Genomic DNA, 72,089 nt, shown 5'->3' with positions numbered 1-72,089 from the left:
CGAGTCTGAGCTCACTTCCTCTTCCTCCCAGCATTCTGTTCTGTTTACTCTACCCATCTAGGTTTTAACCTATGAGGGCCAAGCAGTTTCTTTATTACTTAACCAATGAAATCAACAGATTGATATATGACACTACCACATCACATATTATATCTGTCTTTCTCAGTCTGGGATGTCTCACTCATGATGATATTTTTCAAGTTCCACCCATTTGTTTGCATGCTTCATAATGTCATATTTTCTAATATGTAATTAGAACTCAATTGTATAAATGTACCACATTTTCTTATTATCTATTCTTCATTATTGTCTTGATACCATATTTCATTATCCATTCTTCAGTTGAGGAACATCTAGGTTGTTTCCAGTTTCTGACTATCATGAATAAAGTTACTATGAAAACAGCTAAACAAGTGTCTTTGTGGTGGGATAAAACTTATTTGAGTGTATGCCTAAGAGTGGAAGAGCTGGGTGTTGAGGTATCTTGATTTCTAATTTTCTGAGGAACTGTCAATTTTCAAGTGGTACATGAGTTTACACTTCCACCAGCAATAGGGGCATCTTTGACAGCATAAACTGTAATTTGTGTTATTGATCTTAGCCATTCTGACAGTTGTAAGATGGAATCTCAAGAGCAGTTTTGATTTGCATTTCCCTGATGGAGTAAGAATGTTGTGCAATTCTATTTGTTTGTTAATTTTTAATTTTTTTAACAATCTTTTCTCATTTTACGTATCAATCCCAGTTTCCACTCCTTCCCTTCCTCACATTCACTCCACCTCCTCCCCACTCCACTCCCTATCTGCTCCTTGGGGAGTCAACAAAGTCTAGCACATTGTTTTGAGGCAGGACCAGGGCTCTACCCACTATGTCTAGGCTAATCAAGGTGTCCCTTCAAAGCAAATAGGCTCCAAAAATCCAATACAATAAATCTTGATCTCACTGCCAGTAGTCAACAGTCTGTCCCAGTCATACAACTCTCACCCATATTCCGAGGGCCTAGTTTGCCAATATTGTGGTTTCTTTCCTGTCAGGTTAGAGTTGATGGGCTCCCATTAACATGGGTAAGGTGCTTAAATGGGTGTCCCCATCACGGTTTGACATCGTTGTTTATATTCTCACTCCTCCCATTCCTCGACTGGACTTTGGGAGCTTAGCTTAGTATTCAGCTATGGATCTCTGCTTCTGCTGTTTCTCAGCTATTTGAGATTTTTTTTTTTTTGTGGAGAATTTTGATGACAATGTTAGTTTATTGATGTTGACTTTCTTGAGTTCTCTATATATTTGGATATTAGCCCCCTATTGGGTGTAGAATGATCAAAATCTTTTCCCATTTTGTAGGCAGCTGTTTTGTCCTATTGATAGTGTCATTTGACTTTCAGAAAAATTTCAGGTTTCCATTTGGTATTCAATATTTTTTGTCTATAGCAGGATTTTCCAAATACTTAGAGAATCATTTAATTTGGATTAGGTACAGACATCATCCTCTGTAAGCAGCTGTGATCATTTGGATAGATATGGCCTGCCTAGATTAATGTGTTTCAATGCATAGCAAATAGGAAGTGTGGCCTTGTCGAAGTAGGTGTGGTATTGTTGGTGGAAGCTGTGAAAATGGAGGTGGACTTACATGTCTCATAAATACTCAATCAGATCTACTGTCACAGTCTTCCTGTGCTCCCTACAGATCCAGTAGAACTCTTAGCTCCTTCTCCAGCACCATGTCTGCTTGCATGCCACCATGTCCTGCCATAATGATAATGGACTAAAACTCGGAAAATGTAAGATAGCATCAACTAAATATTTTCATTTATAAAACTTGCTATGGTCGTGGTGTCTCTTCATAACAATGGAAACCCTAACTAAAACAAAAGTTAGTACCAGAGACTGGGGTATTACTATAATAGGTCTAACTATGCTTATATTTGGAGGAATTTGTGAAACTTTTATTTGGAGGATTTTGTGAAATTGATTTCAGTGAACAGTAGGATGATTTAAGTTAGGTTTAATGGACAATACTATTGGAATCATGGAAGACAGCAGTGGTGTGCATGATTTGAACTGTGGAGGCTGACATGAAGAATTTCACAGTAGAAGAATTTTAGGATGTGGCGTAGAGACTGGAAAGATATTTTGGCAAAGAATTTGGCTATTTTTTGTTCTTAAAAAAATCATCTGAGACTAAAGTAAAGAGTTTTTGGTTAATTCCATTGACAGATGATATATCATAGCAGCCTAATATAGACTCAGTTGTATGAATATTAAGGACTACTTGTATACAGATCTATAGCAAAAAGGAGAAATACTAGAATGTGAAAATACAAAATGTTCAATTTGAGAAGAATATAAGCACTTAAAATTGGAATGGAACTAGGTACTGTGTTAAAGGAGGTAAACAGTTTACGAAATAGAATAAAGGGAATTATAAACTCAGGGCAAGAACCCAACCATCAAATTTTCCAACCTGTGTAAAGAAATGAAAGGAAAATGAAAATAAAGAACACGTTAGGGCCAATTATATTGGTATATGTCTTTATTCCTAGCACTCAGAGGGCAGAGGCTGGAAGATCTCTGTGTTTGGTGCCAGTCTGGACTACATATCAAGTTTCAAAGAATCTGCCTTGTCCTGCCATGAGTGACAAATTTTTGCAGCATAGAAGAGCATTACCACGCAACAATAGTCTATATTCTAATATAGTAAAATAAATGTTTTAGGAAAATAAAGACTTTTCATAAATATAAAGTCTTACTTATTTCACTAGTAGAAAATATATTTATAATATTCGATCAGAGCTTATTAGAGTCTAATGCTTAGACCTTTTCTACAGGACTACAGAACTTACTATATAGAAAGGATAAAAATATATATCTCTATTAACATTGACACAGAATGCAGAGATTACAGCCATGAATTTTGCTACAGGATAGTTTAAAATGCCAAGGCAGCTAGAATCTGAGATACAGTGTAAAATGTACAAAAATTCCAAGAAAATAAAGAAAATGTAATATTCTTTAGGATAGTAGTTCTTTTATAGACTAGGTATTTTGTTAAAAGCAGAAGGAAGCCATATATAATTATTTTATTAACAGTTGTCAGCTATGTAAATTTAATTGGTTAGCTTTCAGAGAGATTCTAATAAGACATAAAATATGACTTTAAATTTGATTATTTTAGATTAATAAGATTGCTGTATCATATATTGTTTCTTGTATATGATGTGTAGATATTAAATAAACTAGTGATAATAAAAATATTACATTTACTTTAATCTATAAATATGCATTCTTATGAACCACATTTTGGTGGTAAAGAGAGAGCCTCTAAAAATTTGAGACAAGTGTGGATTCATATGGACAATTGCAAATATTTCAAATCAAAATTACTGCAAAGTGTAAATTCAGTCGCTCTATACTCATGCCTATAGTTTGCTTTCTATTCACATTATATAAACTTTTGTCTGTGATACCCCTAGTCCTGAGGCGACATTGCTATTGTAGCTATGTATACACCAGTAGCATATCCTGTCATTACCAAATGCCTGAGCTATTTTACACGATACCTTTAATTCTGTAGCGCCCATACTACCTCAAGCAGTAACAGTAGGAGAGTACCGCAAATATTCAGCTTAGTCTGCCAGCTTGAGACAGAGCCTTGGTTCTTCCTAGGTAACAGCTTCTATGAGGTGAGTCTGAGGAATCATGCCCAGAAAACCCCATGATGCTGTCCTCTTCTCAATTACCACTGATTTTTCACTCCCAGATTACAAGCATTGTCAGTCCCAGTACAAGAAAATTTTTGCTACAGTGGTGCTTGTCTTCTGTTAGAGTTGCTCACTGCTTTGCTTTTCATAGCCTACTCAGCGTCTTTTTCTATGGGATTCAGGGCCACCTATCTAAGTATTCCCTCAGTGGGCTGGGTCCCTCCACATCAATCACTAATTAAGAAAATGCTTCACAGACTTTTCTACTGGTTGCCTGTTGAAGTAATTTTCTCATTTTAGGTTCTCTTTTTCTACATGACTAATGATTGTATAAAGATGATGAAAACCTAGCCATTCTCTATTGTACTAGAGAACCCTGACTGATCGATGACTTTGGATAGTGTCATGCATGCAATGTAAAAAAACATTTTAAAATTATGAAAACAAAAAAGTCTTTAAAAAAACATTTTATTTCAAAATTATCATTAATGTTTTTCATTTGAAATACAAAAAACAAAAAAGACAGGGTATAATCTCCACAGTAAGTGAAATCTTCCACTCTAGAAAAATGATACCTCCTTAGATATAGAATACTGCAACACAAACTATCAAATGTTTTCAAAATTATTCCATATACATATATCAAAATATTTAATACTCTTAGTTAAACTTAAGAAGCCCATTTCCTTAAATAAAGTAAATCAATAGTGGTTAATTTTTAAATTATATTTTAATTATAATATTCTCCCATTGTATTTCCTCCCTATGAACCCTACTGTATAACCTTCCATTCTTTCCTGCCAATTCATGACCCTTTTTTTGTTATTTTGTCTGTGTGTCTGTGCATGATTGCAAGTGCATGTGATCCCAAATATAACATGTTGAGTCCTTTTTGTTACTTATATGTATCTATGTATATATGTTTTCAGGGATTATAATTTGACACTCAAGACAACCAATTGTTAGGCTTATACAAGTAATCACTTCTGTGACTTCCTAGGTACATACAGAACATGCCACATACAGAAGACATCCATGCATCCATACCTCATCTTCTGATGTGGGATAACCCTCTGCATGCTGTGAATACTATTGGTAAACAAAGAAACTGCTTTAGGCCTATTGCAGCACAGAATAGGGCAAGGCAGGAATTCCAAACAGATAGAGAAGGAGAGAGTTGGCAGAGTAAAAGAAGTTTCATGTAGCTGCCAGCCAGTACCTTCCCAGTAGGCAACAGCCTCATGGTGATGCACAGATAAATAGAGATGGATTAATTTAAAATATAAGAACTAGCTAGCAATATGCCTAAGTTATTGGCCAATCAGTGTTTTAATTAATATAGTTTCTGTGTGATTATTTTGTGTCTTGGTGTCCAGGAAATAAACAAGCAGCCTCTGCCTACAATCCTCTAGAAATGTCTTTATTCTCTTGGCTATATAGTGGTGTTCATTGAGTCTTGAGGGAAAGATAAATGTATCCTATAAATATTACAATAAAATTATATCTTATTTGGCCACATTTTATAATGTCTATTATCCTAATTTCATACATAGCAAAGTTAACAAGTTTGCTTTTGTTTCTTCATATATGCATTAGTGTTTCTTGTTTTGTTTTTGTTTCTGTGTTGGAGATTAAATAACAGATTTTGGACATATTAAACAAGGAAACTAATATTTAACAATATCCCTAGCTCAACTGTGATTTTGTTTCTATGATGCTTTTTTAATCAATAAAATAGTAAATTTTCTAGAATTTCTTTTTAGTCTAGTAATAAATAGAAAATAAATTATTACATAATAGAAAAGAACCACTACTATAATCTGGAGAATTTAATACTGAGTTTGTGTATTTTATTTCTTTTCTACTCGTAGGTATGTATATTCAATTTTTATGAAATTAAATAATAAAAACAGTTACATTGAAAGATTTGAAATGTAGCAGAGCAAAATTTCAAAAAAAAATAAAAAGCAATAAGAAAATTCCATCTTTTTAAGCAAAGGATAAAACAAAACCAGATAAATTGTCCTCTGAAAATTTAGGATCCTAAACGACCAAACAACTTTAGCAAACAAGAGTAGGGATATGAACAGACATATTTCCAATCTAGTTATTATCTGTCTCAATGAAGTAGCAAGAAGAGGCCAGCCAAATTCTATTCATTTTCACTAATTTCCTCTAAAGTCCAGACAATGTCCATCTTGTTTTTTTCACAGAAACAAAATAAAATACATTTTGAAATAAAGAAATAAATTAAGAAAATAAATACATCAAAAGAAAAGTTTACATTGCAAAAAAAAAAACCACTTATATCTCAAATATCAGCAAGAAAAGGAAATAAACTCAACTCAAATGTTATTATGTTAATATATATTAAACATTAATACTAACAAAATACAAAGATTTTTCACATATACACAAAATGAAACTTCAAAGAGAGAAAGGTAATTTTTAGATATAAATAAAATAAAAAAATCAATTCCAGGATAAAAAATATCACAAGAATAACATGGATATTGTCATATTTTTTTAATTGTGAAAACTATCAAACATTGAATGAAATTAAAGCAAGACTAAAAGTTATAAATATTAAATGAAAATAGTAATCATAGGCAACATTAATAAAAATAATAATTGTGCCAGCAGAAAGCAAACATTCAATATTGACATTATCGAGCATGTAAGCTCATGAGAAATCACCCACCTTAAATTGTTATGTTCCCCAATATTAGATATCCTCATACAAGACACGAAACCTCATAAAACTGCTCAATGAACCAGGTTAAATTACACAAAGTGATGAAGCAAAACAAGGTAAAGCAAAATCCACCTCTACTATTACTTATTGGTCCATACACTTCCTAAAACTAGGCAATATCATTTATGATACTGCTTGTCTTATAATTTAAACATGATTCAAGTCATTCGAAATATAGTCTCTGTCAACAGGGCATTAAATTAGAAATCAATACAAGAAATACGCATACTAAAGAAATCAATGAAAAGTAAAATAAAAGTAAATTGTAGTGAATAAATATCTAACTATAGTGTATTGGAATTTGTGGGATGCCACTAAGAAAATAATTATGGGTTAGAAGTGTGAAATACTGCATACTCTATCCATATTTGAAATAAGAAAACATGTCTTATTCTAAAAATGGATTACAAAATAGAAAGGAGTAAAAAAAGCAAATGAAAATAAGACAACTGTTTTTTCTTTCCTGATGGGTCATGAAGGTAACAAGTGAAAAATCTTCCACCTGAGTTCTTTTATGGCCAGGATCTTTTAGCCTCAGAAGTTAACAAGACTCATAGTCGAGTCAGAAATACATCACTGACCTATATACAATCACTTGCAAGCCTCTTTATATAGAACCTCATGTAGAGGCTATTTTCAGGAGATTCATTTAAGGGGATGAGAGAGGGAAAACAGAAACATGCTTCTTCACTGAAACATACCCACTGCTAAGGCCTGTCTTCTACTCCATCCATATCCATAAAAGAACATGGCTTTTTAAAAATTGGGGTTGTTTCAGTAACAATGTGACTTCATTTTTATGTTTTTGTACTTTCTCAACCTATTTCTATTTCTCATTTGAAGAACATGCAAATTAACAAGCTTACCTTTCTCAGGCTTATACTACTTTTTCATAATTATTCATTTGAGTCCTTAATAACCACATATATTATTACTGACCACCCACCATTCTTAATATTTTAGTATTTCTGACAAGTATGAGAATGAACAAACAAATGTTTCATTAATACTTCTATTCTATTTTGGATTTCTTTGTCTTCTATGACAGTTTGTGCCAAGGTCCTTCAAGGTATATGGAATTTTGGGGGAAAAATGAATGCATTAAAAACAAAGCAAAATTTAAAAAATGGGAATGGAAAAGAATCAATAAGGAGTAGTGATATGGAAAGCAGACATTTAACAAAGCACATGAATAAAATCAATTATTAATTTATGGTAAGGTCCCCAATAACAATAAACAACACACATAATAGGAGAGGGGAGATCAGAGAGAAGAGACAGCTATGAAATCCATATCAGAAATGAAACAAGTTATTTCATTACAGATTTATTATACAACAATCAAAAGAAACACTGGTATATCTCTTATTGGGTAATTGTCCTTACTGCAAAATATGGGAACTATGTTTCATCTCTTGGACCCAATTTTTTTTGATAAAAAAAGAATAAATTCTAGTAAGTTGTCCTCTTATTTCAGACACAATAACAAGACACACACAGAGAACACACACAAACATATTTGAACTACAGTATTTCAGTTCATTGAAGAAATATACCTTGGTTCTATAGACTTTTAGACTTCCTGTCCTGAGGACACACAGTAATTGTTACCAAAAGAGATGTTTATTGGTCATGTACCATTCTTTAACTGACTCTCCAAAGCAATGAACATTTACAGGCCAAACATAAGAAAAAAAAATCCAGCCCCCACCTCTTCTCCCTGCCCCCCACACTGCCTGCTCTGTGACTACCCAGCTTCTTGGGAAATGACTGTTTCTGAGTCTCTTTTTTAAAGGTTTATTTTGTTTATGTTAAATATGTATGAGTGTTTGCCTACATGAACATAGTTGAACTACATTCATGACTCATGCCCACAGAAGCCAGAAGAGGCCATTAAATTGCTTGGACCTGAAGTAACAGTCGTAAATACCAGACTGTAGAAATCTGGATACTGAACCTGTGTTCTCTTCTAGATCAGCTAGTGTTCTTAGCCTCATATCACTCTAACCTCCAATGTTAAAATCCTACACTTATACCCACACCTTTGCAGTGATTTCCAACAAATAAAAGCTTGCACCATCTCAAGTCTCTAGGTGGTAGTTTTATATTCTTTTTCCTGAGTTTCAAGACATATTTTAAGTGTATCTTAAAGATTATTCTACAAGGGAACCTTTACTGCTTCCATGTCATAACAGTGTAGTGATGTGTGTTAAGAAGCAACAAGAGAAATTAAGAGAAGTTTGAAAAAAACCTTAATGTTTACAAATTCAGGAAAAAGGTAAAATGATCTTTGAATCAACCAAGCATTATCGTGACACCTTAACTAGATAAAAATAGCAACAACAAGCAAAGCTAGTTATGATTCCTTATAAACATAAACAGAAAGTTAAAAAAATGAAATATTGAATATGTTAGTGTAAAAGTAATATTACCTTGTTGATACAAATTTTGCTTAAAGAATGCAAGACCTACTAAAAAACATACTCATGTTGCTCACAAAATTAGAAAAAGTAGAGAGACAACTGGTCAACCATAGAAATCTAGGTAAAATTCCAACACAAAATTTTCATTAAAAGTTTTAGCAGTAGTATAGAAAGAGAAATCTCATTAGCCTAGCATAGTGTGTCAATGTTAGACAGCTACCTAAATAATAGCTAGAGATGGCAGATTTAACAGCTAGATAAATGTTCAGCCAAACATTTTGCTAAGTATTTACTCAAGCCATCAATGTAACATAATTTCTAAAGAGGCAAATGATAAGAAAGTAACAAATTTGAAATCAATGAGTACTGCTTTTTCATAAAATTTTTGTGTCTTATACATGTTAGGCCAATTAAATGACTTTGAATTTTTAAAAATATGTATTGATTTATTAGTTGACATTGCTTAAAAGACAAGTGTTTATTGTGAAATGAGATGTTATATGCAAGATCTAAAATTATTTTGCAGGAAAAGTACTATAAAAATTACTCTCTACTCATTCTGAAGTTAAGAACAATAACTATTTATGAGATAACTATAAAGTAATTAGGATTTTTAATTATCTAAATAATAAATTCATCATTAAATAAATCAAAATTATGTTCCAGATTATTGTATGTTTAAATATTTATTCTTCTAAAGGTAATCTTAAAATTTTAAATGTATATCACCCTTAAGAAAAAATTTGAAAGCTTTAATGAGATATGAAATTATGATTTTGTATAAAAATTATTTTTCTTCATTTTAATAGTAAAATAGTAAACTCATTTATACTCTGAACTTTTAGTACAACATTGTATGATAATATTCATTCTCCACTATATCCCACCAGAAACCTCTATGATGCACAACTTATATCCTTTTCAATGTTACATCTTCCATCTTATTGTTATTAAAAAATTCTGATTAACATAATTACATATCATAGGAATTGATACTTCCAGTAGGGGAGAAATCAACAACCTATAGGTGGCCACATCCTTGAAGGGAATTGACAATCTTCACATTTGTAATCTATTGCCAATCACTCCACCTATAGGCATAGCATTCTTTATACTATAGATTTTTTTTTATTAAAAAGTCACTTTGGAATCACACCAAAGAATTATCTCTATGACATGAAAATAATATAATTTATATATATATATATATATATATATATATATATATATATATATATACACACAAGTTTTCACCAGGTTAGTTCTTTTTGTTTTCTTTCACAAGAAAAAGAAAATGTTGACCTAGTGTTAACACATTTGTCAATAAATCATTGCTTTAATATGACTGAAGATAGCAAACTAGTTATTTATAGTACTGAATTATGCATGCAGTTAAATAATTCCATAAAATAAACCTGTAAATATATTAACTTTGTATGAATATCTGTTTATAAAACAGATTTTTATTTCAGAAATTGACTTACTGTAAAAATATCAATTTTCTCTACACACAGCCATACTAAAGAAGTATTTAGAATATTTTTGAGATATTCATGTAAAAATTCAATGAAATATAAATGGGAAAAATCACCAATGGTATTATGGCACCAGTAAATATCTTAAAAACCTTTTTCTTTATGTTTGTTCTTATTTTAACTAATTGGGAGATAATTCTTCTCTTTAAGCAGCTTCTGAAAGTGAATGTTTCTTTTTTCTACAGGCATTATTCATCCCTTGTTGCCTGGTAACACTCAATCTTAGCAACTCTAACCTTTTATTTAACTAATCATCATCTAATTGCATTTGCAAATTTAAGTATTCATCCTGTTTTTCAAAACAATTTTATCTCTAAGCAACTAAAATTATTGTTTAAAGAGAATATACTGAAATGTTACCACCTATGCTATTTTACTTTAAAAGATTAATTACCATGTATTTTTATATTACTTTTTAGAGAACACCAAAAATAAAAAGAATATTATTGACTCTTCTATTTTAATAATCTACAATAAAACTATGCCATAACTGATGTTTTCAGCAAACTTACTTCTTTTTCCTTAGCATGGAGAAAATATTGCTTCAGAGTAGAATGAATGAATTATGAATCCTTAAAATAGTTCTCATATTTCCAGAGAAAGCACTGCCCATTTATAGTTCATACACTCATTCCTATTTTGGAAATTTGCAATTTTGGATGAACACATGGATATATCTCATTCTATGGAATTATTTTGTACAAGAGAATCATTTGTTTCTATGAAAGCAAAAACAAAAGATCAGCATGTGCATGATGCTGGAGTTGCTTGGACAATTAATTAACAAAAAAGATTTTATAAGTAAATACTTCCAATCCTCAACCAATGGTCAAATGATTTGGTATTATGAATAAAATGGTTTTTGTGTGCTCAGGCTCTTCTCTGCCCAGTGAGGTGTTGAGTTGTACTTGGTTTTGGTATCCTTCATGCTTCTCTATATTTCTCTTATTCTATTTTATTCACATGCAAAAGCATTACTTTTGCCATATTCCACTTTGGGTGAAACTAAACTAAGATTGTACTATGTAAACAATGTTCTAAAATTTATTATTATAAATTCTGACATAGTGCTATTTAAATATGACAGAATTTTTGAAATGTCAGACAATTTTAATGATATCTGACTACATAACTGTTAAAATTCGCTGTTAGATATATCTATGAGCATAGAGAAACATTAGATAACACTTTTACAAGACCATACTAAAAATCACGATAAGAGATAATAAAAAAATAAAAAATGCCTCAGATACCTATTATGTTTCACTAATACAAATGAAAATATGTACTATTCCTATGTTTTGTCTTACATGTTATTTAGGGTTAAAAACTAAGAATTAGTGAAATGCCATTTGTGGATATGATCACAGCAAATCAGGTGTAAATGGCAACTCAATGAGACTTTCTCTAATCAAACTCAAGGTTCCTCCAGCCTTTAATGATGCCATTTGTGGAATAGTTTTTTTTTTTTCTTTTTCTTTTTTTTATTGTTGTTCTTATTTTTGGTAAAACTACAAACCTTTAATATCCCACCCAACAAATACTATTTTTTGAGTACAAGAAACACAAAATACAAATTCTAACTTATTTTTTTTGAGATCATGGTCGTAAGACAACATATAGAACTATCTATTTTTTTCCGATAAAACTCAAGGTTAGCAAAAAATTTACTCTTTGTTTAAGTCAGCACTAAAAAGTAAAACCTGTCCTTAGTCCATTGAAGAGTAACAAACTAATATTAACAACTTCAGTTTATTAAACTATATGATTTTTCTAACTGGGGTTATTCTGGTTGTGATGAAATGCCTGCCCAAAACAACAGGGAATGAAAGAATTCATTTGGTTTAGCTCTCAAAAATCACTGTTCCTCATTGAAATAAATCAGGACAGGAATTCAGGCAGTGTAGGAACTTCTGGAGGCATCACCATCCGTGACATCAATCTCTATTATATTGCTACAGTAATGAAAACAGCTTGGTACGAGCATTAAAACAGAGAAGTTGACCAATGGAATAAAATCAAAGACCCATATATTAATCAATACACCTGTGAACACCTGCTTTTTGTCAAAGAAGCTAAAATTATGCAATGAAAAAACAAAGCATCTTTTTTATTTTATTTTTTTATTTTTTTATTCTTTTTTAATTAAAATTTCCCACTGTCCCCGTTTCCTATTTCCCTACCCCTCCCCCCACTCCACTTTCCCTATCCCCACTCCTCTTCTCCTCCCCCCACTCCATTCCCCCTCCCTCTCGATACCGAAGAGCAGTACAAATTCCCTGCCCTGCGGGAAGACCAAGGTCCTCCCACTTCTATCTAGGTGAGCGTCCAAACAGGCTAAGCTCCCACAAAGCCAGTTCATGTATTAGGATCGAAACCTAGTGCCATTGTCCTTGGCTTCTCATCAGCCTTCATTGTCCGCCATGTTCAGAGAGTCCAGTTTCAACCCATGCTTATTCAGTCCCAGTCCAGCTGGCCTTGGTGGGCTCCCAATAAATCAGTTCCAATGTCACAGTGGGTGGGTGCACCCCTCGTGGTCCTGACTTCCTTGCTCATGTTCTCCCTCCTTCTGCTCCTCATTTGGACCTTAAGAGCTCAGACCGTTGCTCCAAATTGAGTCTCTGTCTCTATCTCGATCCATCGCCAGATGAAGGTTCTAAGGTGATATGTAAGATATTCATCAGTATAGGATAGGATCATTTCAGGACCTTGGAAAACAAAGCATCTTTAACAAATGGTGCTGGCATAAATGTATGTCAATGTGTAGAAGAATGCAAAATGATCCATGTCGTCCCAATGCACAAAACTTAAGTCCAAATGGATTGAAGACCTCAATATAAATCTGACCACACTGAACCTGATAGATAAGAAAGTTGGTAGTAGTCTTCAATGCCTGGGCACAGAAGACCACTTCCAAAATATGGCCCCAGTAACCCAGACACTGAGAGCCAGAATAAATAAATGGGACCTCCTGACACCGAGAAGCTTCTGTAAAGCAAAGGATACAGTCAATAAGACAAAAAAGCAGCCTACTGAATGGGAAAAAAACCTTCACCAACCCCACATCAGACAAAGAAATAATCTCCAAAATATATAAAGAACTCAATAAATTAGACATCAAAATTCTAACTAACCTAACTAAAAATGTGATAGAGATCAAAACAGAAAACTCTCAACAGAAGTATTTTTAATGGCCAAAAAATCCTTAAGGAAATGTTAAACATCCTTAACCATCAGGAAAATGCAAATCAAAACAACTCTGGGATACCATCTTACACCTGTCAGAATGGCTAAGATCAAAAATGCCAATTATAGCTTATGCTGGAGAGGGTGTGGAGTAAGGGGAACTCTCATCCATTGTTGTTGGTATTAAAAACTTGGACAACCACTTTGGAAATCAGTATGGGGTTTCTCAGAAAATTGGGAGTTAACTTGCCTCAGAATCCAGCAATACTACTCTTGGGTATATACCTAAAAAATTCTCAATCATACCACAAAAGATTTGTTCAGCTATGTTCATAGCACCATTATTTGTAATAGCCAGAACCTGGAAATAACCTAGATGCCCCTCAACCAAAGAATGGATAAAGAAAATGTGGCACATTTATAGATTAAAATACTGCTCAGTGGTAAATAACAGTGGCATCTTGAATTTTGCATGCAAATGGATGGAATTAGAAAATACTATCCTAGGTTGCTTCCAGGTTCTGGCTATTACAAATAATGCTGCTATGAACATAGTTGAACAAATGCTTTTATCAATATGATAGGTATATTCCCAAGAGTGGTATTGCTGGGTCCAGGGGTAGGTTGATCCCAATTTTTCTGAGAAACCGCCACACTGATTTCCAAAGTGGTTGCACAAGTTTGCAGTCCCACCAGCAATGGATGAGGGTACCCCTTTGTCCACAACCTCTCCAGCAAAGGCTATCCTTGGTGTTTTTGATTTTAGCCATTCTGACAGGTGTAAGATGATATCTCAAAGTTGTTTTGATTTGCATTTCTCTGATCGCTAAGGAGGTTGAGCATGACCTTAAGTATCTTTTGGCCATTTTAACTTCTTCTGTTGAGAATTCTCTGTTCAGTTCAGTGCCCCATTTGGAATATATACACATTAGAGTACTACTCTGTGGTAAAAAACAATGACTTCTCGAATTTTTCATGTAAATGGATGGAAATAGAAAATACTATCCTGAGTGAGGTAACCCAGACCCAAAAGGAAGGTCATGGGATGTACTCACTCATAATTGGTTTCTAGCCATGGATAGGGGCCACTGAGTCTATAATTTGTGATCCTAAAGAAGCTAAAGAAGAGGGTAAACCCAAGGAAAAACATATAGTTATCCTCCCGGCTATGGGATATAGACAAGATTGCCGGGCAAAAAAATTGGAATCTTGGGGGTGGTGTGCGATGTGGGTGAGGGGAGATGGGGAGAGAAAAGTGTGAAGGAGAGGATGAGGGGAACTGGGGGAATCGGGGTGATTGGGGATAAAGGAAGGTTGGATAGGGGAGCAGGGAAACTCATATCTTAGTTAAGGGAACCACCTAAGGGTTGGCAAGAGACTTGAACTTGGGGTGGCTACCAGATGCCCAGGGCAATGTCCCCAGTTAGTTCCTTGGGCACCTGAGTATAGGGAACCTGAAATGAACCTATCCTATAACCATACTGATGAATATCTTGCATCTCACCATAGAACCTTATCTAGCGCTGGATGGAAATAGAGACAGAGACCCACACTGGAGCACCGGACTGAGCTCCCAAGGTCCTAATGAGGAACAGAAGGAGGGAGAACATGAACAAGGAAGTCAGGACCATGAGGGGTGCACCCACCCACTGAGACAGTGGGGCCGATCTATTGGGAGCTCACCAAGGCCAGCTGAACTGTCACTGAAAAAGCATGGGATAAAACCGGACTCTCTGAACATGGCGGACAATGAGAGCTGACGAGAGGCCAAGGACAATGGCACGGGGTTTTGATTCTACTTCAGGTTCTGGCTTTGTGGGCGCCTAGACAGTTTGGATGTTCACCTTCCTAGACCTGGATGGAGGGAGGAGGACCTTGGACTTTCCACAGGGCAGGGAACCCTGACTGCTCTTGGGACTGGAGAGGGAGGAGAAGAGGAGTGGGGGGAGGGGGAGAGGGGCGGGAGGAGGGGGAGGGAAATGGGAGGAGGGGAGGAAGCGGGAAAATTTTTTTTTCAAAAAAAAAAATAATAAATAACATTTAGTCTAAAAAAAAAAAGGAACCATATGGAGAAGAAGTCAGAGGTAATGAAAATATTCCAGACCTCCTGTAGTTAATTGTGATAGCACCAGCACATCTTTGAATTCTGCCATTGTATGCATGTATTTCTTTCTTTTTTCATATTAAACAGTTCTATTTTCCAAAAAAAAAAAAATACTATCCTGAGTAAGGTAACCTGTAGGGATTGCCCAGCCCATTTGGGGGCCTGTTTGCCGTGGGCTAATGTTTATGTATAAATCTGGCCAGCATGAGCCCCACTGGTCTCTTTTTGTATTTTCTGCTCATCGCTGGATCCCTGGTGTTGTAAGCTATCCCTTCATTAAAATTTGCTGTTTCATATTAAGCTAGTCTGGTTATTACGTCGTTACAGTAACTCAGACCCAAAAAGATGAATATGGTATATACTCACTCATAAGTGGATACTAGTTATAAACAAGGGATATTGAGGCTATAGTTAATGATCCTAGAGAAGCTATGTAATAAGGTGAACCCAAAGAAAAACATGTATAGATCCACCTGAAAATTGGAAACAGACAAGGTCTCCTGACAAAATTGGGAGAATGGGTGTGGGGGAAAGGGAGGATGGAAGGAGAAGAAAATGGGAGAAGGGGAAGGGTGTGGAGAACTTGAGATAATGGGATAGTCAAGATGGAGAAAGGACAAAGATGAGAGAAGAAAAGAGATATCTTGATTGAGGAAGCCATTAAGTTAGCAGAAACCTGGCTCTAGAGACGTTCCCAGGAATTCACAAGGATGACGCCAGCTAGGACCCAAAGCAATAAATGAGAGGGGGTCCAATCTTAACTTTCCCTGTAGTCAGACTGATGCATATGTTAAATATCACCATAGAACCTTCATCAAGGAACTGATTGAAACAGAGGCAGAGACCCGCCTTGGAGCACTTTATTGAGCCCCCGAGGTCAAGTTGAAGAGTGGAAGGAATGTGAATGTGAACAAAGAGGTCAAGACCATGATGGGTTCACCCACTGAAACAGTCTACCTGAGCTAGTGGGAGCTCACCAACACCTGTCGCACTGGGAAAGACCAGCCATAGGACTAAACTGGTTCCTCTGATTGTGGTTCACAGTTGCATGACTGGGGAAGAATAAGGAAGAAGAAGAAAAGTCACTGTCAGTGGCACCAGGATTTATCCCTACTGCATGTACTGGCTTTAAGGGAACGTGTTCTCTGGATGGATGGCTTGTTCTGCATGGATATAGTGCTGAGCTGGGGGCCTTGAACATTCTACAGGGCAGTGTGCCTTGCCATCTCTAAGAATTAAATGGAAGTGGGATGAAAAAATATGTGGAGGGAGTGGGGGGAGGGGAGAGAGTAGGACTTTAGATTGGTATGTGTAGTGTAAAAGGATAGTTTGTTTTCTTTTTTAAAAAATATAGATATTTTAAATTTTTTTAAAATGTCATTTTTTTACCTCTGTCCCATTCAAGGCCCTCAAAAATGTGTCTAAACACTACTAGACTCTTGTTCAATAGTTTGAAACATATTCTGCAAATTTTCTTCAATTTCATTATGTTTTGTCTTTGTTCTTTAACTGTTAGCTCTCAAAATAAAATTGGGTGTTATAGAGTTATAATCGGCATTATAGTTGGGATGCACTATAGTTTGCTTTTGTCCTTTGGAAGTTTTCATAGTATCTTCTTGTACAATAAAGCTGGTCCTCAGGAGAAAGATTTTTAGAAAATGATGACATTACATTATAATCTCAACATTTAAATAAATAATAAAAATTATCATTATAAAATATTCATTAAAAATGTCAACTTTTTGAGAATTAATATAACATCAACTGTTAACTCTAAGATACACAGCTATATAATAGTATTAGTGAGCCTTTCACTATCACACTTCTGGACCAGTTTTCCTGTGAGCAAGTCTTCAGTGTGTTTGGCAGACAGTCTTCACATCACAGCATTGCTCGAAAAGGGACAAAACCTGATACTGCTATTGGTACCAGGTAAAATAAAATCAGTTGTAGGAATTTGAAACACTTCAGTCCAGTTTATAAATAAATGTTTCTCTAATCTTCATTGAAATCCCCTGATGACCCAAACCTCTCTCCCACATCCTCACAACTTTAAAATACTAAAGGATTTGAAATCCTTGCATAATTGAGTTCAAGAGGCTGCTTTATCTCTCCACGTGAAGCTCTGCATTGCCTCAGATTTAGATGACTATGCTATAATTAATGTTAAATAGATTTTTATGGCCTAGGATGGTGCCTTCCATGTAATTTTATTCCTTATTTCCTGGGGTGACTGTGTTCTGAATTCTCTTTTTGTACAGGAAATCAAGCTTTCCTAACACGTTATTCTATTAAACATATTGTTCGGGTTAGTTTGACAATGTTTACCTGTTTCTTGAAGCTTATGTTGGGATGGCATAGTGAGTTGTTAATGGAATCCAACCTGACATGGAAAATCAAGATATTATGAAATCTTTTCTCGGTTGGACAACTTTAAATACAGACGAAACTAGACTAAAACTCTGGGGATGAATTCTAACATAAAGAGTGAAGTTATAAATAATAAAGCAGTTCAGGTTCATTTTAGGTATCTTGTTTTTCTAAAACTCTTTCTGAATGTCACTCTTTTCTTTTTAAATATTTTTCCTTTGAAAAGTCATTCATTACAAATAATTTCCTTTTCACTAAGCATCACAAGTCCTCTTGCTGACACTGTGCGTATTGAACTATTTCTGTGGATTTATGGAAAGAGTTTCTACACCACAACTAAAGAAGGGAAATGCCAGGGAACTTTGGAACTAAGGGGCATAGTTGAGAGCTGTGGCCCTGAAGTTCACAGTAGTCCAGGGAGCTGCCAATTTCTTCCACCTATCTGTACCTCCATATACTACTTGAGTTATTAATAGGTTTTAGAAATTAGAACTTCTTGAAACCTAAGATATTATATACTGCAGATTATAAAAAATAAGAAATAAAGAAAATGGTTCTTAAAATATATGTCATACATAAATTTGAAGCCATTAATATTTGAACTGTTGTACTTACTTTTAATGAAACCTGATATAAAATTTGTGATATTATTGTTTTAGAATGTATCACTGAAATATTTATGTTGTGATTATTTCCTAAATTAAATAGTGTGCTATTACTTTTATTATTTCCCATACTTGACAAGTGAAGAAACAATCACACAAACACATATTAATACATTGCCATCAAATCCTTCAACCATGTAGAGGTTTTATAAGAAGTTAAATTTTATCCTCAAATTGTAAAGAAAATTCCTCTGAACTTTTTAAAATTTGAAATTAAGGCACTACAATTCAGAATACTTACCCTTGGTTGGATCCTTAAAACTAAGTGTCCTTTGGAACTGAAAAGTCAGCAATGTGTTTGAAGTTTCAGACATTTTTGTCACCATTTCAAACATATTGTCGACCATATAAAAGGTTATGCTTTGCCCTGAGTCCATGCATATAGAATTCTGATTGATGTCAATGGGAGCCATGTGCAAAGTTTGCAGGCACTGTAGTTTGAAGCTTTATGGTGTTTTCAGAATATCTTTGAAGTCAAGTTTCTGTGGAAAAATACAAAGTTTAGAAAGTAGTTCTGCAGGGCTTATTCTTATCCACTGTGAACATGTTTAGATTGCCTATTTAAAATGCAGAGCTAAGCTGCAATTCCATAAATGGAGCATGCATATGGAGTGAATGATTGCAAAGGGATTATTCCCATTGAGTTTAGTTGCTAGACTTGGGGACTATATTGTTAAGGTCTGTTGATCCTGGAAGCATGTTTTGTTTTTATACACCAGAGTTTCTGCTCTATATTGAAAAGTATATATTGCTATTTACTTTATTGCCAAAATATAATTGATTGCTGTCACAGATATTTTCTAAATTATCTGAACCAAAGAAGTGTTGAAGCACCTTTGACTTAACAAATCCAAAACAAACTATGATTTTATGTTATGACTTTGGAATATATAAATTTGAAAGAACATTTATTAATTAAGATTTATTTGTATGGTGAAAACCATATCATTTAGGGGTGAGTTAAAGGAAGATGATGGAAACAATTTAGCTGAAATTAAAAACACCGTACTAAGTCTTTGAGTCACTGTTGAATCTGAAATATTATTTGTGCTTAACTCTTTTGCATCTTATCTCCCATTTCAAGATACAACTATCATTTGTCAGATCTAAAATCTGAAACTCCACATTCTGGAGAACCACAGAATACATTTTGCAGTATAATTAATTTGTGTTTAGATTTTCTGACTTTTTTTGTGGAGAGTCTCTGTCACTTTGACACCTAGAGTAATTTGCACAATACAAGCTCAATACTCTTGACAGCACATCTAGCAATCACTGCTTGATCTATCTGCCTGAAACAGAGGAAAGTGCTGACACAGTACCAAAGAACTGTGCTTCCTTTTGATGATGAAAAAGGCAGAGGTGATTCTTCAGCCAGGAAACAAACTTTCACTGTGCTTGCTTCTGGCTTACTGGGATGCACTATTAAAATATCCAAAGAATAAAAAATATAAAGAATATTAAAATGGAGATATGAAGGGAATATTTTATTACCTTTCATACTGACAATAGAAAGTCATGTTTTCTCTCTTAATTTTTCTCAAAGTAGGTTATTCATATTTAGGTACATAACTTTAATCAGTGAGGTTGTGCCTTATCTAAAGCTACATGATCCACATTAATTTTCAGATTCCTCCAGTCTTACTTTTTCCAAATCTCCAACAAAAACCCAAAGAAACACATTTGGAGAGGGCACTCCCTTACATTTATAAATTTATAAATACATATATATATGTATATATATATATATGTGTGTGTACATATACTGAATATGTGCATATATATGATATACAAACTTACAGATATATTTAATCATACTTTCTCCTATCTATCTCTCTATCTCTCTATCTCTCTATCTATCTATCTATCTATCTATCTATCTATCTATCTATCTATCTACCTATCTATCTATCTTCTATCAATCTACCTACCTGTTGTCCATCTATTTATCTCTTTACAAATACCTATAAAATATATGTATATATGGATATATCAATACCTATAGATATCTATATGAAAGTGTGAATCTCTTAGAGCTTGGATATGAATTATTCTAGGCACAGGAGAACAGGTCTTAGACACATTTACAAGTGATGAACTGGGTTGTGTCATTTGTTTTCACTTTTCCTAGCAACCATGACTCAGACAGACCAACTGTTCTTTACTCTGTCAGAGAAGCTGAACTCAAAAATACATTTGGCAGCTGAAATTTCCTCTCAGGTTTGTAGCTCTTGGCTTTAGATATTTGTCAGAACAGCCATGAGCCAAAAAAGGGAGAAAAAGAGACAGCTAACTTGAGAAACCCACTAACAAATGGGGCAATGACTGAGCACGAGGAGTTACCAAAAAATTTCAAGTTTAACATATAGACATTAGAAATTTCTGTACTGGAAAAAGAAAAGTATTAGTATAATCACAACTACTATATCTTCACATCATAGAAACCATTGCTTCTCAACAAGATGACTTCAAAGAAATAAGCAAAATAGATCAAATCATCCTGGTACCTGCCTTGAACAAACATGACTGGATAGCGAAGTTAGAGCAAAGGCATCTGGGCTTCTATATGAATGTAGAAGAATCTTTATTCTTTAACATATGCTTTCACTGACACAATTTCTTGTCTATAATAATGAAGATCATAAAGATGATTATATACATGTGTACCAAGTTTTTTTTCAAACTTAAACACTTCCTATTCTTAATCTCTTCATATTTCCTGCTAATACCCATCCGTTCATTTATTTACTTGTTCCCTCAAGTGATTACACACACATACATGCATATACACACACACACACACACACACACACAAAATATATGTCTGAATAAAACTTAGATTTAACAACTTGAAACAAGAAACTTAGTTTAATTTCTAAAGAATAATATCTACGAATTTTCAGCTCTTTGTGTGACACAAATAATTAAATACTGTATTGAAAACTGCAAAAGTGTATGTAACCAGAGACTGCTCATTTGTTTCCTGGCCACCCAGATCCAAATAATTATACAAAAATTATACTAATTACAATACTGCTTGGCCTATGTCTTAGGTGTATTTCTAGCTTGCTCATACATCTTAAATTCAGCGATTTTTATTAATCTACGTATTGCCATGAGGCTGTGGCCTACTGGTATATTTCCATCCAGCATCTGTCTCCTTTGGCAGCCACATGGATTCTCTCTGATTCCACCTAATCCCTGTCTGTGTTCTGATTTCCCACCTGGCTTTACTTTTCTAAGTCATTGGGCCAAACAAGTTTTTTCTCTAAACCAATAAAAGCAACACATATACAGAAGGACATCCTACATCGGTGTTTACCAAATAATGTAATTATTTTTTTTCTGCTTTTGCCCATTTCTTCATTAGGAAATAATAGATTTTAACCATTCTTCCTCATCGAATATGTTATCTGGACATTTTCAGAAAGACGTAGAGGTAGTTTAAATGGGTTTTAGCAAGAAGGATATAGAAGGAAATCTTGCCTAGTACTACAATCCTATCCAATTACACTGAGCTGATAAAATAATAGATCTCACTGGATAACCTACACCTACCCTTTACTAGCCAGTATAGTGTCTAATTATGTTGTAAATATTTAGGGTAAAATCACAGAGAAGTACATTTCTCATCACTCATAAAAAAAAATTTCCTCACGTTAGTTTTTTTTCTTGGGCTATCTTGCTTTCTTTCTTAAACAACTGAAAATCAAGGGGTGGGTATTCAGCTTAGCTGTGAATCATTTGCTTACAATGTATACAAAGCCTTAACTCAGCTCACAGCTCATCAAGGATACAGAGAGTAGAGGGTGCAGGTGCTCAGTGTCTCAAGGGGAGGATTAGTATTCTCAGCTCTATATGCACAAATGTATAGAAATGTAGATGCTTTTCATTAAACTATGCATTCATTATGTAAAATTTGCTTTATTTAAATCCTACCAAGCCGTTTGGGGTTCTTCCGATTTTGGAGACAATTCCTGTGCTTTTAGCTTCTGTTCTCATTTAATATCTCATGGAATAGAGAGAATGTGTCTTCTTTCCATCTGTGTTGACAAATACTAACTCAGTCGATATATTTTAAATTTTTTTATAAAGCATTGTAATGTAAATTAAAAATAAACATTTGTCCATATTTACTTTTATATCATTAATAGTACCAATTTAAACAAATTAACTTAACAGGGTACTAACATTTGAAAATATCATGCATAATAAAGATTATTTGTATTAGATTTCTTTTCTGATGATATCTGAACTCACATTTTAATTTTTTGGCACATTGATGAATCTAATAACCTTTTAATGCCTTAGAGATCATCTAAATAATAGTTACTTCAAGTAAAGTTCACCTGTATTTCTTCCCAGCACAATGTGGTAGTTTAAAAAATTACACCCTTGCTAAATCATTTAGAAATTTCTCTTTTATACTCAATTATGAATTTAATTTAAGATAACATTTTTAAATGCAGTGAACTACGTCGGAGGTCATGAGAGTTAGAGCAGGTGACAACTAGTGGTCTGATGTCAAAGCATCAGAGACGTGTTTCTCTGATGCACGTTAATCCTGTCCAGGCAATTCTTCGGGACCATCTACTCTGGAAACTTGCTCACATTTCTCAGGCAGTTTGGTGTCTCCCAAATGCCTGCACTGCAGTGTGTAAAATCATGTGATATGTGTATGTTACCTCATGCTTGTATCTCAATCTTTTCAGACACATACATCTGTGTGTGGGCACAAAGATGACTTTTCATTCATCTGTGTAATTTTGATATATAGAAAATATACTAGAATATACTTTATAACTATATCTATTGTCCCATAAGGACTGTAGACCTTTAAAAGCCTGTTTTGTTCCTTTTGCTCAGAATAATTGCACATAATCAGCTTACTTTCACCTCAGAGCAAGTTCAAACTATACTAAACACTTTTTGAAAATTGGCCATAGTTTTAAAACTTTACAGCTATGTACAAGGTCAAAGTTTCAGATGTCTAATCAAGGTTGCTACACAAAGTACGCTGAGAATAGTATGTCAATTCTTTACTTGCCAAGTTTGCTGACAAAAGACCTATATCTCAAAATTTGTCACTGGGCACTGTCTCCTCCCTCTCCCCTGCCTTGGGTCTGGACAATCTTACTCCTGTTACCTTGGAACCTCGTGGTGCCTTGGTAAATGGTTTGCCTCCTATTGTCTACCCTAGGAATGTACTTTTGACCACTAGGCAGTAACTTTTGGGAGTCTTTCATTATTTCAGGCCTCCTGAAAAAAGAGAGTTGTTAGACTAGAGGAGAAGAAGCTAGAAGGAATTAAAATTATGACAGAAGAATTAGAATAGATGAAAACAATAAATAGATATGTTTGGAACAGCACTCAGATGAGAGTGTCCACTCATCCTCAAATACTCTGAGTTTCTTTCACTTGCTATAGCATCTTATTTGAACCCTGGAAAGGATGTTGGGGCTGGACTCCAGCGACCCTCATTAGAATTAGATGAATAGAAAAAGAGTAATTTCACTTCCTTAAAAACATATCTTGCAGGGCTGGAGAGATGGCTCAGAGTACTGACTGCTCTTCCAAGAGGTCCTGAGTTCAATTCCCAGCTACCACATGATGGCTCACAAGCATCTGTAATGAGATCTGGCACCCTCTTCTGGTGTGTGGGCATACACGGAAGCATAATGTTGTACACATAATAAATAAATAATTAAAACCAAACATATCTTGCTAATTTCTTTGCAAATTCTTTTGGATATAAGAATAATTTTAACTTTGTATCATAAATTGTAAAAATAAACAAGCACACACCCACACAAATGAAATAAATAATAGAATTTTTTTAGATTTTTTACTAATTCCACGTATACTCACAAGAATTTTTTTTTAGATTAGTGATTTATTTTATTAATTTAGAATTAACTTTTGAATTTCAAATTTCTTTGTAGTACTAGATAAGCAAAAACATTACACACCTCCATTATTTTATGTAGTATACTAGATGAAGGGCTCCAGGAGGACCCTGCATGATAAAGATGCAGGTAGCACAGCCTGGTCTCCACACTTCCATTTACTTTGCAAACCATAGCTCTCATCACTAAAGCTGGCCAGCAAGTTCTCGCCCCTTTGTTAAGCCAGACTCACTGCTAAGACTGATCAACAAGATCCAGCTATAATAGCTTATAATATAATAGCTTTCGGGCTTTTTTTTTTTTATTTTTGCTCATCACAAACAGAAGGATTTCTCCCTTATTATTTTCCCCAGAGAAAGGATTACATTTATCACCATGCCTTGTTTTCCACATAGTTTTAATTGCTTTAGAGTAATTTTAGTGAAGCAAAAGAAAAGAAATTTCTGTATGCATGTATCATTATAACCATGGTGCAAAGTTATTTCTATAATAATGGAATTAATTTTCTGCATTTATCTTAAACTGCTCCTTGCAATTATTTATGAAAAATTAAATCTGCCTGTTGTTCAAAAGATATTAAAACAAATAATTTACTTTGTAGATCACACTTGCATATCTAAATGTTTTGCTCATTTATTTTAAAATTATTTTATATAAAAATACAAGAAGATACACATAAATAAAAATTAAAATTTCATGTTAATTTTTGTCCTACTCCTCCTAATAATTGTCTCTGACTAGCACTCCAAGTAAAAGAAATGCTTAATGGAAAAACTGCACAGAAGGTTTAATAATTGCCTAACTTGTGTGGAAGCAATATACTATAACGTTCAAGTTGCAGTCATGTTTTTATCATTCATATGACTGGATCCGTGAACTAATAACTGTTTGTAGCTCCTTTTCTACATTCCAGAAAACATATTTTGTCATTTTCCTCAGTCCACAAAAGCAGAGATAGACCGTAAGGCAGTCAGCTCACCAAATTCTAGATTGCCTGATAAGTTATTAAAGCTACTGTGTGTGAAAAACATTATACAGGCAGATCTTATAAATATTTTCACTTTTCAATTTAATGTCCATGAAGTTTAAAGTTACAGAAATGAACTTTCAATATAAAGGCGCCTACAACGTCAGGGGAAGATTAAAAAAAAAAAAAAAAAAAAAAAAAAAAAACGTGTAGTCAGTTTCAAAGGAAAGCAGGGACAGAAGGACATAGAACCATCTCACTGAACAGTGCAGTCTTGTTTGTAGTCTCTACAGGAAATTCCCCATGAAAAAAGGGAGAAAAGTGTTTATAGGCTTCATTGCAATGGCTAAATCTAATATATGTTGTTTGTTAGGTAAAAAGACTATTCAATATCATCCACCAACTTATGGATTGTAATTGGAGAAAGTTTATGACCTCAAATATGATGTTCTGTCAGACTGAAAGACTGAAATCCCAGAGGCACTTCCAAAAGGCAAGATAAAGAAGATATGCTACCCTTCAGATTTTACTGTTCGAAGCGTTGCTTGGTAGCACTGATAGTTTCAAGCTCTCCCACTTTACTATTTTGCTTGAAATATTTGAAAATGATACAGAAACACCTTTCCTGTATCACAGTCTCTGTATATTGCTTTTTTTGTTTTTCTAACACATAAAAAATAAAAATCATTTTGCTTTAATAATTATACATTTTTCATAATCATATTATTCTTTTTGTTCATTGGTTTGTTTGTTTTTAAAACAGGGTTTCTATAACTTTGGAGCATTTCCTGGAAGTCCCTTAGTAGACTAGGCTTGCCTTGATCTCAGAGAGATCGACCTGTCTCTGCCTCCCAAGTGCTGGGATTAGTGGCATGCACCAACACTGCTTCCCGGCATCATATTATTCTTGTCATGTTTAGAATAATTCAAAAGTGACAAAATATTGTCTATAGATTCTCCTAGCAACTATGTTTATTTTTGCCAGGCAGTGGTGGCCTTTAATCCCAGCACTCGGGAGGTAGAGGCAGGCAGATCTCTGGGAGTTCGAGGCCAGCCTGGTCTACAAGAGCTAGTTCTGGGACAGGCACCAAAGCTACAGAGAAAACCTGTCTCGAAAAACCAAAAAAAAAAAACTAAAAAACTATGTTTATTTTTATGCATATGAATATTTATGCATAAATTAATACATATATGACATATATTTAGGTACATTTTCCTTACTGTCTTTCAAATATCTGACTTTTTTTATAACAAAGAAGACAATGACTGAAATATATTAAAGCAAGCACATGGAGTTAGCTGTATTCCTTTCTCTATTTCCACAAAAATTCTTCAAGACCAAAGAGTTCATGGTCTTATCCAGTTCTGAACCTTGTATCTCAGTTGACTTACTGGTCGGATGTCACCATGGGTAGAACAGTGACTTGACAATTAACCAATAACTTTTTGGTTAAGAAACTTGATTTACAGAATAATTTCGTATCTAGTCCTCCCTTTATAAGGGAATTAAAGGTATTGGCAGTGATCTACTGCTGTTGTTGTTTAATTTTATTTTCTTATAAAAAGCAAACTATATTTTTTCATTTTACATACCAATCCCAGTTTCTACTCTCCCCCCTCTTCCCTTTCCCTTCATCTACCTCCCCTCTTCACTCTCCATTCACTCCTCAGAGAGGGGAAGTCACATTTCTTTGGGGAAGTCCAAGGCCCTCCCTCACAAATCTAGGATGAGCAACGCATTCATACAAAGAGAACAGGTCCCAAAAATGCCCATTTTCTCTAGTCAGACTGATGAATATCATAAATATCACCATAGAAACTTCATCCAGCAAGTAATGGAAACAGAGGCAGAGACCCATGTAAGAGCAATGGACTGAGTTTCCAAAGTCCAGTTGAAGAGTGGAGGAGTGAGAATATGAGCAAAGAGGTCAAGACCATAATGGGTAGACCCACTGGAACAGTTTACCTGAGTGAACAGAAGCTCACCAACTCCAGCCAGAAGGGGAAGTAAACAGCATAGATTCAAACAATTCCCTTTAAATGTGGTTAACAGTTGCATGGCTGGGAAAAACTTAGGGGCCACTGTCAGTGGCACCAGAATTTATCCCTGCTGTTTCTTTTGTTTTGTTTTGTTTGTTTGTTTGGTTGGTTGGTTGGTTTTGGTTTCTCTTCTAAATCATCCAAACCTCTTTATAAATATTTATGTTGAACCTATATATTTGTATTGTTTTCATCTTGTGTCAGAGAATCTTCTTTTGGCAATGGACAGTGGTTAAGCCAGGGTCATATAACTGGTAAAAATGTTGAGTGTAAATAATTATGAATGTTCATATATTCATGGCTCATTTACTTCAAACTTCCACTATGAAAACCTGAAAGTTCATTTTAGGATGAGGAGAGAGGAAGAATAAAAGAATCAACTGTTTGTGTGTGAAAACAAGAAATATGCAGTTCTGGCCATGATATGGCTGTTAGATGCAACAATTTCTACTAACTGTATTTAATCAACAAATGATGTTCACAGGAACAAGACACCCTAAATTCTAGTATGGACTGGGGTCAAATACCTCTGAGATGCCATTCCTATCAGAGGAGCTGTAGGCAATTGAAGGCAACTGAGAAAGAGAGGCTCATTTTTCCTTTGGTTGACAATAAGGTTACTCAGACCCAGGTGGATAGCCAAATGCCCGTGTGCATATAGTCAAATTACATTTACAATAATTTGACTCAAGGGGTTATTAATGAAAAAACCAAAACCAAAATAAAAACTTGGTGTTGGGAAAGTGATGGGGTATAGGGTAATAGGAAAAGTCATTTGGTGGCAGAAATGGAAAATATATACTTAATATTGATTATTTAACATATTAAGAGTGAAATAAATCTACTAAAAGACTTAAGAAACTAGTTCTCTAAAAGTGCAATGTTCCAAAAGTTAATTTGGTAAAATAGTAACAAATGTTAAGTGAAATTTAAAAGATAGTAAAAATAATACTTCTTTTTTGCTTGTTTTTAAGATATAGTAATATAATTGTTGCATGTGATACACAGACACACACACACACACATAATGGGATTACTGGAGGAAGAAGACCTTTCGAGGTCCTGGTGACTTGTGACTTAAATTATATAATTCTACCTGACTCTGTTACGGTGGTGCCCCCTAAATGCTCTCTTTATTCATTAGTTTATTTATTTATTTATTTATTTATTTATTTATTATTTTTTGAAAATAAAACAAACTATAATTTTTCATTTTACATGCCAATCCCTGTTTCTGTTCCCTTCCCTCCTCCCATTCCCTCCAACCATCTCCCCAGCCCATGCCCCATCTACTCTTCAGAGAGGGTAATACACATTGTTTTGGGGAAGGCCCAAGGCCCTCCCTACTATATCTAGGCTGAGTAAGGTATCCATCCAAAGAGAATGGGTTCCAAAAAAAGCCAGTACAAGCAGTATGGATAAATCCCGTTGCCACTCCTAGCAGCCCCACAGTGTGCCCCAGCCATACAACTCTCATCCACATTCAGAGGGACTAGTTGGTCCTATGCTTGTTCCTTCCCAGTCTGGCAGGTGTTGCTGAGTTCCCATTAGCTCAGGTAAACTGTTTCATTTGGTGTACCCATCATGGGCTTGACCTCCTTGTTAAATGTTAAAAGATAGCTATAACTAAGAAATAAAGGAAACTCTAACACTTGGGTCAGTACATGTATATTTGCTGTTATAATTAAAACCTTTTAATTTAGACAGAAAAGTGCAGTTGATGTGGGATTCCCCTCTGTACTCTGTGATTACCATTGACTAATAAAGAAACTGCTTTGAGCCTATAGCAAGGCAGAATAGAGGTAGGTGGGGAAAACATAACTGAGTGCTGGGAGAAAGGAGACAGAGACAGGAGAAGCCATGGAGCCACCAGAGGAGAAAGAAGCAAGCTGCAGCCAGAACCTTGGTTGTAGGCTATGAGCCTCTTGGTAAAATATAAATTAATGGAAATGGATTAATTCTAGATGTAAGAGCTAGTTAGCAATATGTTTAGGCTGTTGGCCGAACAGTACTGTAAATAATATTGTTTCTTTGTGATTATTTCACTTCTGAGCAGCTTTGAACAAACAAGAGGCCTCTTACAACAAAGTGGTTGTGGGAACTAGTGACTGGGATCCAGTGGGTGGAGAGACACTGTACCAGGGGGACCAGGGGGACCAGGGAGATGGAGAATAATTCCAGCTATAACTCAGTAGTCCAAACTGGCAACTTTTGGAATAAAATGGTTCTTAAAAAGTGGTATCTCCCTTTCTTTTTTGTGAGACAGTGTTTTTCTGTGTATCCCTGACTGTCCTGGAACTCTCTTTGTAGACCAGGCTGTCCTGCATACTCAAATATATGCTCTCCTCCTCCTCCTGATTGCTGGGATCAAAAAAGTGCTTCACCACTGCCCCGCAATTTGTACTCTATTTTTTGATAACTGTGTATCTCTAAGAGATTATGAAATCTGCCATGGAATGAAGCTGGGTATTTATTACCAATAATGGAAAATTCTGTGCTTTTATTGCTCCCTGCCTTTCTCTCCTACCCTCATTTGACAATGGTATATGTGCCAACTTTAACGATTCCTCTGAATAGAAACTTTGATGCCACATTAACAAAAAGAAAGAAAAAAATCTCTAAATTAGTGAAACTCAAGCCCATTAGTATGAACATAATAATTTCTAAATATCTTTGTCCTTCCAAAACCTGCCTCTCTTACCAGTTTTTCTTTTTCTTTCTTTCTTTCTTTCTTTCTTTCTTTCTTTCTTTCTTTCTTTCTTTCTTCTTTCTCTTTTTTTTCTTTTCTTTTTTTTTTTTGGACAGGGTTTTTCTGTAGCTTTAGAGTCTGTCCTGGAACTAGCTTTTGTAGACCAGGCTGGCCTTGAACTCACAAAGATCCACCTGCTTCTGCCTCCCAAGTGCTGGGATTGAAGGTGTGCACCACCACAGCCTGGCTTCTCTTATCAATTTTTATGGCATGACATGTTCTGTTCAACTCAGTGGTTAGAAAATAAAGTTGTCTTTCTTGTGAATTAGCTGATGTTAGAACACATTTTCAGGGGAAATCATTTGATTGAGAAAGGAAATTATAAGTGTACTCATAATTTTAACAATTAAAAAGCTATGATTTATTATCAGAGGAGGAAGAAATATTGACTAAAGATATTTCTAAAATAATTATGTCATTCTATGTATTTTCATAGCTTTTATAATTCTTATTACAGTGACAATAAATGTTATGAAAACAATAGTTGTGAAAAGCATAAATTATAAAAGAAAAACAATGCCAAGATTGGATTAGTACTATGTTATGAGGACTATCTATAAACAGATAAATAGATAGCAAAAAAACAAATGAACAAGTGTCAGGGCCCACAGTTTTGAATCCATTCCATCTTGACTAAAGGTCAGAGAGTTCAGATCTATTCTTGCTTCCCATGGACAAACAACATGTTTGACCAATTGTGTGTCTACTGGATGCCTTACTCTTCAAAGGTCAGACAACAGGATGTTGTGACTCAGGGCATGGCTACCAGCTTTTTTGAGATGTAAGAAGAGTAAGAAACTTGAGGCTTTTTTGCATTTTGCTACAGTAGTCATTGGAAGCTCTCCCAAATCCAATATATCTTCTGTTCCTTGTCTATTTCTTTCCTCAAGCCACACTCCTCTTTTATGAACTGACAGACAACTCAGACAGACTGGACAAACAGGCAGACAAGCCAGACTTATGCATGAAATCTTTTGGCTCAATTTGAAATAAGAGCCTGTAAAAGGCACTTTGCAAAACATTTAACTGAGAGAAAAAGTTACATAATGTACATCCACAGCCTGAAAACTTGCTGTGAAATGTAACACATTTTTAAAACATAAGATAATTATCAAAAGGGTTTTGCTTTAGTTACTTAACATTTGCACTCATGTTTAAATACTACTGTCTATGGTTGTCTTGACAAAATGTACAATTTTATTTTTTTCTGAACTGGATTAAGACAATAAGCACACATATATCATAATAATACTGATGATGTTAATGCAGTGTACAGACTAATTCCATCCTAGAGTGTTAGATTTGAGGGAAAGACAGAGGGAATGCACATGGCACACATGGGTTTGTCACATCTCAAAGAAGATATTTCTCATTATTTTAAATCTCTACATTCGGCACAAAGCTATTTCAGTATATCTCCCATAACTTGATCCCAATAATTCTATTAAATCATGTAGAGTAGAATTTCTCATCTTTGAAAGTGTGTTTTAAATATACAAACATAATTTATTAATTGCAGTTGTCAGTGATTTTGTGAATTTCACAAGGCTTTTTGGTGATTTTTTTTCCCTCACTGCTTCTAATACAGATGGATTTAGTTATCTAATCCTCTATGTGTGCTCATTCTGGCAAGATCTCAGCATGCAAATTATCTTCAAAGATGAGCACATTCTCAACATATTATTTTGTAAGCAGAGCTACAACTTAATGATAGACTTCTATCACCCTGCTAGGATATCCTATTGTTTGCCTATTGATAATGGATTGTGGAGAATAAAACCCTTTCCAGTCAATAACACAACAAGTTATAACTAACTTTGAATCACATTTTTATTCTACTTGTTATTATATTTTTCATAAAAATAATTGGAATTATGAATTTAATTTCTATGGCTTGGAGTGTCTCCAGAAGTGCACAGCTGCCAACTCCTAGGTTTACATTCCTATTTTAAAAAATATCACCTGACAGAAAATCCTAAACACTTCATACTCGTAGAACATATCTTTGCAAATAAAAAGTAAACATCAGAAGACATCTTTGTTTTGAAACTTTGTCATTCCACTACCTTTTCCGCAACAAACTTTAAGCAGTCTCCCAGTTAATAAATTGTTCTTTAAACTTACCCTTTACCTCTTAACATTTTCATACGATTGTTTGTCACCTTGACAACTAACTGCATTCACACAATTCTTTAGCATATCAGACATCTTCACTGAAATGTGATCAAACAGTCTATTATAGACTATAGAGTAGAAAGTGAACAATAAATAAAAACTCAGGAATCTACCTTTCTCATATTCTACCTAATTATGTACTTTGAAGCTTTTTCTTTGCTCGATTCTTAAGGTATTTTTTCCTTAGATTCAATAGAGCACAAATAGTAAATGCTTCTTATTGGGAGGGAGGGAGGGAGGGAGGGAGGGAGGGAGGGAGGGAGGGAGGGAGAGAGAGAGAGAGAGAGAGAGAGAGAGAAAGAGAGAGAGAGAACAAACAAACAAGCATACAAACAAACAAAAAGTGGGCCAGCAAAACCCTGTGAGGAATACAAAACTAGAACTGTTCTGAATACACAAGTAATTTTTTAAACTAAGAGAATTCGAGAAATTTTTTCTGGGCAATAGAAGACTAGACGTCCTGCAAATTATAGTTTGAGCACATTCATTAGTGTGTGTTGCAGGGATTCGGCCTTTTAAATATATTTGCTTTATTGTTCCCATTTCCCTCACATCCCCCCATCAATGATTCAGCTACACAGTAAAACAACGTGTATATTATCCTTCAAAGAACAAAAGAGTAGCAGAGATATAGTTGTAATAATTTGTAGAAGTAAAAAAAAATCTTATGAAAACCCATGAACCCATAACAAATTTAAGTGTTGCAAATAATGTTTCGCCAAAATTCCAAATCCTTAACAGATACATTTAACTGAAAGACTTACTGCAATACATATTGATACGTTAATATTCTGTAAATAAATACTTATACCTTTGTTGTATTTCACTTTGTTACGTATATGTATTTTTTTAAATACATATATGATGAATGTGGAGAAAAGGAAAGATGATCAACACAGGTTTAGTGGTTTATACTAATCACGTAATTGAGAATAATAAAAGCCTCTTTTGATAGCTTCATAACAAGCTCAAAAAATAAAAAATATAATGGTATACTGGGAATTTTTCATATGATATGCAAATGAGAGATGTGTCCCTTTTGGGTTCTTGTTGCTCCCTGCTTGAATTTGTTTTTCCGTCTAACTTCATCAAGTTAATGAGACTTGAAGCTTTAGTAGGAATATCTTTTATGGGCGGTTGTTCTTTGGTCTTGATAAAAAAAAAAAAAGGAGTATGTGTTTCATCTACTATCCTTTCTGCTTTCTTTGATTTGCTGTGGAGATGAGTTTTTCTGTAAGTAAGAATTTTCCTATAGATAGCTATTTCTAATGCTCATTAAAAGAACTTTTTTTATGTTTCTGATCACAGGATGTACAATAGAGTTTGTTGTACTTTCCTTGGAATATTAAGTATTTTATCTGTTTCAGTTTCACTGCTTCTCGCTCACTTGGCTTTGAACAACACGTTATTTATTCTTTTCTCAAATTTGCCACTTAATTTTCTTGATTTTTTTTTTTTTTGATTGAACCTGACTGGAGAATCTCTATGTCTTTAGTTTAAATACCACATGAACTTTGATTTTTCAGCAAAATAGACATAATTTGAAGGATAAAGCTGCTTCTTTAAGCTGGACATATGAAAAAGTATTAATTACATGAACTATTTTTGTAGTGATGCTTAAGCATCATTAAAAATTTCATTTTATATCTAAAAAAATATATATGAAATGCACCTGGAAGGGTTCTAGTGTAGTTGACACACTGGAAAATGTGAATTGCCAGGGAAATATTTAATGAAAACTCTTCCTGTGCCCTTGATGTTTATTTATTAAAGGTGCATAAATTAATTATGTGTTTCATTAGGATTTAGGTGTTACTAGCATAATATCAAAGGATATCTTAAAATTAGATTTCAGATGAGGCTAAGGAGAATTAAGACAATAAAACATTAATGATCAAGTAAGAATCAAAATCAGAAAATGCTATTTGTATCAGAAAAAATATAACCCAGAATAGATGTAATCTATTAGAAGACTAATATAAACTATAATGAAGACTGCATTGAGTAAACCTGAAAGTAGCAAGAAAATCAATAGGTAAATAGCAAAATTTGAAAGGGATGATTCATATTCTAATTCTGAGACAATATGCAAATGCATTGAAGTAGTTTTAGAAAAAACTAGCCAAGTTATAAACATGTACATTTTTATATTTAACAATATTGGAACATATATATTTGGATGATAAAAACTCCATTCCTGATGGAGGAGGGTCATCTGTCTATGTGTTACTTTCATTGGTTAATAAAGAAACTGCCTTGGCCCTTTGATAAGATAGAATATTAGGTAGGCAGAGTAAACAGAAGAGAATGCTGGAAGGAAGAAGGCAGTGAAGCAGCCGCAATATAGCTCTCCAAAAAGGACGCAGGTTAAGATCCTTCCTGGAAAGCCATCACCTCGTGGTGCTACACAGATTATTGGAAATGGGTTAATCAAGATGTAAGAATTATCCAGTAAGAGGCTAGAACTAATGGGCCAAACAGTGTTTAAAAGAATACAATTTTTGTGTTGTTATTTCGGGTGTAAAGCTAGCCATGCGGAACCTGGGCGGGAACTCAGCCGCAGCTCTTTCTACACATTCCTACTTTGTGTCTTTCTCTTCTCTTTGTTTGGTTTGCCCTATCAGAGCTTGTCTCATTTCATTTTAGCTTATTCTATTTTATTATTATTCTTCATGTACCTCTTTGTTTTTAAACAGACAAAAAGGTGTGGATTTAGACGGCAGGGAAGGTGAATAGAATCTGGGCAAAGTTGGGGGAAGGGAAACCATAATCAGAACATAATGTATGAAAAAAATCCCTTTTAATAAAAGTAAAATAAAAATATAGCAGGTAATGAAACATATTTGTGCTTGAAAGGTTTGGGAATAAACTATATTCATTTGTTTTATTTTATTTTTATTTAAATTAAATATAATGATTCAAATGAGCTATTGAGGCACACTCTAAGGCTCTATTTTGATGGTGCTCAAAAGGTTCCTACAACGGTCCCAATTCTGGATTTCAACTTGATGTGCTGGCATGCTTCGATGTCATTTCTGAGTCATGCACGTTTAGATGTGAATGCTAAAGCATTGAATCAAAAAAAGAAAAGAAAAGAAAAGAAAAGAAAGTATTTGTACTCAAACTCAAAAACCTGTCATAGGGGGATGATTTACCATGTCAAAAAGCTTACCAGTAAGTGAAATGACTGGAAACTTCATGGTGCAAGGAAGCAAATGACTTCCAAAAGTAGATCTCAGTCGTTCATATGGAAGCTGTGGTACATGAGATACATACAAAAGAGATGTGTTAGTTAGCATTGTTCAAAGACCAATGAAAATTCTGTTACTTTATTGCCTGTGTATGTGTGTGTGCATGTGCACACACATACTCCTGTGATGTGATAAATGAGTTCAAAGAGAGCCTGGACTGTTATGGAGAAATCCTATCTGGAAAAGAAACAAAACAAAGCAAGCAAACAAACAAAACAAAACAAAACAAAAAGCAAGGTCCTTGGGTAGTTTGGAGCGTTTCATTTTCATTCAATGTCAAATTTTATACTCAAGAAGCTGATGATCCAATTATTCACATTTTAATTATTCTATGCTTCCAATTCCTAAGTATTTTGAAGAGAGTTAATTAGAAATATAAATATATTCATAAAATTTATATGAAGAGACAACATGATAATAATAAAACTATCTCAAGAATACATGATATAAGTAAGCAAGACATCTATAAAACTTACTGTGTGTCACTATGTGATGATTACAAGCAAAACCTGGAAATTCACAGTTGTAGACAAATGAAACTATAATAATGATATTTTACAGAGCAAAGCTGTTAGAATAGGAAAAAGTATTAAGAATTGAAAGTCAGATAGTGGTGGTGGCTCACACCTTTAATCCCAGCATTTGCAATGCAGAATCAAGAGGACCTCTATGAATTCAAGACCAGCCTGTTCTACTAAGCAAATTTTAGCAAGTTAAGACAACAAAAAGAAGCCATCTCAGAAAAAAAGGAAAAAATAAATCAAAAATAACCTATTGCCAAATTTGCCTAAGTTCATTTCAAGTATGTCTTTGAGTTACCTTAAATTTATCAAACAAAATAAGGTAAAGAGTGAACTTAAGCTGCAACTAATTTCTTTCTCACAAACATCTTTTTTGAATATTACATTTAAGATACTGAACTTATACACACAAGAAAAGACTATAGATAATAAAATCTCTGTCAGAAATCTCATTGCTAAGTTTTACTCAGGGATGACTTAATCATGAGAATTCAATATACTAATTGCTAAATATCAATAGAGGACTCTCTGGAATATTCATATTTATCAAAAATAAATTTCATTTTTAAGGACAGGTTTACAATTTGTCTGACATAATGTAAAATGGAAATCTAGGAGATCCAACTCAAGCACCAGGTAAAACTTCTCTTTGAGGTACTAATAGCTATCAGTTTTCCTAATACGGCCATTATGCTTTTTTATTGACTACTTAATAATAATCAAATTAAATAAAGTATTATTTACTTTAAGTTTTTTTATTAAATAAATTTTTTTTAATTAATTTTTATGTAAATAAACCTTTAAAATGTTATCATGAGTCACACCATTTATCTTTGCAATAATGTCAGCTTTCCACAACCAGAAGCACAGCTTAACAACAATTTATCAAGGTAGTTCCTTGATGAGGTCTGCCACTTGGCTTTGAGGAAGACTGATATCTTCTTGTATTTTTATAAGCTGGAGAGGAAGATACAAGAGAGGGAAAGGAAAAAATGACAGATATCTTTCCCTCCTCATGGGACTACATAACATCAAAATAAAGATTTTTCCTGAGGACTTTGCTGAACCAAATATACATACAAAAGATCATTTCTCCATTTATAGTAACACGAGAAACTAAAGCTTTTTTTGGCAGGATATCAGTCATTCGTAAGACACTGTAATGTGAGAATATTCAACTGTCAAAAAAAAGCAGCCAAATGACACAATTCAACGCACAGCTACTATATGCATATGTTCTTACTACAACAGTGGAAGGGATGTGTAAACTCATGCAAATGCTTCTGATTTCCATTTTTCATATACACACATTTCACAAACACTATCTGTGACTTAAAAATAATCTAGAACTGAGGAGAAATGGACCTATGGTTTGCTCTGTTCTTCCCCTTGGTTGTGTGTTAGTTAACATTTTCATGTAAAGGACAGGGATGGGGAGGAAGGTGGGAGGGAAAGAGAAAGGGAGGGGGTTGAAAGAAGAGAGAGACAAGAGACAGAGATAAGACAGATAGTGAGTTTAAAACCGGATGTTATATAGGAGGGATAGGAGGAAAGAAAGGAAGCGAGAAATATAATTCAATTATAAGCTCAAAAACAGAAAACTGTCAAATGACTTTTTAATAGAATACATGGAATTGGAATATGTATATCTACATTGTATTAAGACCATTGTAAGAGAATTGCACTGTCTGATTACTATTTTTCTTAGTCCTTTAAAAAATATATATTTACATATAATATATGCATATGAATCTTGATAGAATTTAGGTAGATAAATAGATCAACTATCTATTCCCAGTGATAAAAATCTTCCAAAAAGATTGTTGCATATTTGTTCTTGTATCATCTCACTATTTAAAATTAGTCTACTGAATACAGGGACAAAATAATAAAATTCTATTTGCTGTGCAATAGGTATTTATACATGGAAAAGAATCATTTTACATTGAGGTGTCCTGAAATTTGATATTTTTAGATGACCTTCCTGTCATTCAATAAACAGTGATTGGGAAGTGACAAAACTTATCTCTGCAGCTAATGGTTTTCTGTGTGGAGCAAGAATGACAGTGCTCATAATAAAGCTTGGAGAAGTGTTATATCATTTCAATCACGGGTTCACTGATAGAGTTTAAAAACAAACTGTTATGATTTATGAAGCCTAAATGCCTTAAAATGTATTAAGATTAATAAGTTCTTCTTAATTAAAGGATTTAAATGATGGGGGAGAGTCTTCTGTTTTGTGTTGGTTTCATTGGTTAAATAAAGAAACTACCTTGGCCCTTTAATAGGACAGAAAATTAGGTAGGCGGAGTAGACAGAACAGAATGATGGGAAAAAGAAGCCGAGTCAGTCAGTAGCCATGATTCTCTGACCCCAGACGGATGTAGGCTAGAATCCTTCCTGGTAAGCCACATGGTGCTACACAGATTATTAGAAATGGGTTAATCAAAATGTGAGAATTAGCCAATAAGAGGCTGGAACTAATGAACCAGGCAGTGTTTAAAATAATACAGTTTTCGTGTAGTTATTTTAGGTAAAGCTAGCCGTGCAGGAGCTGGGCAGCGGGAAGCGGCCTGCAGCTCCTCACTACAGAGTGGTGCCCAACAGTGGAGCTAAATCCACTTAAAAACCTGAGAGGGCTTTAAAAAAAAAGGGGGTGGGGGGAGAGAGTTTAACACAGCTTTTGACTGTTTGTGGGTGGCTTGCCACAAAGAAATTTTCCTGATTCAGCAGCAGGAAAAAACTGGCTGTTTTAAAATGCTGGCATTCTGGGATGTGCCGCCATTGCCATCTCTGTTTGGCTCCTGCAGGAGACAGAGCTTTTTTTTTTGTTTTGTTTTTTGTTTTTTTTTTTTATTTTATTTTTTTATTAAATAATTAATTAATTAATTAATTAATTAAAGATTTCTGCCTCTTCCCCGCCACCACCTCCCATTCCCCCCCCCAATCAAGTCTTCCTCCCTCCTCAGCCCAAAGAGCAATCAAGTTTCCCTGCCAATGATAGCCTCTGCTGGAGAGGTTGTGGAGAAAGGGGCACACTCATCCATTGCTAGTGGGAATGCAAACTTGTGCAACCACTTTGGAAAGCAGTGTGGCGGTTTCTCAGGAAAGTCGGGTTCAACCTACCTCTCGACCCAGCAATACCACTATTGAGACAGAGCTTTTGAATGGAGCATTTGGAGTACAGTGCTATGATTTGTTTGATGGCAACTAGACTCACTGTGTGCCTAACGGGGTCATTTTGTGCTGCGGCTCAAAGGCACAAGCAGCTCTGCCATGCTAGTGGTGCAATGTGCAAGGATCAGAGGCACGAGTGGCTCTGCCTGGATGGACTGGGTGGGGCAAGCAGGCAGTACCTGTTTTTGACCTAGGGACATCACAGCTTAGATTCTTAAGTGCTTAGCGATTTAAAAGCGCAAAACAAAGTGCTCCTGGATAGCAAAAAAATTACAGATTCACAATAAAACAGATTCAGACATAACAGACCATTAAATGGATCACAGTGTTGGATGAGTATACGTAGGCTTGAGAGAGAATAAAAAAAATATAGAGAGAATAAAGTTAATGGTTTAAAAGAAAGGGATAAAGTCTTTAAAGATACAGAGTACAGATAGTTATAGATTAAAAGAAATAAAGAAAAATAAGCCACATAAAAATGGAAAATTCACAGAGAGTCTGGATTATGTACATTGTGTTTTCTTTAAAATTTTTGACTGTGAAGGAGCTAAGTACAGAGAGACATTTCATTACATGGGCTGCCAAGGTAAACCAGAATGGATATCATAAGGGTATTATGATTTCAGAATTTGGGTCTAAGGATATGATGCTTTGGAGAGGGTCTTCTTTTGTTTTCACAGAGGACGGGACCCTGTGGATTGCTTCTATCCCAATATGGTATGATAGACCATACCCTCCTGAAAGGTTGCTGTGAACACCTTCAGAAAATTACTTCATTCAACTGCCAACTGAGATGAACCTGGCACACAGGTTATACCATGAAAGAACTAATTAACAATGACCCCATTCAGCAGGAAGCAGTTTAGAGAGAAAAAACTGTGCCCATGTTCCCAAATATTGTTTATAAATGTTCTTTTACATTTAAAGGGGGATATGATATAGATATAATAAATAATTATATATATATATATATATATATATATATAATTGACATTGGTATAAAGTTTGCTTTATTGGTATTAAGTTAAGGTCAATTTTGTTATATATATATGTATTTTTGCTCTTGATTAAGGTATTGTCATTGTGTAGTTCATTTAAAAATGTAATGTATATAGGTTGTTAATGGATAATCATCTATAACAGTCAAATTTGTAGTCATGTTAGATATTCTAGATATATAGAGATATATTTCAGTTAGATAGACATTCTTCATATCTTTCAAAGACTGCAGAATATGGCATTTTAAATGTTTTAATAACTTAGGGCTTTTCATGACAATGAGACATGTCTGCTCCTGGCAGCACCAGCTACTTCGAGAGGAAGATGGGCATAGAAGAGGCTCCTTATGGAGTATGATAGTCATTTGGGCAAGAAACTGCTCTTGCCTGGACTGTTGCATAAACTGGATGCAAAGAACCCACAGAGAGAGAACTGCTGAATTTGCCAAAAGATGAGCTGGTCTTTCGGGGTTCCTGACTCATGAAAGAGTCTGGGAGACATGTTGTAGGACACAGAAAATAGTGACTAAACTGCCTTTGAAATTTCCTGCTTCATGGAAATGTCTGCTGGATACTATGGGCCTTTAGGCCAAAGATGGATGCCCCAACGGTACAGAGGAACTTTGGGTGACTGTCCAGGCAGCGAGTTGTCTCTGTCATTTCTAGAGTTTTGGATTTCTTGTTTGCTTAAGTAATATATCCTTCTGGAGTCTTTGATGGAGTTGAAGAATGGTTAGTTATAGTTATATTTTTCCTTAGTTATGATAAAAGATAAAGTAGATATAAATATTGTAACTGTAATTAATGCTTGGTAACTGTTTTGTTATATGTAATCTTACTATGTTAAAGTGAAAGCCATTCTTTTTTGTTTAAACAGAAAAAGGGGAAATGATGGGGGGGAGTCTTCTGTTTTTTGTTGGTTTCACTGGTTAAATAAGGAAACTACCTTGGCCCTTTAATAGGACAGAAAATTAGGTAGGCGGAGTAGACAGAACAGAATGGTGGGAGAAAGAAGCCGAGTCAGTCAGTAGCCATGATTCTCTGACCCCAGACAGATGTAGGCTAGAATCCTTCCTGGTAAGCCACATGGTGCTACACAGATTATTAGAAATGGGTTAATCAAGATGTGAGAATTAGCCAATAAGAGGCTGGAACTAATGGGCCAGGCAGTGTTTAATAGAATACAATTTCCGTGTAGTTTTTTCGGGTAAAGCTAGCCCTGTGGGAGCTGGGCGTCGGGAAGCGGCCTGCAGCTCCTCACTACATTTAAACAGTGTTTGCTTGTGATTATAACATTTAATTTTTTTTTTTAATTTGGATTTTTCGAGACAGGGTTTTTCCGTAGCTTTTGGTTCCTGTCCTGGAACTAGCTCTTGTAGACCAGGCTGGTCTCAAACTCACAGAGATCCGCCTGTCTCTGCCTCCCGAGTGTTGGAATTAAAGGCGTGCACCACCACCGCCCGGTTTAGCAACATTTTTTCAAGACAATATTCTGACTAATAAACAAATGGAACTATGTGACAGAAGTTTCGGGGTTTCAGTTTGTGGGTAAGAGGTCAAATTCAATAATTAATTAAGAAATGGAAGCTAAAGCACTCAATGATTAATTACTTTTGAGGACTTAAAGCACTCTAAGATAGCGTAATTCATTTTGCCTTAATTAATTTACTGAAAATGAGCATTGTATTCACAAGTAGAGTAAAACAGCAAGAAGAGATGTGAGATTGAAAAACAGTAGTAAAAATGAACAGAGGATGAAAGCATCAAGCACAATGTATATATTTATTTATGTAAAAACTTCTAATATTATGATGAATAAGTGGACAAAAACTTGAGTAGTTTGATTAAAACTGAGTGCCATGCTGCGTTCAGAGTGAGGCTGATATTACAAAGCATATGTGGATTTAAATGACTGAAGGAAAGTTTTGCTGAGGTTTGAGTGGTATCTTGGGCAGTGTAAAATAAGACAAGACTGTGATTAAATAAAACATGTTAATATTTTATGCTTTTTATCAACTTCTGAAAAGAATGAGCATAGAAGGCCAATACAATAATGTCTATGAAAGTAGTCATGTTCCTTTATGATGATATGTAATAATACTTTTTATTTAGTTTAATAAAATTGTACACCTCCCAAAGACAAATATGAGTGCTTATCTAGTGTTCAATTACTGAAAAAAGCAGTGAGAATTTATGAATGCTGTGTTTGTTAAACAGTAAAAATATGTTATAAAAAGACTTTGCATGGACACACATACATATTTAAAGCCGAAATATTTTGGGGAGCCTGCATTTCTTTACTTTTTATTCATTTTATATCCCAACCACAGTTCTCCTTCAGACCCCTCCTTTTGCTCTCCCTGCTCCTTCCCCCAGCTCAGACCCAATCCACTCCTCCCAAAGGGTAAGGTCTCCCATGAGGAGTCAACAACAAAGCCTGGCACATTAAGTTGAGCAGGACCACGTCTTGGTCCCCATGCATCAAAGCTCAGTGAGGCATCCCAATATAGGTATTAGGCTCCAATGGCTAGCTCATGCACTAGCGCTAGAACCTGGTTATGCTGACCAGAGACCTCTCAAACAGTCCAAGCTACACACTGCCACTCACATGCAGAGGTCCTTGTTCTGTCCTGCGCAGGCTCCACAGCTGCCGGCCATGAACTCCCACAAGCTTGGTTCTGCTTTCTTTACAGATTTCCCCATCATGATTTTAAACCCCTTACTCATATAATCCCTTCTCCCTCTCTTCAACTGGATTCCCGCAGCTTGTCTTGTTGATTAATCGTAGATCTCTGTATCTGGTTCCATCAGGATGGGGATTAGAGAGAAGGCTTTGAGTGCCAGCTGCTCTTCAGGTCCTGAATTAAATTCTCAGCAACCACATGGTGGCTCACAACCATCAATGAGGTCTGGTGCCCTCTTCTGCTGTACAGGAGCACATGAAAGTAGAACACTGTACATAATAAATAAATACATCTTTTTATTTTAAAAGGAGACTTTGCACATTTTTTTAAAAAAATGTTTAAATTGTATGGGAGTCTGTATTTCAATCTCTTTTCCTTTCAGATTGCAATATTCCATAACACTTTTTTTATGATTAATAAAAGGGTTATCATAACACTTTTTTAATGTGTGTTTCTTATTTTTCTCTCATTCCTTATGTTCTATTCTTAGTCTCTTTTGTCTAGCTCTTCTTTAATTTCTTCATCTAAAGCCTTCTTCATGTCTTTTTATTTTGATTCATTGTTACTGGCTCACATCAAGCTTAAGACCAATAAATCTTCAAAAGGATAAATTACTTCTTGAAGTATTATTTCATTCATTTTAATGAATTTTGTACAGTTAACTCAGTAAGAAGACAGGATTTATTAAATTATTAGTGTTCACATAGGCATTAAAATTTTGTCAGCATTCTCTTGTATTCTCATAGAAGTAAATTTGTAGAATAATAATGAAAAGAAATGAAACATCAAAATGAGAGTATTATTTTTAAATACTTACAAATTGCAAGACAGTTGATTGACACCAGTTTTATAAAAATGCCACAAAACAGTTCATCAACTTTCATTTCCTTCAGCTATGTAGTATTTATTATGAAGTAACTGCAATGATAATCAGATTCAAATGACCTCTAATGAACGTTTAGTATCTGCTTGTTTATACCCTAGGAGTTTTTAGATCCTTTTACTCAGCTTCTATGATCAGCAGACAAACACCACCATGCTGTAATCAAGTAGCATAAATGAGAATCACGGGAAAGACTCTCATCTTGAAAGAGCCATGGAATAAGAACAGGAGCACACAAGGAAGGGCTGTACTCTTTATCATTTTCACTACAGAGCTGCTCATTATAGTCCTCAATATTTTATTAATTACAACTTATCCTATTATTCTTATCTTCCTTGAAATTAAATCATATAGATTGTACTAAAAATTTCAAACATGCATTGCAATTTATAAGATTATGTCTGTAGTGTCAAAATCATTTCTCATGTAGATCACTCATGCCAAAGAATGAATGTCACTAAATTTCTTCTGACATGCTTTTAATTGTGTAGTAGCTTTTAATCAATCTCTTTTTTACTCATATTTTTTCTACTTTAAAATTCTATTTACTATAAATAATGTGTTGCAGGCCATCAACTTTTATGCTTTTGTTTGTTTAAAAGTTTGAATAAATCTAATTACTGAATGCTTTCCCCAGGATTTGCGGAATTTGTGGATGTTTTCTAATTTTTTTATTATTTTATATATCAAATTGATAGAAACTTTTTCTAGGACATAAGTGATATCTTCGCTTGTCCTTCAATAGAATTTATATGTAACATGCTATTCTCAGAAAGAAAGAATAATAGTATCAGCATTAATTAATGTTAATGTGCACATGTGTTATTACTGTTTGGGGATGAATAAATTGTGAAAATATGCTTCAATTAAAAATGTAAATATCTAAACATATTCAATATTTTACATATAGAAAAATAAAATTAGACAAAAGAAATATGGAAATATTTAGACTAGTACATGTTTCTAATACCCATAACTAGTTCACATTCATTTGTAGAGTATAAAACTTGACAAAGGCCTCTCAGATTAAATAAAACCAATAGCTATGAAATTATCTTTGCTTTGTACAATCTTAAATATATCTGCACATATCAAAACCCATAAGTCTGAAAGGGAAACAAAACAGGAATAAAAGAAAAGCTGCCAGTATTCCAAACACATAGAAACAGATCAACATTTTGACTAATTCAGTCTTTAGAAAATATCAGATATTTTTGTCTCCAAAAATATAATCATATTTCATTTTTATATTTGTATTCCATCACAATTTTATTCTACCAAGATTTCTGATGCTAAATCCATTTTCTTACAGCTTCTTCCATACCATTTTCATTATTTTCTCTGTTCAGCTAAGATTTGCATATATGCTTTCAAGATTCCCATTCTTTGACACAATCTATGCAACATATTTACCTCATTGGCATGTTAAAACATTTACCTGGTATAGTATTATTCTAAAATTCATCTAAAGTAGTTACTAGAGAAAATTTTACACCATGAGGCAAAGGTCACATAACTTCCTAATGTAACATAACTTCACATAACAACTATAATTGTATAAGTATATTTTCTCCAAGTTGATTTAAGTGTGTTCTACACAAAATTGTTTTCCCACGTAAGTTCATTGTCCAAATTTTATTCAACTGAACTTCTATATGCAAAAAGAAAGTACACACTACAGCATCTCAAATATATATCTCCATTAATTTTCATTCATTTTTAACTTCATTTTTCTTTTATTGAGAGTAAATGTTTTTCTCATACAGTACATGCTGGTTTTAAATTCCTCTTCCTCTATCCCTCCTCATTTTTTCACACCTCCCCTCCCCTACAGGTCTATTTCCTTTCTAACTCTCATTAGAAAAGAACAGACTTCTATGAGACAACAATCAAACAAGACAAAATAAGATATAATAAGATTAAACAGAAACTATCAAGTGTCCATTGACTGAAAATTAAGAAAGAAAATAGTTACACATGCTAAATGAACACTGCCACACCCTAAATGAAATCCTACTATTTTCAGCAATGAGATAGAACTGATGATCTTTCTGTAAATTTCAATGAACAAACACAGAAATAGAAGTATTACATGATATTATAGAGGCTAAAACAAACAGAAGATCTTTTGAAAGTTTTAATTACCATAATTTTTAGCAGAACCTGAGAAGATTAGCGATGATTGATATAGTTTTGACTAAAACAACTTTGTTACATAAAAGAAGATCTTTGGATATAGGCTTGCATTGAATACTAGTTTTAAATAACCAATTATTGTACATTTCAAAAAGCTAGAATCAAGTATTTTGAGAGTTGGATCAGGAATGTTTGAGGATACATACATTTAATATTATTTTATGAATAAAAATATATATGAATAATATATTGCATAGCATATCATTAATATAAAATGTTATTTTTTCATATAAGCTGAAAAAATATAGGAGTTTTTATGAGTTAGTTGTGGTGGTATACACCTTTAATCTCAGCACATAGTAGGGGACTTATTATATCATTGATTTCCATCTAGCCAGTGTCCCAGTGTAATAAGCAGACTAAAAACAACAACAAAATAAAAACCAACAAAACTATTATTTTATTCTTTAAAATAATGTTTATCCTATGGTGTGGGAGGTCCTCCTGTCTGTGTTGCTTTTCTTGGTCAATGAATAAAGAAACTGCCTTGGTCTGTTGAAAGGGCAGAACTTAGGTAGGTGGGGAAGATTGAACTTAATAATGGGGAAAAATGGCGGAGTCAGGAGATGCTATGGAGCCAGAGACAGATATGCCAGAAATTTGCTGTTAGACCACAACATCATGGTGATACACAGATTAATAGGAATACATTAAATTAAGATGTAAGAGTTAGCCAAAAAGAAGCTAGAGTTAATGGGCTAAGTGGTGTTTTAACTAATACAGCTTCTGTGTAGTTGTTTTGGTTCTGGGAAGCCAGGACAAATAAGTGGTCTCTACATGCAACAATCCCAGTAAGAATTAACAGGATAAACTTCCTGAAAAAGAATCCAAACTAATGATAATACATCTCTGAAAAGACATAAACAGTTGAATAAAATAAGGAAGAAAAAGTGCAGTATGAAAGAATGCTAAATAAAATATAGAAATATTCTAGAAAATTCAGTTTTCAATGGATTATATTTAAAAAAGTAAGTCAAATAAAATGGGCCATAATAGCACAGACTTTTGATCCTGAAGACAGATAGAGGAACTGGTAAATATGCAACAGTATCAAATGTTAGGTAATAAGAAGGTACCAAGGGGAATTCCAAATATGGATGATTTTCTGAAAGACCTGATTCAAGGATTTAAGAAATATGGGAAGAAAAATATCCTGGTGGCATACAAAATATTTTTTCTCCTTAATTTTTTTTTTCAAGACAGAATTTCTCTGTGTAGCAGTTCAAGCCAAGCACCTGCCTCTGCTTCAAGAGTACTGGGATTAAAGATGTGTGCTAACACCACCCTGAGACATACAAAATATTTTTTAAAAATTCTTATTAGAATTTTTAAACTTAGGGAAAGAAATGCCAACTCAGATACAGGAGAGATTGAGGACATCAAAGTAACACATCCAAAAAAATCTCACTTCATCAAACTATAATTAAAATGCTCAATAAAAAAAGAATCAAAGGAATGTATAAATAAACATCAAGTCACATACTAATTGAGATCCACCCGAATAATATTATAATGCTTAGGTAAAATTAAAATAGCCAGAAAGTTACAATAGTGTCTTTCATGTTTAAAATAAAAATAACTGACAATCCATAACACTATACCCAACAAAGATGTTCGTAATAATTAAAAAAAATAAAAAAATTCCCTTGCTAAATTCAGACTAAAAGTTAAGAACACTGAACTACCAAATCTCTATAGCAATTAATTAAAGAAATTTTACAAATTGAAGAGAAAACTAAATTTACTAATGAGGTAGGTCATAATGTTGATGCTGGTGACAAGCCAGCAACATTTGTGGGATCTCGGCAATGGATTGGATCTATTGAAGTACAGCTGGTAATAAACCAACTGATTGGTGTTTTTTAGTCAGGGATCAGAAATGGTCTCTCAAGGATGAGAACTGGTCAACCATTTACAGAATGTGGGCACTCCAGTAATGATTGGAGGAGGAGTATTGGCTCACACAATACTAGGAGTCGCATGGAATGAAACTACAGGGCAGATAAAGTTTCTGATTCTAGACCCACATTATACAGTTGCTGAAGATCTGCAAGTTATCTTGGAAAAGGGCTGGTGTGGATGGAAGAGCCCAGACTTTTGGAACAAGGATGCATACTATAACTTATGCCTTCCTCAATGACCAAATGCTGTTTGAATGCTATTCAAATTATCTTGGAGTCAAGATTATAGATATGAAAGAGCTGTTCTATGTTAATAAAAGCAAGCATAATTTTAAATTAAAAAAATAAAAAAATAAACAAAAGAAAGCAAATTATTTACTATAGAACCAAAGAACACCAGAGAAAAATCTAAACATGGACATAATTTGTTAATAAAAATTTTAACAAACTAAGAAAGAAATGATAAAGTGTTGGAGAAGGAGGCCACTTGTTTTTTCCCAGCTATCCAGCTAGCTTAGACCTGAAATAATCACACAGAAACTACGTGACAGTGGCTTACCAGTATAAGTTCCCAGTATCTGTCTCCAGTGACTCCATGCCCTTCTTTCTCCCAGCATACAGCCTAGCTTCCCACTCCTTCTTCTGTTCTTATCTGCCATAGGCTCAAAGCATTTTTTCAATTTATTAACAAATAAAAGCAATACATATACAAAAGGACCACCCACATCAGGGAATAAATCAAATAACATATCTGGTTAATGAAAACTTTAACAAACTGGAAAGAAATGATGAAGACATAAAATATGAGATCATGCCACCTCCTGATTTGGAATAATCAATGCAGCAAAATGCATAGCTTGTTGACAGTAATCCACTGATTCATTGAAATTCCAATAAATATTCCAGTGAATGCAGTAGCTAAACATAAGACATAAAACTCTAAAATTTCTGTAGAAAAAGTATGGAGCACAATTCAAGACAGAAAATGTGGAAGAACTGTCTGAATAATTCTTCCATCACTTAAGAAATAATATCAATAATCAATAAAATACAGTCACTGTAATTACAAATATTTTGGGTAGTAAACACCACATTGAAAAGGATAAAACCTTTATCAGCTATAAATCTGTCAGTGGATCACTATTGATAACACACAAAAGATGAAAAAGAATGAACAAAAACAAACATACCCAACTATAAAATAGTTGGTGAACTGGACCTAGAGGTTTCAAAGGAAGAAATACAAATGGCTGAAGAATATTTGAAATAAATGTTCAACATTATTAATCCTTAGAACAAATTACATCATAACTACTTTGAGATTCCATATCAGCCAAGTTAGGAAAACAAAATATAAGAAAATGAGGTTCGGAGATGGTTGCTCATACCTTTAATTTCAGCACTCAGGAATTAGAGGCAGGCAGACAGTTTGAGGCCAGCCTGCGTCTACAAAGTGAGTTCCCAGACAGGCTCCATAAAGAAATCTTATCGTAAAACACACACATTGTGTGTGTGTGTGTGTGTGTGTGTATGTACATAAAGGGGGTGAAGTTATTGGGAAAAATAAATTTTTATTAACTTTTGCTAATGGTATGCCAAACACTATGGAAAATAGTGTGGATATTTTTCAAAGTTAAAAACAGACTACCATAGTGTCCAGTTATGCCTTTTGTAGACATGTATCCAAATGATTCATTTTCTTCTACAGAGATAGTTGACTTCCGTTTTTTCATTGCTGATTGTCCATAAGAACAGGGAAATAGAATCCCTCTGCATGTCCATAAACTGATGAAAAAACAATGGAATTATTACACCAATATAAAACTACATTTAATTCAGCTTTGAGGAAATATTTGATTGCTTTTATTCTTGAATACTCACAAGAACTGAACTCTATTCTTCAACACATGACAAAGTTCATGTGTAGGACAAAGAAATTAAGCTGGAACTGACATAACACAGCCTGCCTCCTTGCTAGCACCACAGTGTTAGAAGGTAATATGCAATTTCAGGGGAAGAAAGGGCCTCAGTACTCTATCTGTGACCAATCCATTATATTATAATAATGACATCCCAGGAAGGATGTGCTCACTGGTGCAATAATGACAAAAAGTTATGGCAGTATCCAACTGCTCCTTGATTAGATTTGAGGATTGCTTTATAGGAAAGAATTCAGTTCTGGCATTGTGAAGCTGTTCAAAAGCCTATCCTTGTAGTAATAGGTTCTCAAAAGGAATGTACTTTTTTGATGCTTTTTAAAAAACAAATCATAAGCTACAAACTATTTTGTAAAATTATGATTTATGTACTAATCTCAATTTCTGGCAGAGAAACCTCTCTGCAATTAATTCATTAACTCAAATCTTATTGGCATGTGGAAAACAAGTCTTTTTTGTCAAAGTGCAGTACTTTATTTTTCCTTCATTTTTTCATAGAATACATTTTGATCATGTTTCTTAATGTTCACCCACTTTTTTTTCAGAACTTTTCACTTCCCATTTGGAAGGCTCAGCTCTCTAGGCCCTTGCCCTTGGAGGAACATCATGTTATCCCATCCCTACCCACCAAGCCACTGAGACGTTGAGCAGCATCCATACACCCACTACCCCCACCACAATTGTGACCACCAGAGCCTTGGCCCAGACTGCCCCTGGAAAGGTAAGCATCTGGTTTTTCATTGGATGGGCTCAGCTTTTTGGGCCCTTACCCAGGGAGTAATATCCCAATCCCTTATCACCACCCACCAATCCTTAGAGACTCCAAGCAGCTTCCACACCAACAAATTTGATAACAAAAATGTTGTGAGGAGCAGCCATTAGGCTGCTTCCTGCCACCTGGCTAGCTTTACCCAAAATAACAACACACAAATTGTATTCTTTTAAATACTGCTTGGCCCATTAGTTTTAACCTTTTATTGGCTAGCTCTTACATACTGACCTAAGCCATTTCTAATATTTTGTGTAGCACCATGATCTGGCTTACCAGGAAAGATCTTAACCTGCATCTGTCTGGAGTGGGAAAATCATGGTGACTGACTGACTCGGCTTCTTTCTCCCAGCATTCTGTCTGTCTACTCCGCCTATCTAATTTTCTGTCCTATCAAAGGCCAACCAGTTTCTTTATTAGTTAACCAATAAAAGATAGATTCAAGACCCACCTCCATCACAAAAAGAAGCAAACTCACCCAGGGGGAGTAGATACCAGGAATTCATCCAATTCAGGGCTGAAATCTATAAAATAAAAACAAACAAAGCACCCTAAAGAATCAATGAGGCAAAGATTAGGTTCTCTGAGAAAATCAACAACGTAGACAAATCCTTATTCAAACTAACCAAAGGTAGAAAGGAAATATGCAAATAAACAAAATCAGAAATGAAATGGGCGACATAACAACAATCATAGAAGAAATCATCAGGTCATATTAAAAAAAAACTGTACTCTGCAAAGTTGGAAAATGTAAAGAAAAAGGATAATTTTCTGGATAGGTACCACTTACAAAAATTAAATCAGGAACAACTGAACAATTTAGAAAGAACCCTAATCCTTAAGGCATAGTGGTAGTCATCAAAATTCCCCACCCCCAATAAAAAGAAACAGGACCTGCCAGTCTTAGTGCAGAGTTTTACTAGAACTTCAAAGAAGACCTAATTCCAATGCTCTTCAAATAATTCCATACAAAAGAAACAGAAGGGACATTGCCCAACTCTTTTTTTTTTTGGATTTTTTTTTTCGAGACAGGGTTTCTCTGTGGTTTTGGAGCCTGTCCTGGAACTAGCTCTTGTAGACCAGGCTGGTCTCAAACTCACAGAGATCCACCTGCCTCTGCCTCCCGAGTGCTGGGATTAAAGGCATGCGCCACCACCGCCCGGCTTGCCCAACTCTTTTTACAAGGTGATATTTACCCTAGTACACAAACAACACAAAGACCTAAGAAAGAGAACTACAGATAAGTTTACCTCATGAACATTGAAGCAAAAGTACTCAATAGAATACTGACAAAGAGAATCCAAGAACACATAAAAACAAATCATCTACCATGATCAAGTAGGCTTCATCTCAGAGATGCAGGCATTGTTAAACATATGAAAAACTGTCAATGTAATACAGCATATAAAGAAGATGAAAAAATAACCTCATAATCATCTCACCAGATGCTTGAAATGCATTCAACAAAAACCATATTCCTTCATTATAAAAAAAAAAAAAAAAAAACTTGGGATATCAGGGATACAAGGAACTTATCTAAACACTAAAAAGCAAAATACAACAAGCCAACAGACAAACCCAAATTAAATTGAGAGGAACTCAAAGTGATTCCACTAAAATCAGGAACAAGAAAAGACTGTACATTCTCTCCATACCTATTAAACATAGTACTTGAATTTCTAGATAGAGCAATAAGAAAACAAAAGTAGACCAAAAGGATACAAATTGGAAAAGAAGAAGTAAAACTTTTACTATTTGTGGATGATCTGATATATATAAGATTGACACCAAAAAATCAATAAGGGAACTCATACAGCTTTAAAACACCTTCAGTAATGTGCCAGATACAAGATCAACTTAAAAACAAATCAGTAGTCCTCATTTATAAAAATTAAAAAAGGGCTGAGAAAGAAATTAGATACTCATCACCACTTCCAATAGCAAGAAATAACATAAAATATCTTGGAGTAACACTAACCAAAGAAGTGATAGACCTGTACAACAAGAACTTTAAGTCTTTAAAGAAAGAAATTGCACAGGATACCAGGAAATGGAAAGATCTCTCCCATTCTCTTGCATATGTAGGATCAACATAGTAAAAATATGATGCAATATTAAAATATCTGAAGAATAAAAAATATAAAGAATACTAAAATGGAGATATGAAGGGAATATTTTATTTAACTTTCATAGTGACAATGGAAAATCATGTTTTCTCTCTTAATTTTTCTCAATGCAGGTTAATCATATTTGGGTACATAACTTATAATTTCACTTAACTCAGTGAGGTTGTGCCTTATCTAATGCTACAGAATCCACATCAGTGTTTACCAAATAATGTAATTATTTTTTTCTTCTTTTGCCCATTTCTTCATTAGGAAATAATAAATTTTAACCATTTTTCCTCATTAAATATGTTATCTGAACATTTTCAGAAAGATGTGTTGGTGGTTTAAATGGGTATTAGCAAGAAGGATATAGAAGGAAATCTTGCCTAGTACTGCAATCCCATCCAATTACACTGAGCTGATAAAATAATAGATCTCACGGGATAACCTACACCTACCCTTTACTAGCCAGTATAGTCTCTAATTATTTTGTAAATATTTAGGCGTAAGATCACAGAGAATTACGCCATATATAAAAGTTAAGCCCAAATGTATTAAAGACCTCAACATAAATCCAGCCACACACAACCTCATTGAAGAGAAAGTGGGAAGTTGCCTTAAACACATCATCAGAGGAGACCACTTCCTAAATATAACACCAGTAGCAAAGACATTGAGAGGAACAATTAATAAATGAGATCCCCTGAAGCTGAGAAGTTTCTTTAAGGCAAAGTGTAGAGTCACTAAATCACTGTTGATAGCTAATGCTGAATGTTGGATAAGCAGAACACTCCTACATTGCTGGTAGGAGTGAAAACTTTTACAGCCACTTTGAAAATCAGGTTGTTGGTTATGTGGGATTCCCCCTGTATGATGTGATTACCATTAATGAATAAAGAAACTGCTTTAGACCTATAGCAGGGCAGAACTTAGCTAGGTGGGGAAAACTAAACTGAATTCTGGGAGAAACAAGGGCAGAGTCAGAGAGAGGCCATATAGCTCTGCCAGAGAAAGACACTGGAACTCTAGCTGGTAAGCCACAGCAACATAACCATACACAAATTAATAGAAATGGGTTATTAATATATAAGAGTTAGTCAATAAGAAGCTAGAGCTAATGGGCCAAGTAATAATTTAATTAATACAGTTTCTGTATGATTATTTCAGGGCTGAGTGGCCAGGAACAAACAAGCAGCTGGGAACCAACCAGTGGCTCGCTCCTTCTACATGGTGATTTCTCAGAAAATTGGAAATCAATCTACCACAGGACCTAGCAATACCACTCTTGGGCATTTGTTCAAAGGATGCATGTTCATAACACAAGAAAATTTGTTCAAATACTGTATTTATAGCAGTAGTATTCATGATAGCCAGAACCTGGAAATAACCTAGATGTTCACTAAGAATGGATAAAGAAACAGTGGTATATTTACAGAATAGAGTACTATTCAGCAGTGAAGAACAATGACATCTTGAGATTTGCATGCAAATGGGTAGAACTAGAAAAAAAAAACAACCTGTGTGAGGTCAGACCCAGATAGACAAGCATAGTATAAACTCATTCATAAGTGGATATTAAATGTAAAGCAGAGGATAACCTGCCTATGGTCCATGATCTTGGAAAAGCTAGATAGCAAGAAGAACCATAAGAGAGATATACATGGATCCTCCTGGGAAGGGGAAAGAGACCAAACCTCCTGAGAAAGTTAGAAGATGGGGGCAGAAGGAAAGGGAGGAAAAGAACCTGAAAGAATGGGATGCTCAAGAAGGGCAAAAGACAGTGGGGAGAGAAAAAAAAAAGAGATATCTTGATAGGGGGAACCAGTAAAGGGCTAATAAGAAAAATGGCACTAGGGAAATTCCCAGGAATCCACAATGATGACCCCAGCTAAAATTCTAAGCAACAGCAGAGAAGATGCCTAAACTGGTCTTCCCCTGTAATCATACTAATGACTACCTTAATTGTCATCATAGAACCTTCAACCAGCAACTGATGGAAGCAGATACAGTGATCTACAGCAAATCACTGGCCCAAACTCCCTGAGATTAGCCCAAGAGAGAAAGGTGTGATAATATGAGCAATGGGGTCAAGACCATGATAGTGATACTCACAGAAACAGCTGATCTGAGCTAGGGAGAGCTCAGTGACTCTAGACTGATAGCGGGGAAACCTTCATAGGACCAAACTATGGCCACTGAATGTGGGGGACATTTGTGAGGCTTGGCCAGTCTGTAGGGCCATCGGCAGTGGAGCCAGGATTTATTACTTTTGCTTGAACTGGCATCTAGGATCACATCTCTTTAGAGGAATGCCTTGCTCAGAATAGTTGTAAAGTGAGGACCTTGGCCTTGCCTCTAAGTGAAGTGTTAGACTTTGTTAAATCTGCATGAAAAGCCTTACCTTTTCTTAAGAGTGTATGGGGTGGGGAGTTGGGGAGGGTAGACTTGGAGGAATTGGGAAGTTGGGGAAGGAGTGGGAACAAGGATAGCTACGTAAAATGAGAACATATTTTATTAAAAATTCTTAATTAAAAAAAGAAAAATGAAAAAAGATTTACTATCATATATTTTATCCAAAGAACCAATAGAGTTTATTCTGAATTGTTTTCTCTTTTTAAATATAAATATTGATTAAGAGAGTGATACAATATTGCTAAGATCATAATAAAGCATTCAAAATGCTTCATCAGCATTTCTGTAAAAAGTTAAGAATTCATTAACGATCACATTAGGGTCTAGTGTTACTTAATGATGAGTCATCCATTTTTCACTTGAAAAAACAGAGGTTAACAAGAAAGAAAAAAATTATTTTAGACACCAAATAAGTACTCCATAAGAATTTTAAGACTTAAAAATAGCTTACTAGATAAAAAAAAAAAAAAACGAGAGAGACAGAAAAGAGGTAAATCATTAACCTCAGCAGATCACTGATTTGTAGAAATGATTCTAATGATTTTTAAGTACTGATTTATATTTATAAAGATTTAATTGGTGTGAGTCAAACTTTACATGGTTTTATTTATTCTCCTTTTCTTTTACTACAATAAAATGGGTAAGGTCTGAATATCACCTTACATTTAATTTAGTATGCATTATCAGTTAACACTATTTTTCCTTCATTTGTAAACTTTATGTGTTACCAGAATGCAAAGCAATCCCCACAGGAAAAAATGAATTGGAGGTATTTTGAATAAATCTAATGTTTATTGTAGTATATCTAGTTCCTTTTGCCCCATGGTCTCCTATTTATTTTGTTTATAAGAAAAACAAATTCACAATCAAGAAAATGTACAAAAAATGTATTTTGTCATACTGAAATAATTTCCAATATAAAAAATTATATAATATAAGCTTCAAATGAAGAATGAGCCTCATAAAGAGACTCAGATGGAGTCTGATTTACTCTGATGAATTTTTAATATCTTGTTATGAGGCTTACAAGGAAGGCAGCAGCTTTCTGCAGACACTGATAAAGCTATAGGACACAAGGTAAATGCCAAGTCCTTTGCCATGAAGGATAATTAGTTTCTGAATCTTCACCTTGCTGTTTTCTGATACTGTATAAGAATCTATGATGGGTGAGGACAGAAATACAGAAGGCAGTAATGAAAAATCATTCTCTGTGTTGGAAAATTTCACTTTCATATTATTGGCTGATTCTGTACTGAACTTCTCATTCACAAACTATATTTAAGAAAAAAAGACTCTTAATAAGTCAGTGGTTGAAATAAGCCAAGAAAAAACTGATGTCCTGAGAGGAAGCAAATTAAAATGTGGACAAAGACAAACGATGCTTTTCTGCTGGAAGAGAAAATACTATGAACATACAGGAGTAAAGTGTCTTCGTGGGATAAAGAGGAGAGAGTAGATGAAGTCAGGTCTAACGGCAAAATGATATTGGTCACTCTCCTGTGTGGGAAATACACAAATGCTATTTGACAAACTACACAGTCTCTGTTATTTTCTTAGGACTTACTTTGCAAGCTGGCTAAGATATTCCTAGATTCCTTAGAGGATTTCATTATTTAGAAATTGTTTTTTTTCTAACTAAAAAGAGGTAAGAAATAAAAGAAGAGCAAAAATATTGATGAAAGAAGCTGGACTCATTATTTTCCTCACTTTAAACATTAATTAATTGATTAATTAATAAGAAACACATGCTTTCCTCCTTTGAACTGTAATATCTTGTTCCTGTAACTATCCTATTTATTAATTTATTAAATTGACTCCCTAATACTGCTTTCTAAATTTTTATTTTACTTGTACATATGTGGATTGTAAAGTGATAAATTCTATCTTTGTGATGTGAGTTCAAGAGTGTGAGAAGTTTATTCATAGCAAAACATATGGTATTGTCTTCATTAATGCTATAATATTACAGTAGTAAATACAGGCTAGAATCAGACCAAGAACCAACCAGGTTATAGAGCAAGTATCTTTTTTTAGCCTCAAGCTTAATGAGATTACATTTCAATATGTAGATTGGACAAAGACTGTGAGCAATCACTACAAAGACCAGAAAGGAATTCTGGAAAGCTTCAAGTTTGCATACCTTCAAATTCACTAATCATGGTGCCGATTGGACAGTATTTTGGTTCATTGAAGGGCAAAGATTCATTGTTTCAAAATCTAAATTTAAAACAACAGATCAATTGAAAATATACAGAATATTTAAAATATGATCTTGAATCTTTATTATTATAAATGCCATATAACCAAGCTCTGAGTTACCTGTAAAGAGCTGAAGATGAATCAAAGGACATCCTTATGCTGAGAGAAAAATGCACTTACTTAAAACTGCATGGAAATTAGAGGAAATTAAAAGGGAGGTAAAATAAGCAATTTTACTTGAATAAAAATTGTTAAAAAAATCGTAATTTTATCTCACTCAAATAAAATTCCAAGGGTGATTTTTTTCTTAAGTTAACTAGTTTAGTTTTAAAAGGAAATTGCCATAATTTGGATACATCTAGTGTCATAGAAGAGGAATAAAATCAAAGTCATTTAATGATAAATAATCATACTATTACTCATTTATGGTAACACTTAACACACATCAGGAAGTAGTGTTAAATACACACAAAATCTATTATTTCTTTATCACACTGTCTTGTTCATTATAGCACCATAAAACTTTCTTAAAGGTTGATATTGTTAACTTTTTTTCTCCTTATCATAACTGTGTTACTGGAGCTTTTAATTTTACATATTAAATTTATAACATGTTAAATTCTAAAATGTTTTTCTGAGTTTCTTTGTAAGTGGAAACTGTCAAATCTCCACAGCCAAGTTGTCCAACTGATAATATGGATGTTTTAAATAATTCTATTCAAGAATATAAATTATACTGAATTAATTCATACAATATAATTTTGTATATTATACTTTCCATATTGTAATTTGAATCTTAATAAATTTTCTTCATTTATAATAATTTCTTCATAGACAGTTGTTTTATATATATATATATATAAAACATAATTCATTCTTCCTTGGTTTGTGAACATTTTAGTGTGTTTTTTTGTGGTCTTCATTAGTCAAGATGTTAGGCTGAATGCTGACATAATGTGATAAAAGTGACATTGTGAATACGTTTTTTAACCAGAGCAGACTCTTGTTTCTAATCACTAACTATGAAATTAATTAAAAGATTGTTGCAGATGTTCTCTGGATTTAACAAGCTTCCCTATGGCAAGTTAAATATCAAAAGATTGACATATTAAAATTCAAGGTATTTATATATCACAAATGAAAATAAACCAGTATAGTATTATGAGTTTTTCTTTTTGTGACTTTTTTGTTTGCTTGTTTTAGCCTTGTTTTTCATAGCCCTGGTTTCTATTCACAGAGAATTTTATACACTAACACAAATTCAAGAAAGAGGCAGACCTCATTGCTACTCAAAACTAATGAAACCACTCAGTTGTCTTCACAAAAGCAAGGTTACATTACTATTAGAGTTATTTTACTTTTCTTCTACTGTTGCTTCATCTTCCAGTTTTGGAGTTGGTAGTCAGCAACCAATAACAGCAATTGTGCAGTCTGGCTCTTGAATTAGTTCTAACTTCATTTCTTTATCTATTTCTCTAAGACTATTTACTTGTTACCCATTAAAGTTTAAAGGTATGTGACTTTTAGGGGGAGGGAAGTGGGGGGAGGGCAATATCTGGGAGGAGGGGAGGGAAATGGGAAATGGGGAGCAGGTGGAAATTTTAATTAAAAAAGAATAAAAAAAAAAAGATATTCCCAAAATTAAAAAAAAAAAAAATTACATTTTATTTGTTACATATACACACACACAAACACACACATATATATGTAAGCATTGATAGTCTCTCTATTTTTAGCTTTGTCAAAGCATTTATTTATTATTTATTTATTTATTTATTTATTTATTTATTTATTTGGTTGCTTAGTTAGTTTTACCTTCCACCCATCCCCCTGCCCTTTCCTCTCCTTCCTTCCCAACTCACCCCTCCCATCCATGTCACACAATGGTTAAGAGCTCCCATGAAGAGTCAAGAAATTCTGGCAGATTAAGTTGGGGCAGGAACAAGCCCACCAACCCCTGCATTAAAGCTAACCACTACATCCCACGGAAGGGAATGTGCTCCAACAAGTTAGATCATGCACCAAGGATAGACCCTGGTACTCCTGTCAGGGTCCGCTCAGTTAGTACAAGCTTCACCACTGTCTCCCACATACGGAGGGCCTAGCAGCTGTTGATCGATAGTTCTGAGTTTCCACGAGCTTGTTTCAGCTGTCTCTGTAGATTTCTCTATCATGATCTTGACCTCCTCCATTGTTGATATATTCTCTGCTCCCTCTTTTCCTTTCAATTCACGGAGCTCAGTCTGTTGCTTGGTTGCAGATTTTTGCATTCGGTTCTCTCAGTTACTGGATGAAGGTTATGTGGCAATAACTGGGATATTCATCAATCTGATTACAGGGTAAAACCAGCTCAGACACCCTCTCCACTGTCGCGTGGAGTATTAACAGGGGTCATCTTTGTGGATTTTTGAAAATTTCCCTAGGGCCAGGTCTTGTGTGCAAGAATCATAATGAACTGTTTGTAATAAATGTGATTAACAGTGTAACATAAAAGAAAATTACATGTGTATTTACTGGGAATCTTGCCTGAAATTTACTAAGAATTATGTGCTAAATGGCTTTATTATGTTGTGGAAATTACAGACTTGATATAGCATAAAGTACAACTACATGTTAGTCCATAAGGACTTCATAGAATATGAGGTCACTTAATAGGTACGATATGCATAAGCAGAGTTTTCTGAGGTCAGTCCTAGTCTTTTATTCATCTTTTATAATAAAAATATGGATTTATGTATCTTATTGATATTTTACAAGTGAAAGAATAGTTGTTATATTGATGAATCCAGCCAATTAAACAATGACAAAATTTCTATTTGTAAACATGACCTTAGGTAGGTATTAAATGCTACCACTAAAAGACAAAGATCTGACTAGAGATTGAAGAAGATTACAGTCAAACACTGTAGTACTAGTGTTTTATTCCCATGATTGAAAATATATATTTATTATGAAAGTAAATTGATGATTTTGCATTATCAACTGTAAGAATATGGTATTGAGTAAATTTCAGTGACTTTGCTACTCATGTTAGATTTTAATTTCCATCTTCACAATATCCAGGAATAAGACCAACAAATTCCTTAAAAATAGCTCAAAATTTAAAATATAAAGTTAGATGAACGGTTCCAATATTGGACATATCAGTAATATTAAATAGTCTTTGATAGTTACTAACAGTTTAGACTAAATCTTGAAATAATTTCCAGTTTTATTTTCTGTTCCTCTTTTAGTATAACAACATACACATATAGTTGTTAGAAAGCATGTTATATTGTACATAAATGCTTCAATAATGCACTTAACTGATCGTGTGTAAATTCACAGAGCTTATTTTTATCACTTTCTTGCACTGGATTCCTTTTCTTCTGATGTTATTAAACTTTTTCTTTTTTCATTTGCCTAAATAGTACTTTATGATTTTTACTATGGGTATTACATCTGCATTTTTATATTTTTTCTGGAGATTTAATATTCAGAATGCAGAAAACATTTTATACTAAGGTTCCCATATGTAGCTTAGCTTAGTATATAACTGACAAAAATGCTAAATATATTCAGTGTCAAATATATTGATTAAAAGTTGAAATAAAGTACACTTAACTATCATTTGGCAAGTACATGATAATATTTTAGATACAGGGAATTGTAATTAAGTACTATGATCAAGACCCAATATATGAAGGGGGTAATGCTTTTCAACTTCTGTCATTGCTTTTAATTTGAAAAAGTTCGATTTGAATTTTTACTGAGCCTGGATTGTTTCTGACATCTTGAAAGCATTACTTGAGTATTTATCTATGCTAATATAACAAGTCAACTAAATTAAGTATAAATGACAGTATTTGGTAGGTTTGAACTGTCATTGTCCTTCTTAAGGAGTAGTAGGTCATTATTGATGTAGTCGAATCATACCATTAGAAAGCAGAAAGCATCTGACACAAATGGTCAACTAATGAAGCAATTATAATTGGTAGCACATATTCAAAACATTTTAAGGGAAATTCTAATATTAAGGCAAGATTTCATAAGAATTAAAAATATTTTTAAGAGATAATATTCCTGTATTGAAGGAAAAATTGAAATAAAAGTGATTGTATCCAGTGAAGGTCTATAATCATAACTTAGTACTTAACAAAAAATATTCTATGTTTGCAATAAAACGTATCATTGATCAGTTATATGGTCTAGTTGGAAATGTTCCCTTGTGAGGAAATGCAGAACTGAACAACATTTCTTCACTATAGAATCATAAATGAGTATTTTAAGATGTATAACTCTTTCAAAGCATCTTTTCGTCGAACTATACCATGACACTGCACCATAAATTTCATTGGTATTTTAATCATCTTAACATGTAGCCTGTACTACTGCAGGGATGCTTTTTCTTTAAAATTATGACAGTGTTATGATATCAACTGAAAATTTAATGTAATGTCTAAATTTCAGGCTTTTCAAGCAACAAACGTTAATATGATTAAAGAATATTTGCTAGCCAGAACAGTATAAATATTTTTGACTCATTTAATACTATTATAACAATAAACATAATGATTTCAGTAACATGAATAATTGTTTACAAAATTGTAGGAGAAGGGTCCATCTGTTTGTCCCAGCACCCAGAACCAAAATAATCACACAGAAACTGTATTAAATTACTGCTTGGCCCCTTACCACTATCTTTATATTGGCTAATTTCTCACATATTAATTTAACCCATTTTTTATTATTCTGTATATCACCATGAGGTCGTGGCCTAACAGCAAAGTTTTACCATGTTTATCTCCGGCTGTGGCTCCATAACATCTCCTGACTCTGCCCTTCTTTCTCCCAGCATTCAGTCCAGTCCTCCCCACCTACCTATGTCCTGCCCTATCAACAGACAAAGGCAGTTTTTTATTCATTCATTAATGGTAATCACAGCACACAGAAAGGACTTCCACATCACAAAATGTTAACTTATTAAAAATAATTTTAAACATGCAAATCTTGCTTTGTTTTCTTACCATTTTTGGTGATGAATCTACAACTTGTAGGTCTAGTTTTCTCATGTTTTCATAATTTTATAGATTTCATAAACAATGGATATGAAAATAGTTTGGGAAGCAGAAAAATTGTGATGAAATCATTAATGTAGTTTCAAACAATAGTTTAATATTTTTAAATCACGGATTCTGTCGCTGTTCACTTATGCCATTTCAGTTGTGAATTGTACAGTCTCGCTTGCAAAGGATGTAAGTGGACAAGTAGAAAGCATCTGATTCTAATGAATAAGATGTAGTATCCTGCATCAGAGTGAGAACACTTAAAAAACAGTTTAAAATCAGAAAAAAAAATATCAGAGATAGTGAGAAGTATGGTGAAGAAGGTGGGGAAGATTGGGTAGGAAAAACACAGAGGGGTCCTGTGAAGGTATTACACTAGCAAATATGTGTCATCACACAGCTATCAAACTCCACAGACTGGATCCTGATAGGAACCAGGGATGTTAGTAAATAACATATATTTATACTGAGTCATTGTGCTTTGAACTTAGCTTATCTCCCCAAACTTATTCATGAGATTGCCACCCAAAACCTCAAGTTGATCATGTCAGGCTATAGAAGTTTATCCAAATATTCAGCTACAATCTTATATATCTCAACATAAAACAACATGAAAAAGGATACCTCAACTAAAGAATTGCTTACACCACACAGACATAGAGAACATTTCTTTGATTGATGGAGGAGAGTCTTTCTCACTGTGTGTTTTGCCACTATATGGCAAGTGAATTCACAAGTTTTCCTATATACCCTGTCTGCAATGTGATGGAGTCAAAAATAGACTAAACATTAGTTTGAGAGTTATTTTTCCTTCTTCATTCCTTGCTCTATATTGAGGTTCCCTAAACCTCGACATATTGTATCCAGTGAAAATATTCTGGGTTGTGAGATTCACATTAGAGTACTCTCTAATGAATCTTTTCTATTATCTTTTGTTGTAGAAACTTAAGTATGAATTATCAGAGAAACTCTGTGTGTTAATATGAAAGAAAAATGAATTTATCAAATTATATAAAATCATTTTACCCAGAATCAAAAATATTTCTAAGCAATATTGGAGATGACATTTGAACTAACTTGCAAGTTTTTCTATTAAAACAAATAAATATAAAGTGAGCAGAGAAAAATAAAATCAAAAAAAGAAAAAACCCACATATATATTTGATATATGTGTGTGTGTGTGTGTGTGTGAATATTAACTCATAGTAATAAGAAGTGACAAACACTTTAACATGACTTAAAAAGCAAGAAGTCAGTGTCCGGTTTAGGGCATCGAGGAATAAAACATAACCCTGCCCAGCACCGTTAATACTGAGACCCATATGCCTGCTGGGATTGACCTAATCTAGATGGCTCAGGGTGGTTGCACACTATTACTGGGAGCAAATTTATGATGGGGTGTGTGTGAGAGAGAGAGAAAGTTGTTCAAGTAAAGGCAGATGTGAAGAGGTGAGGGTGCTGAGGAGCCAGCTGAAGTGCGTGGCCTGCTTGTCATCTGGAGCCATGGTAATATCTGGCTTAAACTGCTTCCATGTCTGGGTCCGTGGCCCTGTTGTAGCCATGGTCTGCGTTGACATCTGTGACTAGTTTTAACATCAAAGACCTAAAGGATAGGGCTGCGCGGAGTTAGCTTTGCCCCTGACTGGCTACATTACTAGGAAGAACTGGCCCTGCACCTAACCAATTGCCAAACTCCAGAAAGTTCTGGTCCCAGACCTCGCTGTGCAGCACAAAAGGGCTGTCCCTTTTTTAGTGGACTTCGGCGAGCTTGAGGGTGTGAGAGCACAAGAGCTGGTCCCATCTCTCTCATCTGCCATGTGATGTCTTGGATATGGGAAAGATCCTTCCTTTCCCCTCTCCACCTTAACACCTTGAGCAAGTGGGAGAGCTGACTCAGCCCCTCCTCACCTGTAGCATTAACGAGAGAAGCACCGTACTTTACATGGGGTGCAGAATAGAAATGACCTTGGGTGAGTGAACTGCCTTTCCAGAACATGAGCTTGGGAGATTTGGTGCCATCCCTCATCTACAGTATGGTGAGGCAGGTAAGGGATAGATGCCTACCCCAAACCTCTCCATCTGTGGCAAATGGGAGAGCTGGAACAGAGGTTGTAAGAGCAGGAGAGCCGTCCCTGCCCCTCACCAGCTGTAGCCTTGAGTGGCCCCTGCACCTTGCTTGGGCAACACAATAAAACTGGCCCTGATGGTGTAGATGTGGGTGATCTGGCTGGCCCTGAGGGATTAAAAACAGGATAACCAGACACACCCCTTGCTCCTTGCTGCATAGGGTCAGGTAGAAGGGGCAATGCTAGAGATAGCTCACCCTGGTGGTAATAAGGCAGAATTGTTGGCAGCCTAACCAACCCTGCAACCACCCAGAAGAACCTTGGTTATGAGTTGGCCGGGCTTGGTATATACCCTGTCTGTTATCTACTGTAACATATGAAGGCGCCAGTTCTGCAGGATCTCCACAACACAGGACAACACAGCATAACAAAGAGGAGTCACAGTAGGATTGAGTATTAATAGTTTGGAGAAATCAGAGGCATTGCACCAGACCAATGACTCTTTATAGCAAACACTTGCAAGTAAAGACAGATATAATGACTAAATGATATATTGACCAACCTTACTGTGTCTCATTACAGCTTTTATGGCCATATCTTTTTTTCTTTCTTCTCAAAGCAAAAAAGATAATATTTATTACTTTATTTTATTTTCTGGAGGAGATGTTGCAAGAGCAGAGGTCAGATAGGAAGGGATGCAGAAATGACTGAAATTGAAATTCATGAAGTAAAAGCTACAAATAATAAAAGGTTTTTTAAAAAGTCGGGAGTCTAATTATTTTTGTTTTCTGTTTTATTGGTCTTTTTTGTTTTGTTTTCCAAACATGGCTCCTTTGTGAAGCTCTTGTTGGCCTGGAATTTATTCTGTACACCAGAGTGGCCTCAAACTCACGAAGATTCTCCTGAGTTTCCTTCCTGAGTCCTGGGATTAAAGGTGTGCACAACTACTCGCTAACTCTACCACTTTTACTACAGGATTTCTCTGTGGCTTTGAGGACTGTCCTGGAAATAGCTCTGTACACCAGGTTGGCCTGAAACTCACAGAGATCCTCCTGCCTCGGCCTCCTAAATGCGGAATGCTGAGATTAAAGGTGTGAACCACCATTACCTGGCTTTCTCATTCTTAATTTTTTTTTTTTTTTTTTGGTTTTTCGAGACAGGGTTTCTCTGTGGCTTTGGAGCCTGTCCTGGAACTAGCTCTGTAGACTAGGCTGGTCTCGAACTCACAGAGATCCGCCTGCCTCTGCCTCCCGAGTGCTGGGATTAAAGGCGTGTGCCACCATCGCCCGGCTCATTCTTAATTTATATTGCTGCCTTGACGTTTAGCTTTGAAAAATAGTACTTTAAATGGGAGCGCATATGTGCAAACAATATACTTGAGTAGTACTAGGTGTTCTATTCTGGGATTAGTAGTTAATATATGTAAAGAACTTCTACAACTTTAAATAGAACAGCAATGGAGCTAGGACAGTGTTCACTGTTCATAACTATTGGGATATATAAACCAAAACGTCAACGAGATATTTAGTATCAATTGCATGACTATTTAAAAATGGGAAAATATTAAACAAAATGTGAAGATAAAGGAAGGCTTGTGCACTGTTGGTAAGAATACAAAATGGCAGAACTGCTGTAAAAATAATAGATAATTCTCAAAAATCTTAAATATAGGATTGCCTTATGAACCAGCGACTCAACTTTATACTTAAAAGAACCAAGAACAGACATTGCAAGAGACATAAATTCACCTCTGTAGGTAAACTCAAGACAGCTAAAGAATGGAAGCAATTACCTTACACAGCATTAGTGGACAACCAGAAACTGTTACATAGAATAAATGGAATGCAATGTCATTAAAAGAGAAGTGACTTCTGACTCATAGAACAAGTGGATATACCAGAGGGCATTATGCTAAGTAATGTAGCCCCAAAGGGAAGATCTTTAATAAGTCTACTTATATGAAATATCCAAAGTAGTTGAACTTAAAGAGATGAATATTAGAATAGTACTTTATAGGCCACAGAGAGAAAGTAATATTATTTAAAGGCTGCAGAGAGTTCTTTGGGAAAGCCGAAGTCTTTCCAGAGATGGTCAGTGGAAGACAGTTATATAAAAAATTGAAATTTATTTAATATGACCTAATTGTACAATTAAAATCATTATAATACATTTTATGCCATGTGTATGTCGCTACCAAAAGAATAGTCAATCACACACTCCTCTATAATAGTTTCCCTGTTGCTGCTCAATAAATACCATTAAATAAATAGTGAATGAATAAAAAGAAATCAATCAATAAAATTATTTTTTAAAAGAAAAAAAAAGAAAAGTAGTACTTTACTATTCAGATAGTATAAAGCAGTATTCAAGAAATGAGACTTTGTTTCAGGTTGTTCTGTAATATGTGAAGCGTATTCTGTATCCTTTGGGAGTTTATCGCTCTCTTCAAAAGAAAATACATAAAATATTTTTCAAGAGTAATAAAATGATACTACTTTGAAAACACATTTCTAGAAGAGTTGCAAATTATTTTCTTAGATAATCTGTGACCAGCATATATTTACCATACACTTGACTTTGAAATGTATTTGAAAGATCTTAATCAAATGAGTAAATTATCTTTGTTTTTTTACTTTGTTTGGAATGTGCAGCTGCTATTTAACCTAAAGGCGTAGCTCCTTAATTACTCATTTTTCTTATAATTATTTACATTTTGTTTGTTATGAGATATATTTACATATCCTGAATTACTTTAATTACTCAGATATTACCCAGCTTATCTTTTTGCATGAATTCTCTGCCACTGGATAGTACATTTGCATACTAGATGAATTTCCCCTTCCCTGTTGCTCTAAATGGGAAAAAAATAGGACCTGTTATTACAAAATAATAATTTCTGTACTTCTAAACTAAATCCCTATACTGTTGAATGTCTTATAAGGTTCTTACTCTCTGAAGAAGTATGATTTTTCACAATAACTTGAAAAAACATTCTTCTATATTAGGTAATATGATTTGTTTATTAAATTTATCCTAGAAAATAATAAAGAAAAGAAATGAGAGGGAAGAGAGAAAAGAAGCTGGAATGAAATAATAAAGAATGGTGGATATAGAGCAAAAAATGCTAAGTGGTGTGCTGTTGTTTGTGTGTATGTGTGTGCATTGTTCAAGTATTTTTATATAAATATTTGTATTTAGTTACATCAATTTTGCATTCCATTGTTTTTTGATTGAAAAGTTTTATACACATACATTTAAACAGTTTCACCCAAGGATGAAACCAAGGACATGCCAAAGTATAATAAGTCCCAGAGGGCTTCAACCCTACACAAAAACCCACAAACTACTAAGGCATACTGAGAGCAAAAGAAATAGTATTTCCTTAGGAATAACACTCCAATTGGTTATCTAATACCAACTTATGAGTCCTTAAAACATACCAACCACTACCATATGAAAACTAAACATTATATTTAGGCATAAATAGACATATACATCTACATTTATACATATAATAATAGTGAATGGAAACAGGCAATGGATTTGAAAAAGCAAGAAGGAGTGAATGGGAGGTTTTGACAAAAGGAAAGGAAGGAAAGAAATGCAATTCTATTATAATCTCAAAAAATTCAGAATCAAAAAATTAATAAACGTTAAAATTTAAAGGTGATCCAATTGTTGAAAAAGTTGTTCGAAAAGGAATGCTTCAAGTCCAAAGAACCCATTGTGTTACGTTAAGTAAACTGTGGCTACTTTTTATTAATATATAAAATATAAAATAGTTTAGTTTATGCTAAATAAATAAGGTTGATATATCAAGAACAGAACTAACGATGGGAACATACAATAAAAAGACATTATTTTTCTTTACAAATGAAATAGATATAACATAGTCTTTTTAATTTATTTTTGAGGTTACAATTTAATTATGACTTTACTAATATCTATGTCTTCCCTCCAACCCTTCCCGTATTCTCCTATCTATTCTCCTTCAAATTCAGGGCCCATTTTTTGGTAATTGTTTTTGCATATGTATACACATGTAGATTTCAAAATATCATCTGGAAATTCCATACAATGTTACTTGTTTGTTTTCTTTCATATCTGAACATTTCATATCCCACAACCAAAAAAAAAAAAAATACAGAAACTTGTCTTTGAAACTGAGAGTGAACACATCAGAAAAGCACAATGAAGCAGAATGCAGAATTGTTGGATACATCTACACCACACTCTGCCACCTAAGGCTCAGGAAACATTGTGGAAAGAAAGGGCAGAATGATTTTGGGAGCCAGAGATCAGGGTGTTTGCTCTGAGACTGGATCTTCTAAAAACCTTAAAAACTATACCAGTAAGTTTTTTTAAATTACCATCCAAACATGAGATGAACAAATCGTCAATAATGAACATACCAAAATTGAGTTGGATAATTATTCTTGGACTCAACCCTACACAAAGTACTACAGACAAGTGAATAAAGGTAGGGATGGAAAAGTGGTCCTCCCAAGAGAAGATGCAATATAGTTTTTAGATACGCAAAATAAGAGTTGGAGTTGAATTTCCTTTTTTGGATCACTTCTGTCAGCCTCACAATTCCACCCAATAAAGTGTTTCTGCCAACAACGATTCTTTTAAATCTACCTATAAATATCAAAGATTTTAAAGGTTTTGGGCAACAGCAATGACATCAAAAGTACAGCAGGCATAATCTCTTTTAAAAGTTCTCTAAAATGAAATATACAGTACTAATCTCTACCAAGAATAAACACACTGTGGCTGAGAGACATATGGTAAGATGGATAGTGACCAGAATGCACAGAACCTGCAGGTAAAGAATAGAGAGACATTGGGTAGGAATTTAACATACCATAGTTCTATACTTGAAGCTAGTGTGAAACATTGATGATCATGCACTAAAATAGATGGTGAACATCTCTGAGAAGATGGGAGACGAGAAAATATAATGAGAATATATTGAAAGAAAAAAAATCTATTTTTAATGAAAGAAAAGTAAATATAGATGGACAAATATAAAATACTATAATAATTAATCTACATGTGTGAAATTTATTTTCACACATGAAGTGAGATTAAGTTATTATATAAGTATATACAGAAAACTTTTGAAAATATTAATTTTTTTTAAATGTAGTATGAGGTACAGAGGTACAAACCAGCAACCCAAAAATTAAGAAGAGGTGTCATACTGCATTAGTTATGTTTATATGAACGGATAAGTACTGGGCTTAGTGTTAGTCAGACATTTGTGTATGCAATTTTCAATAATAAATTGAATCCAGGACAGTCAAAGCTAAACAGATAAACCCTGTCTCAAAAAACCAAAAATAAAAAAAAGTCCTTGTTCTTGACAAAAAAAAAAATTTAGAAGAATGAGTTAGAATAATTACACATTTATATGATCACACTTCAAGATACACACATGCACGTGCATGCACACACAGACACACACACACACCAAGTAAACAATTGTGCTGTACCTAAGTGACCAAATGCTTTATTTTAATTTACAAAATTGAATACAAAGCACACAGTTAGAACAGGAAAGCTATATCAGAGGAGACAGTTGCAGATGCTTGCGAGATGCTACTCAGGAAAAAAAGCCAAGTTTGAGTGGTAGAGTTTCTTTTATCAACAAACTCACACCATAGGTTTAAAGAGGATTTGGCATGTTCATAAAGTGTCAAATTTTCTTTAAAATGCTAGAAAATATTATCTAATTGGGTGGTTATTTATTTTTATTCAATTTCAAAGCATTTTATTTTTTCCTTGATACAGACAAGAACATGATTTTCTAAAGAAATGCATTACTTAATTTTAATAGTTTTATAATTTGTAACAACATAAATGAATGCAGATTATAAAAATATATACAGCTTTAATGGGGAAATAGACTTACAGGACGACAGGTTCCTGTGGAGAACAGGAAAGCAGAAAAAGGGGTGCTGGGATCACGCCCAGAAGATTTATCAGTAAACATTAGGCCTAGGCGAACATGCCCCCAATGGGTGGGGCTTATCCCTACATCTCCCCCTTTTGTCTAAATAAGACAGAACTAAACCAAATACAACTATATACAATAATAACAAATAATAAATATAACAAACAATATTGAGAAGAAAAGTTTTGCTAAACATTCTATCTCAAGGAGTCTAAATAACATAGAGAGTAACTACAATTATATAATCTTCAACTCCGTCAAAGATCTGAGAAAGGAATAAATATTACTTAACAAATGAGAGATATCCAAAATGTGCAACAATTGACAGAGACAACTGACTACCTGGGCAATCACCCAAAGTCTCGTTTGCAATGTTGAGTCAACCAACTTTGGCTAAGGCCTAACATAACTGACATACCATTCTTAGAACTATCCTACCCTGTCTTGGCAGGATAAGACAATCCTGTTTAATCCACTTAGGGATATTCTGTATCTTTGTCAGAAGTTGAGGTATGGGCTTTTCTTAACCCAAAGGCCAGTTCTGCCAAGAAGACAAGCTCCCAGTGGAGTGTCTTTGGTGCTCAACGTTCTCTCGGGAGTAGAGTGGCATTGCCAGGAGTAATTGTGTCTCATTGGCACAGAATTTTAGGTTAGATTAAAGGCCATTTTCTACAGCTCTTCGAAGAGGCTGAAGATCATACTATCTATACTAAATATAATCTCTATGTATCTAAAAGACCTGATTAACCTAAAAATAAATATGACAAACATTTAATTCTCAATACCTATCTAACTTGAAGACTAAAAGAATAAACAACTGTGCGATATATGAAGACAATGATCTTCAACTGTAAGCAATGTCATTATATAAATAGTATCAGAGGTAGAAATGTACATTGTAATATGGTAGATGTATCAATACAATATAGACAAAGTTATAAGCATACTCATACAAAAATAGAGGTAGGAACACTCACATTCAATATTCAATATATCAATATACAAGAAACAGTACCAATACAATTTTCTAGAAACAGTAATTCACAAATACCAATCATCCCATAAAACCAGTTAATCCCCCTTCCTTTTTTTGTGAAAATACCCCTAATTCCATAAAATATCACCCCATCCCCTCAACCCTAAACCAACCACTAAAAGATGTCCCTAACCCTGAGGGCAAACTCTGTTGGGAGAGGGGATGTCGTCCTCTAAGATTGCTTCTAGCTGACATGGGGGCGATGTTCTTCTTAGGGGGACCTGTGAAAGCAAATGATGGTAAAATTCCCAATTTAACCTTTGACCTAAGAAAATTGTAACTAGTCTCTGAGCATTTTGAGAAGGTCTGGCCAGAGTGTTGTCAAAAATATGCACCATTCGAAATTGTCTCATGTAGTTGGTACCAAAAAACAG

The sequence above is a fragment of the Chionomys nivalis genome, chromosome 3, assembly GCF_950005125.1.
Source record: "Chionomys nivalis chromosome 3, mChiNiv1.1, whole genome shotgun sequence".
NCBI lineage: Eukaryota > Metazoa > Chordata > Mammalia > Rodentia > Cricetidae > Chionomys > Chionomys nivalis.
This window is presented reverse-complemented; position numbering follows the sequence as displayed.